This window comes from Netta rufina (genome assembly GCF_964035555.1).
Source record: "Netta rufina genome assembly, chromosome: 28".
In the NCBI taxonomy this organism is placed as follows: Eukaryota; Metazoa; Chordata; class Aves; order Anseriformes; family Anatidae; genus Netta; species Netta rufina.
In genome coordinates this window covers 200,406-271,277 of record NC_140152.1, presented here as the reverse complement: position 1 = coordinate 271,277, position 70,872 = coordinate 200,406, and the positions used below count along the sequence as shown (strand labels likewise).

Below are 70,872 nucleotides of genomic sequence, written 5' to 3'. Positions count from 1 at the left end.
CTGAGTGACCCAGCAGGAGGAGCTGCCTTGCTCATGGCGAAGGTGCAGAGCTATCCGTGACAGCCTGCAAAGGAGGAACGTTTCACACGCATCTCAGAAAACTGCCTTCTAGCTGAATTTTTCCATTAATTTTCATTTATTTATTTATTTATTTATTTATTTTTGACACCACTAGGTTTGTTTAAAGGAAAACCGTTTTTCAAGATGTATGCCAAACAAAAGCCAGGATTAATCTGAGGTGTCCCTCTCCCATCCCTAGGTTGGGCAGGGACTGGCACTACCTCCTTCCCTGCCAGCTGGCCCATCCCATGTCTGGCTGGGAGGTGGTGGAGCCAGAGCAAGCCCTTGTCTCAGCTCTGCTTCAGCCACTGCTGAAAAATTTTAAAGCCTGTTTTATAGCAGGCAGGTCTGGCCTGAGGCCTTTCTGCCTCCCCGGAGTCTTCATGAGAAAGTCATTATTTTGCTGATTTTGTTGACACTTTGTGTAAGAGTTGCCATGGCTCTCGCCCGGCACACCTCTCCTGGCCAGGGAGGGCGCCGGCACTGCTGCTGCCAGCGATGGCCAGGGTGGGGATGCAACTGCTGTGGGGACCTGCTGGGGTGGAGGCAACCCCGCTGCCCTGGCTCTGCACTGTGGGCGAGACCATGCCCAGGCTCCTGCCTGATCCTTCTCTTGCTCCAAAAATGCATTTTGCCATTTCTGGAATGGTTCCACGTTTTGCCACAAGCCTCGTGTTTCGTTTTTTTTTTTTTTTTTTTTTTTTTTCTGTGACTTTTCCCAGACAGGAATGCGGGTATCCTGAACATCCCAAAGTTTCAGGGCCCATTAGGACATGGGAGCAATGTCCTCATCTTTGCAGCATGGTGTGAACCAGGAGCGGCACAGAGGTGTGCTGCAGCCTCTGGTGAGGCTGGGGTCACTTGGGACATGGTTGCAAGTGCAGGCAGGGGAGGACAAGGGGGGTACCATGCTGGGCTTGCTGCCAAGGGAAGATGTTTGCTGTGCTTGGAGGGATGGTCTCCTTTGTATGTGCCTGCGCTGCCATGGAGTGCAGAGGCAGCCCCTAAACTCCCCTCTGCCCCTGGCACTGCTCAGCACCCTCCTTAAGTAATTTTGCAGACTAAACAGCCATTTCTGATGAAAAACATCCCACAGAAAGCCCATGAACAGTCACGGAGTAAAACTGTGGCCTCTCTTAATGGTATTTTCTTTGTGGTTTTGGTTTGGAATATCTTCCTCTTAATTGAAGAATTAAACCCTCTTGGGTTGAAGCAATTTGCCGTTATCCCTTCATTTTTCTTGCAGCCCTCAGTGCTTGGCACCAGGATCCAGAGCTCCAGGAGGTTTCAGTGGGCAGCAGCAGGGCCAGATGCTGACCTCCTCACCTGCCGCAGGACCTGCTTCCCTCCCTCCTCCACCTGCACTATGCGTGCTTGGCGCTGCCACCCCCACATCCTCAGCTCAACCCTCCCCAGGATGCGTGCAGCCAGGGAGCGATGCCGGCAGCTGCTGGGGCTCTCCACCGTGGGGCCTCGTCCCCTTGCCACAGCTGGGACACAGGCATGTTCTCCAGGGAAGGTGTTTTCTCCAGCAAGATACGTAACAGACGACCTAAGGCATGCTCCCTCCGAGGACTGTTCCAGCTCTTTCCAGTGTGGTTGTATTTTATCTGTGGAGCTCTGTAAGGATTTTGTTCCGTCATCCAGGAATTTTTATGACTCCTTTGTGTGTATATAATGTGATTGCCCTGGAACAGAGAGAAATTAATCATTGTTCCTTTGTTAGTTTTCAGGAATTTTTAATGTCTATGTTTTTGTTCATCTGTCATGTCCAAATGTGGGGTCCATGAGCTATTTGACATTGAAAATGACTTAATTGCTTAGATTTTCCCCCTCAGTGTTTACGGACACTTGTTCATGGTAGATTTTGAGTGTGACATTATGTACCATGTACTTCCTGGCTGTTCCCAATTTTTCACTCCATTCCAGTGGTTCACAGCATCTCCTCTCCCTCCAGCCATCAAGCCTGAACTTGGTAATCTCCTGGAGGGCTGGTGGGAAAGTGAGGCTGTGAGAGGGAGCCCAGGGGAACAGTAACCTGAGGTGGGAACCCAGAGATTCTCGTGGTTCTGCAGAGATATCTGCACAGGGAAGATGTCTTAGACATCATTGCGCATGGTACCTTGCACCAGGGCTCTGGCCAGGGCTACAGCTGACACCATTGGGTTGCACACTGAGTTCACCAGGCTCCATCATGTTGAGCAGGGAGGAAGCAAGAGCCCAGCATGCTCCATTTCTTCTCCAGCTCCTGGTACTGGACAGTCTTAGTCTGCCTGGGCTGGGGAGCATCAAATGGAGGAGGTGAGCACACAAGTGAAGCCTGGATGTGCCTCCCCAGAGACAGCACGAGGCAAGGGCACATCCCAATTGCTCATATCTGGAGTGGCAGCAGCTCATACAAGCCTCCAGCCTTGGCAGGGCGCTGCTACTGGCCTCCCCACCTCTGGCATGAGCAACCACATGATCACGCTGCCAGGAGCATCCTGGGGCTGCATAGGGAAGGTGCACAGCATGGGGCAGGTGCAGCCCTTGGTGTGCCAGGCTGCCCATATTTGCCTGGGTGGCTGCAGATGAGCTGCTTTCCCTGCCAGCCCCACATCTCTGCAGGGCCAGTGTGCCTGTTGGGCTCCACCACACAGCCTTTCCAGGCTCCTTGTGCAAACGACAACCAGGAAGCACTCCAGGAGCAGAGGGAACTCTCTGGGCTCTGCTCCCAGACTGCTGTTATCCTGCAAGGCATCAGCTTGGGGCTGGTTTAAACCCAAGTGGATCAAGGATAGCTTGGCTGGTCAAGAGGAGACAGCCAAGCCAAATAGTAGCAGCTCCCAAACCTCCTCCTAAAGCCAGAGCCCACTAGGTTACTCTCTGGACTTCTGGCTCTTTAGATGGAAGGGGCTGGTACCAGCCCTGCCAGACACAGCCTGCAAAGGACAAGGTGTGGGGACGGGCACTCACTGGCTGCAGAACTGACATTTGGGCTCTTTGCAGACTCCCCAGGGTAGATGGAAACTACATATCACTAAACATACTACACACGTCATTAGGAAAATTTTAGTTAAAATAAAAGATGCAAATTGTCCCAGGCTGTGTTTCCTGATCACTCAGCAAAGCCTTTGCAACATCATGTGCTTTTGCTGTGGCTCTGTAATGTCTTCGACGCTTTCTCGGGCACGTTTACTCCTGCTCCATTGAAGCTGTTTTGCATTAAGTTGTTTGTTTAGCAGCTACTGGGGTTTTGGCAGGACAGCTGTTGCCTTCTGCTGGTTGCAGACCATGAGAGTGTCATGTGATGCTGCTTGCAGAGCATCTGGCCATGTCAAGGTGGAGCCTCCTCATTTCGGAGAGAAGAGCAACACTTGTGTCCAGACCCACAAGGCTCCCAGGGGTCTGCATGGCATGGCAACTGTGGCAGGGCTGAGGGTGCCAGCTGGGCAGCATCACTGGCCCCACAGCACCCATCACCACCACTCGTCACAGGGCCCTGGGGATCCATGGTGACCGTGGGCCAGCCTCCGTAGACCACTCTGGGGAGGTCACCGAGATCCCAGACCCCCAGTGAAACCCTCTGGACCCCACGTGCACTAAAGAAAACAGTCCCAGTGTATTAATACTTGCAAAAACAAATAGGAGGAAGACAGGAGAAAGAATGAGCTAGCCATTAGGGGAGTGTTAAGTTTCTCCCCTCTAGACATCCAATCCCTAAATTTCCTATGGACATTTCCTCCCTGAGCACCTCATGCCAAGAGCAGTTCTGACAAGTATTTTCGTCTGTGCCTGAGTGGGTCTGCCCCAGCTTTTGAAGGGCACATATGCCCCTCCCAAAGCCAGATTTGGCTCTTTATTTTATTTATTTATTTATTTTCTCTTCTGCATCTCTGGCTTGCACATCACAATGCAACATCCTGATTTCCAGCAGGGCAAAGCTCTGCTTGGATGGGAGAGCACAGAGAGGAGGCACAGCCACGGGAGATGCTGCTGGAACCAGCTCCACATGCTTCCTGGGGGCTTTCAAGGATTCTCCATGCTGCTTCTCAACATGTCTTTTTTTTTTTTTTTTTTTTTTTTTTTTTTTTTTTTTTGTGTGTGTGTGTAATTCTAGGAAAGGCCAGCAGCTGATTTCAGGTGAACCCTGAGCCAAACAAGTGAAGTGAGACTAAACCAGCAGCTGGAAGCAGTCAGCCTTGGTGAGTGTGCTGGCAAGGCAGACAAGACGTGTGTCGGCACGGTGTTCCTCCCTGCTGGGAAGAGGACTTGATGTATGCACCCTGCGCCCACCCTGCCCGCCCCTGGGAGCACTCATGGTACTGGGCAGTGTGAGACGCCGAGCATCCCTCATCCCAAGCCCATGGTAATGCTCTGCTAGAGTTTCTACCTGGGCTGGGTAAGTATTTGGGGGATCGCAGGGTGGTGACAGTCAGAAAGGACACCTGGGGGTGTCCTTTACATTTAGCTTGGCTGTAATCTGTCCCCCAAAGCAAGCAGGTCTCCCTTGGCCTTGTGGCTGCCAAGTTACCACCCCACATACAAGTTAATTAGCTCTGCTCTTTGTTTTCTTCCCAGTGTTTTTCTACAAATATCTGTGTAAACAGGATATTTCTTTCTGACTTTTGAAAATGGAAGTGATCTGTGCTGTGTCCTTGTTTGTTTGTTTGTTCCGTGCGATGTGCAATGGTTTCCAGGAAAGCTGGAACCCTCCCAGCCCGCAGCCAGGTGCCAGGGGTGCTCCAGCTGGGGGTGCAGGCGTACGTACCTGCCCCCAGCACCCGCGGCACTCACGGCTTGCCCCAGCCTGCGCCCTCCATGTTGCACAACGGCCAACGGAAAACACGGATCGTGTTTCTTCCCAAACCTGCCAGAAAACAAACACAAAGACACTTTTGGGGGGCTGGAGAAAGGGAGTATGTAAGCAAAACATTTCTGTACGATGGAAAAAGTCATTAAGCTGAGCAGCTTTGTGGCAATGCCTATTTGTACACACTGCTGGTTTCCCACATTGGAAAGCTTTGCCTGGCTCTAAATCCAGTGCTGCGGCGTGCACTGGATTTTGCAGAGAGGATCCAGCAAAAACACAGAGAGGTCAGTCTGCTGGTACCCACGAACTAGCTGTTAACTCTGGAGAGTAATGTTGTCAGGGCAAACAGCAGCAAGCACTCTCTTTTTCTAACCAAGCCCATGAGAAGGAGAAGCAACGGTGCTTTCTGAGTTTTTTTGTTTGTTTGTTTGTTTGTTTGTTTTTTCCCCGAACTGTCTTTGTGGGGTCATCACACAGGAGATTGCCATTACCTGTGTAGCAACAGGGGAGGAACAAGGATAATTAAATCAGTCCTGCAGGCCCTGGGGTGAGAGGATGTGGGGATGAATGCAGCTGGGGAAGTGTTTGTCCCAATAGGAGACAGCTGAGAAGTGACAGAGATGTGAATGGGGTGTCCCTGGCTCTTCTGAAACATCCCCAGCAAGGCCACCCCAACCCTGAGGCATGCAGGCTTCAGCTGTGGGTGCTGCCAGGGCTTGGTTCCCCCCACATAGGGCTACAGTGGGACAGCTGCAGCCCCTCTGCTCTTGGCCAGGCTGAGGGACTGCAGCACATCAAGCAGCCAGGAGTCCCAGATTTGCCTTAAATTAAAAGTTGTTTCTTGTAGGACTTAAATTCCTTGACATTGCTCTTTGTATTACTGACCTGGATTTATTTATTATTAGGAATGACTTTTCCCAGATTGCCATAGAGCATCACTGCAGCTGGGGCCAGGATCTTGCAGCTTAGGTATTTGTCACCCTGATCCTTCACTGTCCCCAAGTACTGTGTATGGTAGAGGCTGGGGGAGGTGTGTGGGGGAGCTTGTCCGCTGGCTGCTCTGAACTCTTTCTCTTCTGCAAAACTGCAAAAGAAAAGGGACCTTTGGGATTAGATAAAATGGTGCAACATGAAAACCAAACGTGTTGCACGTGAAGGGTGTTAGTTTGTGACCTACAAGCAGCAGTTCAGTAAACGTTTTGGGGAGAAAAGCGGTGCAAAGGGGGAGGGTTTAGCTTCGGGCAGCACGCTGAAATCTCTCCACCAGCACCTCCAGCAGGTGAAGGGTCCCGAGGGCTGGGGGGGGGGCGAGGGCTCAGCCGGCTCCGGGACTCATCGTGAACTGCTCTGTGCCGGGGCTGCGGGTACCGGCGGAGGGGATGCTCGGAGCCCCGCGGTCCGGGGCGGCCCCGAGGATGCGGGGGGAGCATCGGGGGGGAGGGAGGGAGGGAGGCCGGTGTGGGGGGTGGAGGTGGTGGTGGTGATGCTGGAGGTGGTGGTGGGGGCGTGAGGCTGCGGGCGGCCCCGCCACCGGGAGCGGCCCCGCAGCGCAGCCCGGGACTGGGCGGAGGCGGGCCCGGGCGGGGCGCAGGAGCCGGCCCGTTCCAAACCCGCCCCCCGCCGCGGGGAGGAGGCGGTGGCCGAGCTCCCCCGCCTCGGCCTCCCCGTGCCGTGCCGAGCCAGAGCTGAACCGAGCCAGAGCGAGCCGTGCCGGTCTGAACCCAAGCGTGCCGTGCCGTGCCGTGCCGTGCCGTGCCGAGCCGAGCCTTCTCATGGCGGCCCCCGGTCCCACGCGCGTCCCGGTCCCGGCACGGAGCCGCCGCTGAGCGCTGTGCTCCGGCTCGGCGTCCAGGTAAGCCCCGCGGCGGGGACAGAGCACCTGTTCCGAGCCTGGCACGGATCCTACCCACGGCCGAAGGGGCTCCTCCGGGACCTCAGGCGAGCCCCAGGACCCTGCGCCACGGAGGTGCTGAGCCCCAGTCCCGGGAGTCCCCACCGGACCCTGGTGGGACTGGGCCGGGGGGCATAGCCCCTCGCCCCGGGGGAGCAGACCGAAAAACGGGGCTAGCCGCAGCCACCCACCTCTTGCTTGGTGCTGGGGCAGCCTTTGGGGCTGCTGAGGGAGTTTGCTTCGTACTTGGAGACTGTCCCGCTGCGCAGAAACGCAAACACGGCGAGGACGACTCAGGGTGCAGTTTGTTCGCATGGGGGGGTGGGTGTGGGGGCGAGAAATGTGTCCTGTCTAAATATTAGTTTAAGAAACGGAAGGCTCTGTGGCTGGTCTGTCTGCATCTGCAGCCCTGTCACTTTCTCCCAGCTCTAGCTGACAGCATTTGGCTGCCTCCGAGCTGCTGTTTCTGCTTCCAGAGCTTAGCAGGGGCTGGGAGGTGAATTTCACCCCGGCATCGAAGGAGGGAATTTCCCGCTCTTGCTGTGGTCTGTACGAAGGCTTTAAAAAAACAACCTAGACCTCAGATGTCTTTATTGCACATATATGGTAGCTTGTAGCCAGCACTGATTTAAATCTGAGCATTGCTTGCAGAGCCAATCCACAGTTTGGCGCTGGGTTGAGGGCATGCTTTATTGCAGTGGGAGGAATGGCTGATGACTGTCAAAAGTGGCATGTGGGTCCTGGCCACGCACTGAAGTCCTCGTTCTAAAGCCAGGATCACCTGTGGATCCCAAATTCAGACTCCCACATTCGTGTGTGCTCCCAGGTTTAAGAGCAGAAGTGGCTGAGATGCTGCAAGATGCAGAGCAACCAGGTGGGGAAGGTGTGTGTGTGTGTGTGGGGGGCTCTGCACGAGGAGCAGAAGAGGCTTGAGCACTTGCCTTTTTAAGCTGCCGCTTGTGACTGGGCCTCAGGTTCTACCCTAGAGCCTCCCTGCTGCAGCACTGTCCCCAGTTGTGAAGCAGAGCTGGCGATGCTGTGTGGAAGCCTTGCTCTGGGATGCTGTGGTTCCTGGTGCGAGCATCCTTGGGGGCATCACTGGACACTTACCCACTAGCTGGGGTGCACTGCAGGCCATCCTGTGCCTCCATCGGCAGGTCCAGTGTTGGGCTGGGGGGGGAAAGAGACTTTTTGTTTGTTTCTAAATCTCATTTTTTTTTTTAATAGCACTGGATCTTGGAGTGCTGGTTCAGCTCCTGCCTTGCCTGCAGGGAGGAGCAAAGGAGGTGCAGTGCACCCCTGGGGGACACTGCACTATATCCTCTTAGCTGTGCAGTAAGCCACAGCTGCAACTGCTTGGAGCAGGATTCGTCATGCAGAGGAGGCACTCACTGTGCCAGGGTTGGGCTCCTCTCGGGCTGCGGGGCTGCAGAATTTGGTAGGGTGAGGAGAGAACCCAGCACCTTTGTGGCATACAGCCCCTGAGCTGTAAGCCAAAGGACCTGGCCCAGCTTTGCTGCGACACAGCCGGGGACAGGCAGACTGGAGCTGCTCCAGCATCCCGACTGTGGTGTCTGGGATGTGGACACCCCTGGGTGCTCAGCAGTGCTGGGCGTGGAGCAGGGCTGGCAGCAGCTGCACTGGGTGCCCTCCCACGGTGCAGATGTGAATCACAGCTCAGTGCTCTCCCTGCTTGCCTGGTGAAACCCTGCTCCCAGGGCTGTGCTGTGCTGCTATAGCTCTGTCAGGCTTGATTCTCTGGAGCAAGCTTTTAAGGTTGACTTCCAGCCCTGGGGAGGCTGTGAGGGAGGATCTAAGATTTGCAACATCCACATTCTGAGTCCAATGTACCTAGTATGTAGCCTGAAGTGAAGCCCAGCTGGTAGTGTGGCAAGAGAAGTCACCACCTTGGCTGTCCCCAGCACTGTGTGCCATGCACATACCTGGCATGGTGGCATTAAGCACATGAGGCAGGCAGCTTCCTATCCCGGAGTTCCCCATCCTGTGATATGCCCATGCAGGGATGGGTTTGGGGTCACAAAGACTTGGCAGCTGCCTGGTGATGCCATCCTCCCCCTCCAGAGCAGCCTGTGGTACCCAGTGAGGCCAAACCTCAACTGAATGGGAGATGCTGGAGGTGGGGGGGAGGCTGGGCCAGGCACGCAGTGCCCGTTGCAGGAGGTGCAGTTGGGCAGCTCAGGACTGGTGTGTTTTACCACTGTGTTTTTTCCCCGGTGCCACAGGCACTTTCATTGCTGGTCTAAACTAAAGCACATGTGCGTAGTCCTGCTGGCAGGAACTGACCCTTTGCAAAGCCCAACAGGGGCAGTAGCACATAGTCCTGCTCTGGCAGCTCTCAGGGGTGAGCTTGCTTGGGCTGGTGGCAAGGATCTCTCCCTGCACCCACCACCTCCACCCCCCTAGCCATGCCCAGGGTCCCTCAGCACCCCAAAAGTTGCTGTAGCAATGCAGGCCTGGGTCTGGGTGAGGGGTCTACTCCAGCCCCACTATTCGCTGGTCAGACCAGAGGAATCCCTCCCACCTCAGCTTTTTCTGTGACCTGGCTAGTTTGGAATGGTCTTTTCCCACTGAGCCTGGAGGAGACGAAGAGAAAACCCAAACTTGTTCCTGCTAGTTGTGCCAGGACGCTCTTGTAGGAAGGAGCATCCCCAGCACGGGGAATGAGCCAGCCCCTCCACCACTGCCCGAGGAAGGGAAATGCCACAAGCAGTTTCACTCCCATTGCTTCTTTGTCACGAAACCCAAAACAGGCTCACTTTGTAACGTAGCATCCAAAGAACTAAATTGAAACAATCATTTGCCACTGCGTTGTTCTCAAATGATGACAAAAAGCATTTCCTTCTGCAGCTGTTCAAAGGCCACATTGCCAGCGTGTCCGTCCCCTAATAAGAAATGTCAGTCGCATCACTGCTGGTTTTTGTGAAGTGTTTTGATTTGGATAGAACCACATTTTTCCAGCAGGAAAGGTTTCCTTTGAACGTTATCCAGGCCGAGCATGCAGGCACCAGGCTGTGGGGAGGTGGCAGCACAGCCCTGCCTGGCCTCACTGGGGATACAGTGCTTCCAGGGGCCGTATCCTGGCACAGCCTCAGCGCAGCAGCAGCAGTCTAGGGCAGCAGCTGTGTTTCGCTCTGTTTCAGCATCTCTTTGTGGCACCAGGACCTGGCTGCACAGTGCTCAGTTAGCGACGATGAGCTCTCCTGGGCGATGCCTGGTGCTGAACAAGGACATTGCCCACAAGTGGAGTTTGCTATAACAGGTCTCCAGGCTCCAGAGAGCCCTCAAGTTCACCCTGTTGGGGTTTTCAGGCAGTGTTGGAGGGCTGAGGAGGTCTGCAAGCCCATCCCATGTCCTTCTCTAGGAAGAAAATGTGTCCTGGAAGGAACTGAGTGAAGCCAATTCTCAAAGCCTATTTAAAGCAAGCAAACAGTCCGTGGGATTTTGGGGATGGGCTGAGCAAGCAGCCAGCCCCAGAGCTTCCATGGCTGGGGAGGGCTGACAGCCCAGCGCCCCTGCTCACTCCAGGCCCTGGCAGCTCTGTTCAGGCACCAGTAAACACATGTTGGTCATGTCCTGGGGCCAAGAGCCACTCCTGCCCATCTCTGGGGCTTGCTCGCAGCAGCAGAGCTGTCTGCAAAAGCACCGAGTGCTCAAATCAGTGACCAGGCAACAGCTTCTGCATGGCTTTTGGTGGCTTCTTTGCTTTTAATGATGTTGTTGTTGGCTGTGGCCAGACGGGGCTGGCGGGGAGCATGTGGTGTATTTATTGCTGGCAGTTGTTGCTCCCTGAACTTCCCCTGTAAAGTACCCGGGCTGCGGGACTTGGTGAAGGTGGGTGATGGTCGAGTGGCTGCGCTGTTCCTGGCACCCCTGGGTGGGGCAGAGCCCCAGTCCTGCCCTTCGGCCCTCCTGGCCCCAGCAGGAGCATCTGTCTGAACCCTCACAAACCCACTGCCCCATCCGAGTGGCACCATGGTCCCCAAGTGTTGGCAGCATTGTGAGGAGCGGCCAGGGGATGCTCCCAGCAAGGCACCACAGGGACATTTTGTGTTTCTCTGGGGCTTTCCCTCTCTGCTGCCCTCTCCATGGTGAACAAAGAGGCAAATGGCATGCCCCCATGCAATGCAGGGGACCAATGCTTGTGCCACGGAGACAAACCTCAGCACCCTTAGTCCCTTGATCAGGCGCTCTCTCCCGCCTGGGGCCACCAGCCCCTGTCCCTGAGGAAAGGCTCTCTTCCGATTTAACAGGGCAGCTGCTGTCTTTGTTAAGTGGTGCTGGCTTATTAAGAGTGCATTTTTGAGGCTTAGCAGCTCCACAGAGCCATCTGGGAGGGACGGTGCCAGTGGTGGAGCTGCTGCATGTGGCTGAAGGAGGCGAGAGTCCACTGCCGGCTCTGCTGAGCCACACTGGATGCAAGTGCCACAGTCCCAAGCCCCAGCAGGGGATGATGCTCCTGTTCAGTGCCCACCCGCATCTGGGGAGGCAGCCTGGGGGGGCTGCAAGGAGCCAGTCAGGATCTGGGTGGAATGAGCCCACCAAGCTAGGAGCCAGTGTTATGGGGCAGTGGCGGCCAGGACCCCATGGGATGCTGGCAGTGCCGTGCCCCTGGAAGAGCATCGCTCGGGGTGCGAACTCCCCAGCCTGGGGCTTGCAGGGGATGGAGTCTGGCTTCCATCCTTCTCCAGGAACAGATCAGGGACGGATGATCTTGTCCACGGGGCTGGCAGCTTGGCTGTGCCTGCCATCTCCACTCCCACAGGAGATGTGCAACAGTCCCTCTTTCTGCTGGGGCTCTTCCTCCAACCACTACACCATTATCTTCCAGTAGTGCTTTCTTTAATTTCCTGTTGCTGCAGGCAGTGCCGGCAGCCCTGCCACAGCATCTGCCCCTTTGCAACATCCCGCACAGTGAGGGCTGGAGCAGGGCTGCACAGGCTGCAGACAGGTACAGGGAAGGTGAGGGGGGTCTGGGGGTTGGCATGGGCTGCAGCCAGGGAAATTGGGGTTGTGCTCGTTGATGCAAGGCAGGTGGGAGGACGAGGCGGGGGGTGACAAGCTGTTGGGGAAGGACTGATGGCCATTGCCCTCTTGTCCTGCTCAGGACATGGTCCATGCTCGTGCCTCTGCTGGTACTGATCCTGAGCAGCAGGAGATGCAGCCAGGCAGGACAGACTGGAGTGTCGCCGTCCTGGGACCGCTGGGGCTTGGTGGAAGGGCTCAGAGAGCGAAGCGCTGTGCTTCTGGAATCTGTGTGGCTCCTCCTAGCCCATGCAGGAAGCCCTGAGCCAGGAGGATGTCGGGCAGGTTGTGGGGATGCAGCTGACTGCTGCAGGCAGCACTGCTGCGGAGTCATGCAGCCGCATTGGTGTCTGAGCATACAAAGGTTCAGGCAGCCGTGACCTGCTGTGCCGTGCAGCCCCACCGCTATTTACCCCACTCCTGTCATCTGCAGCTCTCTTCATCCCAGCATCTCCCAGCTTTGAACCTCCTCCAAAGCAACCTTTCGGGGTTGCTGAAATTTCCGTTCCCAGTGTGCCGCTGTTGCTGTCTGGGGAGGAATTCCTCATTTGTTAGCTCTGGAGCAGTGCTAAGTGCTTCAGTATGTTGGTAGCGGCTGCTGGAGTCGGACAGTAAATGCTAATGTGATATTAGGCCATGCACCGTCCAAAACCCACTGGAAGGGTTTAGTGCAAATTGGATTTACAAATCTCTATCGGGTCTCTGTGCCCTCAGCAAAGCACTGTAATCCCTGGTGGGTGCCTTGACAAGCCGGATCCTTCTGTGCAAAAACAACAGATATCAGGAAAAGGGCAGCAGAGACGGAGGGATTCCCCAGTGCCAGGCTTGAAGTGGCATCACGAGTGCCTGCGGTCTTGCTTTCACCACCCTCTTCATCAAGGTGGTGGGAACTAATATGTGGTGTACCCTCAAGGACCATCATGCTCCAAGGGCATTTTTGCAGTGGGGAAACTGAGGCGCGGTGCAGTGAGGCCACCCGCTATGTGCCATGATGCTAGCTGAGGCTGCAAAGAAGGAAAACTCTGCCAAGTGGAGAAGACAAGAGCGGCCACAGATGGTGTTCCCCTGGCATCCAACTGCCCCTGTGCTGCTGCGCCCTCCTGGTCCCACTGTGCCTTTCCCTGGCTGGGGCAGGAGGAAGCTCTGCCCTGTCTAGGGCCAGGTGTCATGGCAGAGTGTAGATACAAGCAGTGTCGAAATTGGCCCAGAGGAGAGCACATATGGGGCCCGGGCTCAGTCCTTCTGCCAACATGTAAGCTTTTAACCCTATTTCCTGAGGCAATGGGATTGTCCAAACAAGCCACAGTAATTAGTTTCCTTCAACAAACCACCCCTTTCTGGCATCACATGGTTATTTAGTGTCAGAGGGTGGCTTGTCACTCCCAAAAAAACTGTCATTTGGATCAGGTTTTGGCAGTAGTGGGACATCTGGGGCTGCAGAAGTGCTGCTGGGCAATGCAGGAGGCTGTAGTGGGTGCTGGGGCCAGGCTCGTGGCAGCGTTGTTTGGCAGCAGCAGCGCTGTGTGGCAGCAGCCATGGGTGCCTGCACACTCTTGCTGGTGTTTTTTTGGCTTGAGTTATCACTGATTTCCTGCAGGTCTACAGGAACCGTCATGGGTTTGCTGCAGGGAAAGATTCTGGGGAGAATTCTCCCGAGATTGACAGGAGGATTTTACACAGCATTTTTTATCTACTCTGCCCACTAGCAAACAGTCATTTCTGTGTTGTTGTTGATTTTGTTTGTTTGTTATCTCAGCATTTTGCTTTGCAGTCTCTGTTTATTCCCACCTTGCTCCCTGCCAGAGGAGTGATTTCACGTTGTCACAAGCCATGCTCCCTGCACTGGCTGACACAGCGATACAATCAGGAAACATTTTCCTGTAATTTTATCTCTAATTACCCATCTCTTATCACAAAGTGCGGCTTCTGCTGCTGCTTGGAACCGACTGACTCAGCTTATAAATGTTATAAAAGGCTTTAAAGGAGTCACCCCCTTGGCAGAGGTGCCAAGTGGTGGGGACATCGGCAGGGACATCGCCAAGTGGCAGGGATGAGGGCAGCTGAGGTTTGCTCCGTCCCCATCAGTGCCGTAGGCTCCTGGGCTGAGGCCAAGAGGATGGGGCTGTGGCGGGGCCATGGGGTGTCCTGTGGCTGCCACCTCCAAGGATGGGTGACAAGGCACCCTGGGTGGGGAGGTGGCAACAAGATGGCTGCCTTTAAGCTACTTTCACTCCCTGAAGTCCAAAGCAAGGGAAGCAGTGGCAGTATGGATGGGGGCCAGAGTGTGGCCGCTCTGTCTGATGGCAGCCACCTGGGGGCAGCTCAGTGGGTCCAGGAAGCTGCGCCCCAGTCTGGCTGCTTGCTCTGAGACCTCACAACCACAGTCAAGCCTTGGCATCTCTCCACTGCAGTGGCTTGGTGCACAGTGTGGCTGCTGCTGCTCCATCCCACTGCCCTTGGGTGTATCACATGGGCTTGGCAAGGCCTTTTATTAATTTAATTTTAACCATGGTGGCTTTGTGGGGTTTGTTCTGTTTCATTTGGTTTTGGGATTTATTTATTTATTTATTTTTGCCCACTGTTTAAAGAGCCGTGAACCAATCCTGTCCTGATTCAGGCTGAATATAGATGTCATGTCAGTGTGGGAGCAACGCAGCTTGCTGCGGCTTTGCATGCTTGGCCGCTGGCCTCTGCACCACCAGCAGTGCCTGGCCCCTCCTGGCCTCCTCCTAGCCCCTATGGCTTCTGCGGAGGCTGCAGCAGGGCAGGGCTTCTGCACACGCCCAGAGCAGCAAGGAGGACAAGGGACTGGCTTCCCTGCGGTTGGCCCTTTGGGAGGTGAAGGAGGGAAAGTGGGGCTGCAGGGAGAGCTTTGGAGCTCCTCATGCCAGGCTGGCTTTCACTTAGGCAAAAGCAGAACCATATGGAGTGCGGGCTCTGGTTTTAGTTAGAGCCTGTGGGGAGAGCTGGGGAGGGAGTGAGTGGCTGGAGACTAGCGGCTGCTTTGTGGTTGGAGATGCTCCCTGGGCACCGCTGATTTTTGCCTTTGAAGTGCTGAGCAGCTCCAGAGCCCTTGCCCTGCCTGGGTGCCCGAAATCTGCGTGTGGTTCTTGTATGGAGCTCCGTGTCCCTGGCGAGGGATCACCAGCATGGGGACGGTGGCACTCATCCTGTGTTCCCAGAGCAACCCTCGGAACAGAGCTGGAGATGGGGATATCTTCTGTCTTCCTCTACTGCCTATGATTACTGTCAAAAGAGCAGGCAAATTCAACAGTTAAGCTCAGATCAGGGCTTGGGGCATTTTTCCTTTTGATGCTCCCAATTTTTCCACCAGTTTTGCCATTTTGGGGCTGTTCTGACCCTGCGGTATTGGTGGTCTCACTGCAGCCTTTCTCAGCACAACATCTGCCCTGCTGCTTTCAGATGCACCAATGCCATTTGGGTGCTGCATTTCCAAAGAGCAGGTCAGGAACTTAGGAAACATTTGGGAAAAAGTCTGTCTGGACACCATGGTGTCCTCATCCCCACTATCAGCATTTTGGCCTCTGGGAGCTGCTCACTCTCAAGGCTTCTCCAGTGCCGTCCTTGGTGTGGGGCCACGCTGGGAGCTCAGGGCCTGGAGGATCCGCGAGTGCCGCAGCCCTGGAGCTACTCTGCTGCAGCATGGAGTCGGGGTGGAAATTGTTTAATTCCTGCACGGTGAGTCATGAGGAGCTGGGATTTCAAAGCAGCTTGGCTCCCATGTAAGGCACTAAAATAAACAGTGTGGCAGGTGGAAACTCTCTCTGATGTCCCATCAAGGCCTCGTTCTTTCCAAGTGTTTCATTTGCCAAAAACCTCGGCCACTATGGTCTCATCCATTCTCATGGCACGGCTGAGTCTGAGCGCTTGAAAATAATGAATCAATGCCCAGAAGCATGAATTGACTGAAAATGTATGACATACTTACAATATAATGTCTTTTGGGTGCTCTGGCTTCTGGGCTTTGAAGCTTAAGGACCAAACGTTTGCACATCTCCTCTTCCCCCTTCCTCCACCCAGGAAGGAGGATTTAGGGTAAAAGAATGAACCCTGGCTTCTCGCCCTCACCTTGCACCATTGGGAGTTGAGGATTTGAGGAGCTGGCAGATACCTGAAGCACATTGTGAGAGTCTGCTTGAAAAGTGGATGTGCTTAGGAAAGGAAGAGCTCTGAGAAAACCTGAGAGCATGAGAAGCAGGCAAAGCCCAAGCAGCCCAAAATACATTTGGGTTCTGTGCCGTCTGTAGAACGGGAGAGCTGCTTTCCTGTTTCTGTGGGAAAGGCAGCAGAAACTCCAGTGCTTGGAAGCTGGAGTGAAGAAAACTCCGACTGAAAATCAGGCTCTGCTGATCCTGTGTTTTGCTGAGCAGTGGGGGCAATGAAGCACTGCAGAGGGCTCTGTAGGGCGGAGGGGTAGCCTTGCTCCTTCAGGTGGAAATCTGAAGCCTTGCTAGGAGCAAGGCAGAAGTGCAGGGAGCTTGCCCCATGGCTCAGCCACAGCAGAGGGGGAGCCAAGATCATCAGCTGCTTCTCTCCAGTCTCGGCAAGTGATGAGCCTTGGCTGTGCTGCTGTCTGTTTTTCATGAAATTTCCAGTTTGTCAGGACACAGATCCTCATCTCTTCCACCTATGGAGCATCTGTGGAGGAGGCTGGTGGAGTGTGGGCTTGGTTTTGGTACTTGGCTCCTGCAAAATGGGGCTGATGCTTCCATTCCTGAAGGTTTTCTCCTTCAGGATTGAGTTCCTGCTTGGCAGCAGGCACAGCGTGGCTGGACTTGTACAGTCAAATTGATGGATTATCAGGAGGATGCAGGAGAATACAGCACTTTTGGGCTGTTATCCAGAATATGGGAGAGAAAAGGCCTTAGGCCTTTAATCAAGCCCAGGAGCATAATGGGGCTGTAACGTAGCTGCAAGTGCCCAAATCCTGCCAGGACTCAGCCCCAAAACCTCTTTGCAGCAAGCCCACGGCACGAGTCCCCCTGCATTGCTGCAGCATGGCCGTATGGCAGGGCTGATGTAAATGCACAGAAACAGCCTGCGGTGGCAACAGCCCATGAAAACATTGCTGCCTGAGGGGGTTTGGATCCCAGAGAGCCACAGCAAGAGTGGAGTGGGGTGCCTGGGGCATGCTCAGTTTGCCTGGGGACAGGAGGGCATTTGGTGCGGCTGCATGAGCACCAGGAACCCTCTGTCAAGGCTGTGTCCCTAAGCCATCCTAGCCTCACACCCTCATTTCTACAAAATGGCTTTGAGCCAGTGGGACAAGCTGAGCATGGAGCCCAGTGGCAGTTCTCTATGTCTAGGGCATGGCGTGTGGCAGAGCCTGGCCCCGGGGACTTGTGACGTTTACCCTGCCCTGCTGAGCACGTCAGCCTGGGTCTGGTGGTGCTAGGCAGTGCCTGCACCTTTGCATTGCAGAGAAATGGCAAAGAGACTGGAGCAGCAGCAGCAGTGAGGCCCTGCTGGGACCATTAGGTCTGGGCTGGGAAGACCCTGATGTTTCCTTGCTGGCTGTGCCAGTGGGACCAAACTTTGGGTACCACAAATGCTCATCCCAGCAGATCCAGTCCTTGGGGTGCTCCAACTTCTTCTGCAGGAGGGAGTAAGAGGGAGAGGGCTTTGGGGATGGGAACGGGGACAAGGAAGGGGCTGTGCCTGCTGGGCTTTCCCTGATGTCTGAGCAGAGCCCAGCAGAGCAGTGCCACCTGTGGAAGCAGCTGTGGGCTGGTGCCTGTTGGTGTGGGGCTGTCCAGTCAGCTTTGTGTCAGAAGCCCTGAGCCCTCACAGTTATTTATTGTTTCTGGGACTGGGTTTAGAATAGGTGGAAACCAAAAAGACAGGAAGGCACAGTTCAAGCATCAGCCTGGGTGAGTCACGGGCTGCGATGTGTGTGTGTGCTTTTCCTTTTCTCCCCCTCGAATTTCAGCTTTCGCCATGGGTTGCCACATGTGGGCTGTGGCATTTTAGAGCAAGAAAAACTGGAGGCAAAGACTGGAATATATATATAGGGAGAGAGGGAGTGAGTATTATTATTTGCACACTGGAGCCAGGGTTCTGGTCTTTTGAAAGGTCACCAGCAAGCGGGTGGGGGACACAATTTCTGGCTGCTGAAATAAGAGGCTGTTTTATGGGATGTGCGGCAAGGCTGAAACCACCCTGCTAAACTGTTAGGGGCTCAAAATGAGCCAGAGGCCCTTCCCTGCAGCTGGCTGGCCATGTGGTCCTGCCCCTGCCCACAGCATCTCCTGCCTAGCTCGGACCCTGTACTACCGCTGTCAGAGTGGCACCATGAGCCATGTCCCTTCCCCACATCCAAAGCTGCTGCTGCATGTTTCCCTTGAGGCAGCTGTTTCTTCCTAAGGCTTTTATTCCCCTTCATTTTGCATGCTGTCTGAGAGTGAACTGCAATTTTCTCAGCCCTGTGTGCTTTAGCAGCCATGCCCTGATGCCTCTCTGGGATCTGTGTGACATCCTTGAGTGTTTTTGGTGCCTGTTCCCTGCTCCTGCCAGTTGCTTGAGCTCATGACTCACAGGTGAAATCTCAACTTTAAGGCACTTAATCATTGCAATTAATGGTGGGGCAAACACCCAAAGGCCACAATCATCCTTCCTGTGGTGGCTTTGCTGGGGCTCGAGGGGCCAGCACCGTCCACTCTGGGTGCGCCCACCCCATGAGCCAGCTGCGAGCACTTGCCCCGGCTCACCAGCTGCGAGCACTTGCCACGGCACGAGTTTTGCAGCGGGTGCTTATCGGCTCAGTGTCTTGGCTAGCACTGCCTCCTGGTACCACGGCAGGATTTCATGCTCTTACCTCCTTATATGGCTAAACTATTCTTTTTCTATCTTGGCATTGTTTATAGCCCAGTTGAAAATATTTAGACTCTGGCTGGGTTATACAATTATCTTGTAACCTACAGGGCATGTAATTACTATTAGTTAACATGTAATTATCTGCATCCTGTAAAATAAAGTGTTGTTGGCAATGGGACAGCATTCTCGTTGTTTTCCACAATAATGGTAAAAGTGAATCTGTCAAATTCCATTTTAAAATAAACATTTTCCCCCAGTAAATTCTATTTGGCAAATATTGCTAAACTGGGCTGTGGGTATTTTTTTTCCCCTCTCATTCTCTTCTTCCTTCTCCCCTCTCTCCCCTCCCCCCCTGTGGAAAATTTATTTAAAAAGGAGAAATGTTTGGAGTTTGTAAGGAACTGAAATGAGAAAAAGGGGCTGGGAGGCGACTGCGAGTCAGTGCCGCTTTCCGAGGGCTGGCATTGATGGGGATTTAATGGCTGACAGCTCGCCAGCAGGCATTCAGACCCGACCTCCCACGGCCTGGCAGGGTTGCGCTGGCGCCTCTCAAATCCTACTACGTCCAACCTGCTTTGGATGGACAAAATCCAGCAGTGTCAGGTAAGGGCATCTGCAGCCTTGTCCCAGCTGCTTGCAAGATTTGTCTCCCATGCTGCAGCCCCGAATTTTGGCCTGCCTGTGGTCCCTGCGTGCTAGCGCTGCTCCTGCCCACTGTGTTGCTGGATGCTGGGATGCACCAGGGATGTTCTTGAGATTTTTGTGATTTTTCACTAGTTTTGACAGAGTGGGGGCATCCATGTTGGTCCACTGGTGGGGCAGGGATTTGTGCAGAGGTCAGGCAGCGTAACCCTGAACCCCAGTGGGGTCTGGGCCCTGGGTGAGCTGGTGGCCAGCAGGGGCGGAGCAAGCTGTAGTGGGGCTCAGTGCAGGGTGAGGACGATGGAGCGGGGCTGGGACATGGCTTTGTCCATCCTTTACTTGCATCCACCTGTTGGGGTATCGTCCCCAGTGCGACATGGAGATCCAGCCACCAGAAAGGAGGCTTAAATGTGTCTGGTGAGGCTGCCTGCTGTAAGGGATGCATGGGACGAGGACATTTCCTTGTCCCCACTGTCACCAAGTGGGACATACCAGCCAAGAGCCACCTTTGCCTTTTCTCTGTGCAGCACAGCCTGGGGCTGCAGTACATCTCTGTGCCTTGGCTTCCCCACCAAAAAGCTGGACCAGTCTCGGGGGTGGAGGGGATGGGCTGGAGACGTGGGGCTGGGGGTGAGAGAGGGGGCCACGGGCAAAGGCCATATAATAAGGATATTTGTTTTGCCTGTTTTGCAGAGTTTCAATGTTCTGACTTGCTCTAAGATGAAGGTATGGAAGTTTGCAGCCATTGCATCGATGCTCCTCAGTTCCATGTTATCCATTTTAGTTTGTAGAGACATGTTCAACGGAAGCCGGACATACAGCCCCTTGCCTTCCTCGCTGTCCTCACGGGCATCCTCCTCTTCACTGCCGGCGGCTCTGCGGAGACCCCCCCGGGCCCTGCCACGCCACAGCTCGCTGCTCACCCAGTGTAAGCTGCCGCGCCCGCGCCCCGGCTGCTCAACACCAGCAGAGGCTGTTTTTGGCTCTCCTGAGGCTGAGCCCATAGATGCCACTGTGTCCTCAGGTGTTCACCCAGGCATGCTCACTCTGCTGCCTCCCTTCCCTCTCTTGCTGCTCCTGCATCAGTGGGTTACAAGCATTTAGCAAGGAGCGGAGTCGGGAGGCACTGGTCCCTAGAAAACTATGCATGGAAAACGCAGCCTCTGGGCAACAAATCTTCATGCAAGCACATCAGCTCTTCATGCAGGGAAACCAAATGCAAACAGCTCATCTTAATGCAAAGAAGCTGCTTTTTTTTTTTTTTTTTTTTTTTTCTCCTCACCAAACGGCTTTCTTTCTTTTTCTTGTTTCTTTTAATTTCCATGCTGTTTTTAAAAATGCGAAATGTCAAATGGGAGCTCAAAGCAAAGGGGAACAGCTCCATCCTGCTGTGAGGCAGCGACTTCCCCCAAAGCTGTGCTCATCCCTTTGTGCTTGCTGGAAATCCCAGGCATGTTTGCTTTTATTCCAAACGAGAAGAACTTCTTTTTGGTTTGAAATTTTGAAATTGATGACAAGCTGTCAAATTATGCTTTTCTCCTCATTCTGATGCTTCTCCTGGCACTGAGTTGGACCAAGCCTAGCCTCAGGGTTAGGACAAAGGGACACAGATGTTGCCAGCAGTGTCTGCTTGTTGGCCATGGCCATTGGCTGTGTGCGTAGGGATTTTGTTGGGCAGCCCTTTCACCAAGACAACAGGGAATCATCACAAATATTCAGTTTGTTGGTGTTTCTCACCACCCCATCATGGCTTTTCTGCAGCATCACCTCGTGGTGGGGACCAGGCAATTCACCCACGTTTTTGCACATCTGCAAGTTGGAGTGATGCCACCGAGGACTGTTGCTGGCATTGTTAATTCTCCTGTGCTGCTTAGTGCAAGCGTGGGGTCCTCCCGTGTCCACCTATAGGTGCCATTGCTGCTCAAGCCCCAGTGTCATGCTCCAGCTGGAGCAGCCCTGCTGCCTGATCCCTGGCCACAGCAGTGCTGCCACTGGCCATCTGGAAAGCAAGAGCACAACAGTACTGCTTTCTGTCCCCTAAATTTCACTTTTAAGCATGCGCTTGATGTTGTGCAGGGAAAGAGGCTGTTTGGGACAGCTCCGGGCAGGGGAGAAAACAGACAGTAGAAGGAAAGGGGAGGGAGGTGTGTGTGTGTGTTTTTTTGTGGGCAGTGGCAGTGGCAGCAGCACAACAAGGTACCTCCACGGGGTCTCAGCCCCGTGCATGCAGGGTGTGACCTGGCTGGGGCACTGAGTGGCCCCGCAGTGGCTACTGGCCCAGTGTCTTCCCTGTCCTCCCAGCCAAGGGCTGGTTCAGGCAGTCACTGTGGTTCAGCAACATGTTGTTGAGATCAATTTTGCAATTTTCTGCAAACCCTTGCATGGAGGGAGCAGGGAGCCAGCACTGGGGTACATCCACAGCTCCAGGGGACACCCACCAGGGGGGACACCTGCTAACGGCCACCCCTTCTCTTGCAGACAGCAGCTTGTTCGAGAGCTACACGGAGGGGGAGATCCGGCAGCTCATCTCAGCACTGGTGGAGCGCTACAGCCAGGCCATGAACTCAGGGGGCCACGAGCTGCCTCTCTTCCCCAAGGCGGGCAACCGCATGAAGCGCGCACGAGCTCGCCACAAACCCTGTGCCCTGAAGGAGCTGGAGGTAAGCGTCAGCGAGCTGGGCCTGGGCTATGAGTCAGACGAGACGGTGCTGTTCCGCTACTGCAGCGGCACCTGTGACACAGCTGTCAGGAACTATGACCTCTCACTGAAGAGTGTACGCAGCAAGAGGAGGATCAGGAAGGAGAAGGTCCGGGCTCGGCCCTGCTGCCGGCCGCTTTCGTATGACGACGATGTCTCCTTCTTGGATGCCTACAACCGCTACTACACTGTCAACGAGCTCTCGGCCAAGGAGTGTGGCTGCGTGTGAAGGGCCGGTGTGGCCAGGCGGAGGCGATGCCCCAGAACCGCTGGCAGCAAGGCCAAGGGGCCACGGTCTGCTGTGAGGATGGGGACGGGCCTTGCACTGCTGCCTGCCCCAGTGACCCTCCCCATTTGGGGCAGTGGGGGCTGTGGGAGGAGAAGAGACTGCGATGCTCGTTTATCCCCAAGCGCTTCCTGGCTCACATACACGTGTGACGTGACTGTACAGGACTGTAGAGGAAGCTGTAAGTGCCATTGGAGGCTGCAGTCGTTGAGGGGTGGTCTGGGGGTGCCAGTGGGTGTGCAACACATGAGCAGGGTGTGCTGTGGGCACAGGGCACTTTGCACGCTTGGGGTGCATGCACATGGGGTGTGTTGAACACAGCGTGTCACACATATGGGACACATCACAAGCTGAAAGGGGGATGCAAAGCAGGTGTGAACTGCACAGAGGTGATGAGTCCAGGTGTGTGGGGTGGTAGGAGCAAGAGGCTGCACTGCAGGGCTGTGCAGGTGGTGCCATGGTGCTGGACAGGATGCGCTAGATGCATAGTGCGTGTTATGGGCACGGGGAGTGTTAAACAGCTGCGGGTGCCCTCAGGCGGGTGCTGAACCCCATGGGCTGAAGCTGCCCTGTGTGTGGGGTTTCCTGGTTTCACTGCAGCCACGCTGGGGTCCCTATGCTGCACAGGGGTGGTCCCATGCCCCCAGATTCCCTGGTGTGGAGCAGAGCTGCACGGACACTGGTTTGTGCTCTGGGGAAAGGGTCTGGCTCCACTCCCGGTGCCTGCTTTGTGATCACCTCACACTCTGCAGCCTGGGCTTGTCTTTTTAAAACTTGGGATAATCTGAAGTAACTGGATTAACCTCTCAACCCCTCTGCAGGCAGTGGGGCTTGAGATGTGCCACCACCAGGGAGGGGACAAAGCACCACGAAGCCACTGGCAAAGCTGGGTTGGCAGCGTGGCTGGGAGCACCGACGGTTTGGGATCCCCCGAAAGCCAGACTGGCCCTGCCAGCTGCAGCACGTGTGTAATTCCCATTGCCTTGCAGGGCGGTGGGGCTCAAATTGTGCGCGGGAGAGGGCTCAGGCCTGGGCTTTGGCTACGGTTCGCATTTACAGCAGTGTCACTCTTGTTTACTCTGCGGAGAAATAAATGAGACCGCAGACTTTTGCATTCTCTGGGCAGGCTAAATTTGTTGCCTGGGATTGATGGGTTTTCTCCCCTTGGCCTTCTTCCCAGAAAAAGCAAATCATAAACAGAAGGAGAATATTGGTGTCATGTCCTGGGCATTAACCACTGCGAGTGAAAACACTCTGCTCGCAGCCCCTGTGGCAGTGGTGGCCCCATTCCCAGCCCAGCTCTGTGATGGAGTGGGGAGCAGTTGTGCTGCTACAGGGGCTGTGTGGGATTTTGGGGTGCAGCCCCGCAGGGGACACGGCAGCCCCTGTTTCCCCCTGACAGGGTAGGCAGTAGGGGGATGGGGGGCAGCAGCTGCCTGACCCCTGCGCAGGGCCGGGCTGGCTTTGTGCTTTCCATCCAGCAGCCACTCTTGGCTGAGCGGAGTCAGGATGTAGCGATGCAATGTAAACACCATCCTTCAGCAGGGCTGGCCGTGCACCCAGCGTCCCCATGAAAGCAGTCTGCATTCTGTAACGCTGAGTTTTCCCCCTCACGACTGGGAAAAGGAGACGGTGCCACTGGCATGGGGTGCAAAGCCTGTCTGCGGGGCACTGGCACGGGCGGATGCACACTGGGACACAAATGCTGCTGAGATGGTGAAAGCTGTGTGACACTGCAGGTGCGCAGAGCTGGCTGCTCACAAAATGCTTTTGCAAAGTGCCGCAGCACTGTGAGGGTTGCATGGAAGGGGAATGAGAAAGATGTCCCCCAAAATAAGCAGCCAGGGGCTGTGCAGTAGGAGTAGAATGGAGGCAGCAGACGAACACTATCAGTGTGGTTGCTCACGGCAGATAACCAACTCACTCCTGACTAAAAAAAAATAAAATACACCCAAATCTAATAATAATAACGGCACTCTCAAGGGCTTGGGTGCTTTCCAGTTCATACTACTATAAAACTAAAATTAGTTTTGTTGCAGAAGCCTCCAGTTAAAAAAAAAAAAAGGCAGGAACTCGAGCACTAAAGGAAGGGAAGGTGCTACAGCACAGCAGCAGTGCAGCACCGGGCCCCGTGTAAGGAGGGTTTGTAGATGGGCTCCCTGCAGCTGCCCCTGCCTGCATTGTCCTGAGCCCAGGGAGGTGCTTGTGGGATTTCATAACTGCTGCATTGCTGTCTGTTTACAGCCTGTTTGTAGAAAGTTCTGAGAAATATCAGGGGGTTTTAGGGTGCTGTGATGTGCAAGAGCTCAGCAGTGCCTGCTGAGAGCAGACCTGACATGAGGGATGAGGCCAAAGGTCCCATCCTCCTGCCTGCCCTTGGCTGTGAGCAGTGGGGAGGTGAAGGGGCTCGGGCACCCCAGACCCAAAAGTCCGGGCCTATGAGGGAAAATTTGATGCAATGCGTGCACACTGCAAATCAATGCAAATAGCTGTGCTGAACCTTTATTCCCTCCCTTCCCCCCCCCTCTTTTTCATCCCATCAGCATCCCGCCTGCACAGAGGAGCAGGGGAAGTGGCTGACATTCACTGCTGATGGTGCAGCGGCCGAGTGTGCTGAGCGTGGGGTTTTTGGAGCACAGCTGGGCTGCAGCTGGGCTTCACAACCACACGGCTCCTGGAGCAGTTCTGGGGCTGAGCACACCCGTTGCGGCTGTTGCCTGAGGGTGGTTTTGGCTTGCATGTCACTGTCGTGCATGTTGCTTGGGGCTGTCCTCTTGGTGACACTGAGTCCACCCTGTGCCGCTGCAGGAGCATCGTCCAGCCCACATTGTCCTGTGCCGTGCTGCTGCTGCCTGGGCAGAGAAATGTGGTTCCAATAGAAATACTGATATTTCCCTAATGCTTTCCGTTTCTCCGGCCCTCTCTGCTGTAATAGGAGCTGGAGCTGTCTGTAAGAATGTCTACAATGCAGAAAAGGCAAAAGGATGGAAAATTCCCTCCTCAAAGCTACAGCAAAAACTCATCTGTCTCCCTTCCTTGTCATCCCATGCATTACTTATTGTTAATAATAACAATGGTGTGCCACATCTGTCAGGGGGTGGTTTTAGGGTTCTTGTGTCTTCTTGCAGCTTGCCTATCCGCTGCTGCAGCCTTGCTTCAGCATCACCTGCAAGGGCAGGAGGCAAGGGTGTTTCACAGAGTTTGAAAACTCAAGAGGTTTGGAAACACAAGATGTTTAAAACTATTCCGGTGGTGACAGCGCAAAATATGAGTGTTATGTTATCCTGGCTCTCCTACAATGAGTTATGGGACGTTTCATTGTGTTTTACTATACACATCTCTATATGAACGTGCCTGTGTTTGTGTAATGCTGGCCGGAGCCGGAGGCGTGCGAGGCGCAGCAGCGCTGGCTCTGGCTCTGGCTCGGCTCCGCCTGTCACTTGCATCAGTCGGGATCCCATTTGCTGACAACGGGCTCACTCCCGATTTGGTATCTGTGAGGGGGAAATGGGCCTAACATCATTGTTTCCACTTGATGAAAGCACTGGCAAACATCGTGTTCCTTATTTAAACAGGTCCAGAAACTTGCTGGGAAGAAATCATTTTTCCCAGTTTATCAAGACAAATTATTTTTCATCGGTATTCAAAACCTCAGCCTTCTTCTCTCAATAAATAGGGCTACCACATGTTTTTGTTCTTGGTTAAACAAGGCGTAGCCTCAAACTTGAGGCCCAAGAAGAGGGAAAAAAAAAAAAAAAAGGATAAAAGGGAAAAAAAAAACACAGAAGTAAACACAGAGGTTTAGCAACTGCAGGTGGGAGCAGGGTGGGCACAAGCGGAGGCAGCCCCGTCTCCATGGCTCTGCTCGGCACTGTCTGCGTAGATCCATTTCCCTTCTGGTATAGTTGGGTCTGACCGACCATCTGCAGAAGTTGATGCAATGCATCTATATTTTAGATACGCTCTATTTATTCAAAGTAACTTATGTTATTTATTTAGATACCATAGTGTGCCATCTACGTAATGCGTTCTTTCTCTCTTTTTTAAAAAATATTTTATTTATTGATCCAAATGGTGCCAAATGCAGTTTACATTTATTACAATTTTACCATTTATGCTAAACAATGGGAAAAATATGATTTTTTTTAGACAAACATAAACTTGGGTGTGATGCTGTTACATACTCACGGTAAAGTAAAAATAAAAGGAGAATTACACTGATTTCTCTGTGGTTCATCTTTTACTGATGCCTATGTATAAAGGATAGCAGCATGGCATTATGTCTGCAGGATGGGCAGGGAAATGGGAAATTTAGCTTTTCTTTCGGGAAGGCAGGGAGGAGTGGCAGAAGCTCCAGTTTCCTGCCAACAGCCCCCATTTCTTTTACTCCATCATCGTAAAACAATATTTATGTAAAATCACCAGTTAAAAACGTTACCAGGACCGGGGTATTGCCTGCATGGGTTTGTATTGGTATGGCCACATGAATCATTGTCCTTGCCCCCTGCTTGTAAAGGCTTGGGTTGGCGCAAAGGCTTGTTCCAGCTGAAGTGACCCATAGGGATACACTGATTCTGACAAAATCATGTGAAAAGAAAAAAGAGAAGAGAAGAGAAAAAAGAAAAGAGAGGAGAGAAAAAAGAAAAGAGAAAATAAAAGAGAAGAGAGAGAAAAGAAGAGAGAAAAGGAGAAAAAAAGAAGAGAGAAAAGAAAAGGAGAGAAAAAAAGAACAGAGAAAAAAAGAAGAGAGAAAGGAAAAGGAGAGAAAAAAAAAGAAGAGAAGAGAAAATAAGAGAGAAAGGAGAAAAGAAAAGAAAAGAAAAGAAAAGAAAAGAAAAGAAAAGAAAAGAAAAGAAAAGAAAAGAAAAGAAAAGAAAAGAAAAGAAAAGAAAAGAAAAGAAAAGGTTTTGATAAGGTCAGCCAGAAAAATATTTCATTTGCTTATCCAGAAGCAGCACTGAGGTTAGAAGCATGTTTTATTTTATAGGAAAAACATCTCACAGTCAGCAGCAAGCATTGGCTGAGGCTTTGTTGCTCTTCATATTAGGATGATTATGATGATTAATATTTCATTTTGGGGGAAATGCTGCAATTTGGAATCCCAGCCAAGCTCAGCATGCAGACACGTTTCCATGCTGTGGGCATGGGCAGCGCTGTGCCCACCCCAGATCTGCAGAGCATTTGAACCCTGCTTTGAAACTCCTGACACCACTGAACAGGTGTCAGCCTCTCCTCGTGGGCACTGCACCCACTGAACAAGTGCTGCCCCCAGTTATTACATTGAGCATCTCCCGCATTTAATGCATTGCTCATCTTAACACATGATTAAGCTGTAAGGTGTTTATGCTGCCACCACATTCACGGAGTGTTGGGAAGAGGCTGCAGCAACGTCCTGTAAAAGTATAACACCCCCTGAGTGTTATGAGAACATGAGTGTTAAGAGAAAAACACTTTTTTTTTTTTTTTTTTTTCACTAAAAAATAGGCTGCAGCTATGGCATGCTTGTGGGTACAAGTTCCTACGTTTGTAAACAAAACCGCTCCATCTTGAGCACAGCCAGTGAGCTGCCCCGCTGCCCTTGGCACTGGGTAGAGGGGGGGAAGAACCAAAAAAAAAAAAATATGCTAAACCACTTTTGAAACACACAGGTTTATAAAGTTTTTTTAGGGGGAATGGAAAAAAAGATCTGTTTATATTCCCCCCATCATGCCACCCAGAGGCCTGACAGCCATGGATGGCTCGTGGCTGAGTCAAATGCTCACACTTGAAGCTCCGCTCTGTAAATATTTTATGAAGCATCTTTTGAGACTCATAAATCCTTGTACATGTGCGTGCGTGCATGTGTGTGCATGTGCGCTGAAGAGGCTGAGCAAGGCTGTAATCCCACTGCCAGCCTGTCCAGGGGAAGGGCTGAAGGGGAAGGGGAAGTGGGAAAGGGAGGGGGAGGGGGAGGGAGGGAGGAAGGAAGGAAGGAATGGAAGAGACAAAGAGAAAGAAAAAGAAAGAGGAAGTGTGAAAGAGAGAAGGAAAGAGAAAGAGAGAAAGGGAGAGAGAGAAAAAGAAAGAAAGAAAGAAAGAAAGAAAGAAAGAAAGAAAGAAAGAAAGAAAGAAAGAAAGAAAGAAAGAAAGAAAGAAAGAAAGAAAGAAAGAAAGAAAGAAAGAAAGAAAGAAAGAAAAAGGAAGGAAGGAAGGAAGGAAGGAAGGAAGGAAGGAAGGAAGGAAGGAAGGAAGGACGGACGGACGGACGGACGGACGGACGGACAAACAAGTTATAATGACAAAATTGGAGAGGGCTGCTTGGAAAATCTGACTTGTTCAAGAGAACAAAAAATAGAAAGAAAACAACATTTGCAGGCAACAGCATGCAGGCGAATGTGCTGCTGGTCTGGGGCTGCACAGATTTTGAGTGCAATTTCTTGGGGATGGGGTGTGTGTTGCCTGATTGCATAGTGTATGTGGGAGAGTTTCACTGGCTGATGCTTGCTTTAAAGCACCAGCTTGAAATCCCAAGCTCCCAAAAGATGTACTATACTAATTTCTTCATTTTTAAATGGAAGAAGAAACAGCTGGGAAATGGGATGCTGAGGGTGCTCAACCCTACTGAATGGTTTGCACGTCTCACAATTACCTCCTGGTAAGAAATACTGTGGGAAGATAAACCCAGCCACACTTCAAACTGGAAAGCCCACAATAAAAGTGAAGACCAGAGTGTACAGTTTGCATGTCTCCAGAAAAAAGGAACGGAACGGAAAGGAAAGAGAAAGGAAAGGAAAAGAAAAGAAAAGAAAAGAAAAGAAAAGAAAAGAAAAGAAAAGAAAAGAAAAGAAAAGAAAAGAAAAGAAAAGAAAAGAAAAGAAAAGAAAAGAAAAGAAAAGAAAAGAAAAGAAAAGAAAAGAAAAGAAAAGAGAAAGGAAAGGAAAGGAAAGGAAAGGAAAAGAAAAGAAAAGAAAAGAAAAGAAAAGAAAAGAAAAGAAAAGAAAAGAAAAGAAAAGAAAAGAAAAGAAAAGAAAAGAAAAGAAAAGAAAAGAAAAGAAAAGAAAAAAAGAAAGGAAAAGAAAAGAAAAGAAAAGAAAAGAAAAGAAAAGAAAAGAAAAGAAAAGAAAAGAAAAGAAAAGAAAAGAAAAGAAAAGAAAAGAAAAGAAAAGAAAAAATCAAGTGTATCTATAGTCATATTTCCCCATATCTCTTTCGTAGAGATACCAACAACGTAGTCACTACCCACAACGAGAAGCCCAGGAACACGAATAATTGTTGCTTCAGCTGCTGCTGGGGATTTGCAGCAAGGGAAGGAGGGAGCTCAGTGGTGCTAGACAGCTGTGGAGAAAACAATCTTCATAGTTTCATGTTCCCTCTCCCAGTATCATCAGACAAAAAGAGAAGCAGGTTTCTAAAGCACAGTAAGGATCTGCCTGTAGGCTCAGAAAGCTGGAAAGAATTGATTTTACAGGGCTGGTTCAGGCACCTTCATGCACTGAAGACAAACCTGGCTGTGATGAAGCTCTTCAGCACAGAAGGCTGCAGCTGCTGCATTTGCAGGGTTTTGGTGTATCTGAGACATTTTTGTTACCCTCCCAAATTGCAAACTGCACTGGGCTGGGTGAGGATTTGTTTCTCCCAAGCTCTGCCTTCCCTCTCCTCTCCACTCTCCTCTCTCCACTCTCCTATGGCCCTGGGGGCTCTGCTGGGCAGGGGTCCCATGGATGCAAAGCCCATGGGTGCTGCAGACAGCAGTTTCACCCTCTGCCAGGACAGCAGCTCCCAGTCCCCTGCACTGGGCTACTTCCTAAGCTCTGGAAATGGTTGGGGTCATTGGCCACTGCCCTTTCCCATCCCCAGCAGAGAGAGAGAACCCTGCACTGCTCTCCATGCCCTGCCAGCACTGCTGAAGGCTGACCACCCCCAGCCTTAGACCGCAACGGTATGCTTACACCCTGCCCCCAAAACTCAGTTTTTTATATTATCATCTCCCCAGTTCCCCATAAGGATCAGCCTTTTGCTCTCCTTTGGGGGAAATACCCCTCTAAACCTCTCCCTTCCCCTACTTTATGAATCATCTCTGCCCAAAAGCATCAGCCCGAAACATTTCAGTCTGACTCCTATCACCTTTGGGTAAAAACAGGGGAGATTTGGAGGAACGGAGACATTTTCATATAATCTTTTTGAAGGACTGAAGCAGCCCTTGCACTGGCATACGGCATTTTCCCAAGTGGGTGCAGATGGGAAAAACCTTTGGGTCAAGGAGGCTGCAAACCCCAGCACCAGCGTTCCAGGACTGCAGCTTTTTGGTGCGGTCTCCCAGCCCCAGGCACTGGCACAGCCTTCCAGATGTTTCCTTTGATTAAGTTGCCTCTTCCAGAGTTTCCCAATTGCGGTGTCAGCTTTCCCATCCCATAACAAATTCAGCCTGTGCATGGCTCTGTGTTGCCCAGAGGCATCCCTGCAGGATGGTTTGTGCTATATTTTGTCCTGACGTCCCCACGTCTCTACCAGCCCCTCCTCAAGGCCCATGGTTTAAGCCTGGCTGGGAGCAAGCTCCAACAAAGTCCCATGGTATCCTCAGGCCTGAATGCTTCAAGGACACTCAGATTCGTATTTTTTTGTCACGTTCTCAAAGGCTGTGGTACAATTTGGGGGCTGAGGATGAGGTCAGCATTGGTAAAACTGCTCTCTGCATATGTATTTAGCCTTTGCTCCTGCAGCCTCAGAGGCTGGCTGGCCTCAGGATCAGCAGGAGCCTTGTGGCTCCCCAGGTCACCCCCAGGACCCTGGAGCCCCCGGGGCTCATGGAGGGATGAGGCTGACCCAGTCAGGAGGTCTGCTCTGGTATTAACACCAATGCAACTGGATACAACACCATGGCAGCTCCACTGAGAGCAAGGAGCCAAACATCTCTGCACTAGATAATCAGTCATAAACCAAAAGCAATCACCAGCAGCAACCACACTCATAAAAGCCAACCTGCTCCCACTGGCCTCGAGCTCCCAGAAAAACCCCAGGCTCAAGCACAAAAAGCGAGAGCTGATCCCATTTCCTACCCAGGGTTCTCCCGTTCCCTACCCAGAGTCCCAAAGCCTGTGGGATGCATCTTTTTATAACAGGTATCAAATGACTACAGGAATCTATCTGCAAAGGCAGTCAGGCTTACGAGGTTGACAAGGCAATAATGGGATTTCTTGCAGCTGTTTTGCAGAGCAGGCTCTCTCAAAGCACACCCTGGCAATGGCTGGAGGGGCTGCAGCAGCAGTAGGCGTTAGGAGGGATGGATAAATTATGTTTGGCTTTACATGTGGTTGGAAAAAGGTTTATCCACAGGAGGAAATAGCCCAAACTGGAAAGAATTGGCCCTCTCTGCAGGCAGGACATCTACTGAATGCATGCGTCAAGACCTGTCCCCATGCTGCCCATGACAGAGTCCAAAGCTCTTTCAGGTGCTCTCCTGCAATTCAACACCTCCCTCCATCAACACTCATTTTAGCACTTCAAAGCTGGCCACTGCTCCGAGGTGAGGTGGTGTCACCTGTCATCAGCCACAGAGATCATTCTGCCTTGCAGGAATGCTCCTCCTGCTGCAGAGCATGCCCCTCCTAGCCTGGGGCTTCCCTTCACCACCTGAGGAGTTTTTCAAGCTTGGAAAGGCATTTCCTTCCACTTGAAAACTGCTCTAGGTTGTGAAAGGTTCTTCCTCACAACTCAGTGATATGATTTACATGCTTTGGATTTACAAACAGAAAATTTCCAGATTTTCTTTTTCCTCGCCTCGCCTCGCCTCCCCTCGCCTCGCCTCGCCTCCCCTCGCCTCGCCTCCCCTGCCCTCCCCTCCCTGCTTCCCTTCCCTTCCCTTCCCTTCCCTTCCCTTCCCTTCCCTTCCCTTCCCTTCCCTTCCCTTCCCTTCCCTTCCCTTCCCTTCCCTTCCCTTCCCTTCCCTTCCCTTCCCTTCCCTTCCCTTCCCTTCCCTTCCCTTCCCTTCCCTTCCCTTCCCTTCCCTTCCCTTCCCTTCCCTTCCCTTCCCTTCCCTTCCCTTCCCTTTTTTTCCTTTTCTCTCTCTTGATATACCCCCAGCAGTTGTTTTAAATCCAGTCCCTCCCTTGCACTTCTTCCCTGCAGACCACCAGGGTAGCCAGCTCCCCTTCCAGCCCCACACCAGAAGGGCTTTCCCCATCCAGGCTCTGCAAAAATGGTTGTGTTTCCTCACTTCCACGGTGTGTTGCCACCACAGTGTGGCATTGCCAGAAGCTGCATTGCCAGAAGCTGCCACCAGTGCCCTCTCTGACATGGTCTGTACGTGTAGGAAGGCATCTCAGCCCAAGGCTGCAGGGCAGGCTTCAGCCATGCTTTGTGCCTTCCAAGAACAGGCTCTAGAAAGGCATTTTTAACTTTTTTTTTTTTTTTTTTTTCAACTTGGGGATGTACTAAACCAGATGGGGATGTACTAAACCGGGGGGGCGGGGAGTGGGGGGGTAGGGGGGTCAGGAAAGGATATTTTTCCATTAAGTGGTTCTTGGTAATTTTTTTTTTTTTTTTTTGGCGGGGGGGGGGGCGGGATTTGTCCCACTGTTCTTTGAATTGATGCAATCTTGTAATTCTGCTACATAGCGCTGTGCTGGGTGGTCTCCCAAAGCTCCTGTTATGCCTGCGTTTCATGATGGATAAAAATGTTCCTTGATCTCTTGACAACACCAAGCAGTATAGTTTATTTCTGAGGAGACCACTGAGGCATCTTGATGGAAGCTTAACTGTTTTAATGACATTGCTGCATTGTAATTTCCACTCAGCCTGCTTTGCTGACATGCTGTTGGTAATACTCACTTGTTGCTAGTGGGTCTGTTAAGGAGAATTTCAGGCAGTCCAGGGCATGGTTCATTCCAGAGGGCCACAGGCAGCCTTAAGCCCAGCTCATGGCAAGGAGTGGCAACCAGCACCCCCAGCCAGGTTGTAAGGGGCTGTGCAAACAGGTCTTGGGGGTGTGCAGTGAAGCCCCTATTCACAAGTATTGGCTTTCCCACTGGGAGGGAGGTTGCTCAAAAGAAAGAGATCCAAACTGGAACAGAATTGGCTGTTAAGACATCTATTGAATGTGCAGAGTGATCTCAGTAAACACCAACACCGAGCCTCCAGCAGGACCAAAACTGTGTGTCCAGCCCTGATACACCCTACATTGCCACTTGCTAGGAACTCCTCTTCCTCCCCACAGCACATCCCTTCAAAATAGGCTAGCGAAAAATACTACAGGTGATCTGAAGGTGTTCATGGGGCTTTACACTGTGGTGTCCTCCTGGGAAGGCTTTTTATATGATGTTGGTTAAAGCCACGAGCAAGCTCCTCTTGTCTGTGTTCACACATGCAGCACGCGTCAGCTCTAACAGCTCCTGTAAATTTACGTTTGCTTTTTTTTTAATGGGAACATACTTTTCAAGCAGCTGGACTTTGTGCCTGCATGTGCAGGGCCATGTTGCTGCTTGGTTTAATCAACTGCTCCATTTTGTAATCAGTTTTGCTGGCAGTGCCAGAGAAAAGCAATGCTGGAAGCCAATGCCCAAAGTTGAAGCTTTCCCTATGGCGGTCTTAAGGCAGAAGGATTTTACTGTGGGACAGGTGTCATCTCCCAGATCTAGCAAGAGCAGTGAAATGAGCAACCATCCATTCCAACTCCCCAGTGCCATCCATCAACAGGAAGAGACTGCTCACTGAGCTCACCTGCAGAATATTATTTATCTTTATTTCAAATCCATACCAGCTCAGTTAATAGTGTCAATATCTTAAATTTCTCCAGTTGCTCTGAACTGAACAGGCTTTAAAGGTGGGAAGAACACCAGGGTTGGTTGATGCATCCAAGAGCTACGGGCTAAAGGAAGAGGGAGGTGTGTGTCTGCAGGTAGCCAAGGCAGGGACAGAAACAGTTATTTGGCAGTAAAAATTCATCAATCTTTATTGATGTGACAAATATATTACTCTTCTTTTAAGCAGTTAGCAAGTCCATGGCTAAAGAAGATATGGTACATTTCGCTACTTTAATTTTTGAAGGGGTTCACTAAGTTCCAGCAAAGGTTCTTCAAGACACTAACAGTGGGAAGGGATAAAAGTTCAGATTTCAGAGTGAAGGATTTACTCTTAGGTTTATGATGACCAATATATTCAACCAATCTGTAAATAGAAAAAAAAAAAAAAGGTCTTGTGGATGGACCATCTGCTACAGAATGACTGCACGAGGAAATGTAGAGGGAATTCATCGGAAATCTTTACTAAATGCTGCTGATTGAGAAAACAATTGTATGTAGATGGACTTTGAGCTGACTTTCCTCATGGAAATATCTTGGGGCTAGGACAGACCTTTGAAAACCTCATCTCTGGGCTCAGCAGCAGGCAAGAAAACAAACTGAATACCTGGAGGTATCAGCTGGGAAGGCAAAACTGGGTCCCCTATCTCCAAAAAATGGGGCTCCCCAACTTGGAAAGCAAAGTTTACAGTGGTATGACCTGAACAGCAGCAGGAAGCTTGACAGAGGTCAAACACAGAAACACATGGCCTAGAGGCATCAGCTGCTGTCAGAAGTTGCTATGTCCAGGCACACAGGAGGAGGCAGCACATCACATGGCACTGCTGAGCATCTCCTTGCCACAGGATGCTATGGGTGCTCAAACCTCACGGTGCTTTCAGGGGCATCCTCAGCACCTCACCTACACCACTCTGCTTCTGTCAGACCCTTCCTCAAAACCATGCTGCCTTACTAAGCTGTCCAAAAAAAACCCAGACTTGTAAAATAAAATCAGTAGTTTCCAGCCTGTTGAGCATCCTGAAGCAGCACCCCAAAGGCAGTCAGGGAGGGTCACACAAAGCAGGGTCAGGACCTGGGCATCCTGCAGCAGTCACACAATGCCACACAATGTGGCTGCCACTTTCAGTGGCACTTTTGCACAGTACAAAGTCCTCGAAACAGGTTTATAATCTATATATTGCTATTTCACCCATAGAATTGCAACCCCAGTAAGGACAAAAGGATCACAACAGAGCAGAGAGCTGAGCAAACGGCAGTTACACGAACCATTCAGACAGATCAGGCACAACCCGGTATCTGGTCTCTGTTGTCTGCAGGAAGTGACAGGCTCTGCAGACCTGCAGGGCCCAGCCAGTCCCCGCCACAGGCTTCAGCCACTTGCGCCACTGAAAGTAGCGCTGGTATCGCTCAGTGTCCCTGCTCAGCTCCAACAGGTACCGTGCCATGTCACTGGCGCTGGGAAAGTCATCGACGTGGATGAAGGAGTCAGGGGGCAAGAAGTGCTCGTAGTTTTCTCGGGGCGGCCCTAGTACAACAGGAACAGTGCCAGAGGACAAAGCGTTCCACCAGAGCTTCTCAGTGATGTAGTCTTCATGCTGGGAGTTCTCAAAGGCCAAGTAGAAATTGTACTGGGACACAGTGGGAAGAAGCTTGTTGCTGGGCAGGGGCAAGTGATGCTGCCCATAGACATCCACAGTGATGTATTTCTTCAGCTCCTGGTAGTACTTTACCCGGTGGGAGCCTTCTTGCCAATTGCTGACTACCCAAGCCACCATCTTGGTCTTGGATGGGATGTTGAAGGGCTGGGGCTGTCTGAGGAGCTGCAGGTCCCCATAGGGGCTGAAGATGTCTGAATCTCTTCGGTATGACATAGTCAGGTTGAAGAGGTTGTCCATGGCAACTAAGTTTGGAGAGTTACTTGGAGACTCCAAGTTGAACCAGATCCAGCGCTGGGATGGGAGTCTGGGGATCTGGGCCAGTCTTCTTGTGTCCCAACACACATCCCTGTGATGCATAATCACAGCATCTGCCTTTTGGGACCAGCTGCGGTTGACAGTGAAGTAACAGTCTGGTGTGCCATATAACTCTGAGCAGTTTCTGAAATTAAAGTGTTGCCCAAAGGGCCAACTCCACAGCAGGATGGTCAGCCTGTGCTCACTCTTCAGTGGGGTGCTGGTATTTTCAGCAAGAGGCATTTGAGTAGAGAGATGGGAACTGTGATCTTCTGGCTTGGGAGTCCTGAACTGACGAAGAGAAACAAAGAGGCAGGAGCTGAATACGAAGCTGAAGAGGAAAAAGGTGAGGAGTTTCTTCCATGAGATCTTCTTCCCTTCCATGAGCTCCATGAATGGATCTGCAAACACCACAGATAGGGCACTGAGTGATGGGTGCACATTGACCACAGCATGCCCATGGCTCTAGGTGCACTGTGTAGCTGGGAGGGATGGAGGGGGAGGTAGTGGAAGGGGGGTATGCAGAGGGGCTTGGGCAATAGCAAGAAGACCTGAGGTACATTTACCTCAGGGAAACCAGCTGATGTGATCTTTTTGGATTTCAGTAAAGCTTTTGGCAGTTTCCCAGAGGATCCTACTGGACAAAATGTCCAGCATACAGCTAAACAAAAACATCATACAATGGGTGAGCAATTGGCTGACAGGCCCCTGCCTGTCAAAGGGTTGTGGTAAATGGGGCCATATCAGTCTGGCAGATGGTCACTACTGGGGTCCCTCAAGGATCCATTTTAGGGCCAGCCATCTTCAATGTTTTTATAAATGATTTGGATGGAGGACTAGAAGGTATTTTGAGCAAATTTGTTGATGACACTAAACTTGGAGGAGCTGTTGACTCTGTTGAGGGTGGAAAGGCCTTGCAGAGAGATCTGGACAGATTGGAGAGCTGGGCAATCACCAACCACATGAAATCTAACAAGATCAAGTGCTGGGTCCTGCACCTGGGAAGGGGCAACCCTGGCTACATGTACAGACTGGGCGACAAGATGCTGGAGAGCAGTCCCGTAGAAAGGATCTGGGGGTTGTGGCTGACAGCAAGCAGAATATGAGCCAGCAGTGTGCCCTGGCAGCCAGGAGGGCCAACCGTACCCTGGGGTGCATCAAGCACGGCATTGCTAGTTAGTCGACGGAAGTGATTGTCCCACTCTACTCTGCCCTGGTGCAGCCTCACCTCGAATACTTTGTGCAGTTCTGGGCACCACAGTACAAGAAGGATGTGAAACTGTTGGAGAGTGTCCAGAGGAGGGCTACGGGGTTGTTGAAGGGCCTAGAGGGGAAGAGGAGTGGCTGAGGTCACTTGGGCTGTTCAGCCTGGAAAAAAGGAGGCTGAGGGGAGACCTCATCATGGCCTACAGTTTCCTCATAAGGGGGAGTAGAGGTGCAAGCGCTGATCTATTCTTTTTAGTGACCAGTGACAGGACCCAGGGGAGTGGCGTCAAGCTGCGGCAGGGGAGGTTTAGGCCAGACATCAGGAAGAGGTTCTTCACTGAGAGGGTTGTTGTGCACTGGAAAAGACTCCCCAGGGAAGTAGCCACTGCACCTAGCCTGTTGGAGTTTAAGAAGCATTTGGACTGTGGTCTCAGTCATATGGTCTCATTTTTTGTGTAGACCTGTGTGGTGCCAGGAGTTGGACTCGATGATCCTGATGGGTCCCTTCCAACTCAGGATATTCTATGATTCTACCTCCAGCATTCTCTTTACAGACAGGTCACCACTAGAGCACCACATACAGGGTGCCAGCACACCCACACTCCCATGCGGCACAGATGTCTTGCCACCAACCCCAGCCTTCCCTTCACCACCACCCACCATCTTTTCTCATTAGCCCCTTTCTGCCACCACTCGTTTCCCATGAGGAAAGCTCCTCAGGCCCACGTGACATGGTGTGCCCTGCACAGACACCGAGGTGCCCCACAGCAGCACCTGGGGCCAGGGCAGGCATGGCACAGTCCCGCTGTCCAGCTCTACTGCAAGCCTCAGCAGCCATTTACTCCAGAAACCCCGCCCCCTTTCTCACATCCTCTGCTGTCATTGGCTGGCAGGAACAGGACATGCCTTGAAGGCCTTTCTCCACACACGTACATGCAAGGGGGGGGGGGGGGGGGGGGGCAGGGGCGCCATTTTGATTTTGCTGCCATTTTAGAAAAAGGTATCACCCTTTTAGGACAAGGTGCCACCATTGCTTTGGCTGCCATTTTGTTAAACATCATTCCTCCCTGTGACTGGCTGCTGTCTATTGCTTGGCGCTGGGAATGCAAAATGAATTTAGCTTGGGATGCAAAATGAATTTAGCTTTCTTAATTAGCAGTCTTTAACATTTTGTTTTGTTTTTGGCTTGACTATAACCAAGGACTCAGAATCAACAGACCCACCATCCCTTTTATTACCACCATCCTGCTACCCCACTGTGCTCAAAAATAATCACGGTCCTTGAGTACTAAAACCATTTGCTTACTGTTGCATTCTCCCCCAAAATGGTTTATCTGTACTAATTAATGGTTTTGTTTTTCTTCAGTGTCCTGTGAACAGTAAGGCACAGCCAGCTCTTATGTGACTACCTCCCGTGATGTCTGACAGCCTCTGTCATAGCACAAACCTTTGCCAGCACAAACCTTTGCCCTTTAATCACCAGCTTCCTGCTAGCTGCCCTTCTTTACTGATAATAGTTCTGGTTTTTCAGCTTTGCAACACCCACATTGTTCTCACTGATGTACTTGCTCTTTCTGCAGTTGCTGTGGTCTCTAAGAGCATGGGGCTGCAGTCTGTGTCCCAAAGTCTGGGTCTTGTTGCTTTTACAGTTCTCAGGGAAGTTTACCAGGACAGACTTGACTGCATGCTTGTTTTTCTACCTCTTATTCACAGCACTGACCAAAGGACAAAGAAACACATACAGCACCATCTTGCACCCCACAATGGTTTTACAGGTAGCAGTAAAATTTCCAACAACAGGATTTCTGGAAGAAGCTGGCGGGACTGGCACCTTTCACTTCTTACCTTGTATATCAGTTGCACCTATACTACTGCTAGGCATGACATGAAAGTACAGAAGGAAAAAACACCTCCCTGCAAACAGAGGTTGAAGGAGATGTCTTCAGATCCCCCTCCTGGATGTGCCCAGTGCCCCTCTCTCTTCCAATATCTATCAAAAAAGAAAAGAATGTTGCAACTCACCTCTAGGCTTGGTCCCGGTGTGAAAGTGAATTGTGTAGGGGAGTACTGAAGTGGATGACACAACCAGGAAAAGAACGAAGTAAAGCAAGGACGTGGGGAGGGCTCAGTGGTGTGTTCCAGGTGTTCCGCTGCACCTTGAACTGAGTGTGCTATGAGAACTGAGCACCTTGAACTGAGCTGCTATGAGAAATATGTCACCCAATAATGAAGACCATTATGGTTCTGAAGCCAGGACAGATTCCTCTGACAAACTAAAGAAACAAAACAAAACAAAACAAAACAAAACAAACAAACAAAAAACAGCCCTGACATTGCTTGTAATTAAAGCATACCTCGTGATTGAAAGCACCTCTACACATGCACTAGTTTGCTTCCTTTGCAGTCTCTAGGCCCAGGATTTACATGTGATATGCTGTCTTCTGTACCTTGTGTCACAGAAGGACATCTCTGTTTGGGAAGGATGGGGAAGGCTAGCTAGTAGAGGTGTAGGCACCAGGTCTATGAGCCCCCCTGCCAACCAACAGACTTCATGACACAGCTGCCTCCATCCCCATGCCAGGTCTTATCTTCTAGCCACCTTTCCAGGAACTTGAGCTGAAGCTCATCATGAGACTGATAACTTCAGGGATCACTTTGAGCTTCAGAGAAGAGCACCTGATCCAGACTGGCTAGGGGATCCCTCCTGTGTTCAGCAGCACAGGCCTTGCTTTGGAGTGTCTCCAGCCCAGGTGAATATGCATTGTACATCACGGTCTGTGGACATGGAAAGGCTGTTTGTTCACTATGGCCAGAGTGAATTGATCTAGCATTGAGCTTCACTGCACTTGGCTGGAACAAAAAAAGCCATTATGTGTTATTATCAGGCTTAAATATAGTCAACAGTAAATATGGATAGTTGGTTGAGGATGAAATTCACAGAAAGAGTTTTAATGAAAGTTTGGGGTGTTTTGGGTGGGCAAGGGGATTGCAAATGGGCAGTAGGGGATTGTGGAAGATTTTACAGTTCTATTAGTAGGTGTGTGTTTCCTGGGACAGAGCTGGAAGTCCCCTGAAGTGTGTCCAGGTTCCTCCTGCAGGCCTGGGTACACTCCAGCACAGATAAGAGCAAAAAATATACCGTGGCATGAGGATGGGGGACATAACTCATGGTTTGCTCACCCTGAGGTTTTACAGCTCCTCATCTAGGCCCAAGAAGGCACTAGCCATTCAACTTCTCTGCCTAGAACTCCACACATGAGGAACTGTGACTTCTTGCCCTTTCCCTATGACAAAGGCTACACCTATACTAGTAAATCATACAGCATGAGGGCACAGGCTCTGGATTAAATTCATCCAGAGGCTAAAATTTGGAACGGTCCATGGTTCAAGTCTGGCCTGATCTAGCTAGCACTATGCCAGACATGACTCAGGTGCTGTTTGGGAATTACAATAGCAAGCAAGCATTCCCTACAGGTAGTTTGCATATGGAAACTCCTTGATGGCAAAAGGATTTTTTTAGTATGAGCCCAGCCCAGCTATACTGGTTAGCCTCAGGATACCAGGCTTGTCCTACAAGGGCAGGTGTAGTCATGATGTTCAGGCACTAGTCAGCTTTCTTGCTGAGAGTATATGAGTTCTGCACCCTGCAGCACAAATGCAGACTCCTGCATACACAGATGTCCCCAGATGCAGTTTTATTCAGGGCTGTGGAGGAGAAAGATTTGAATTTTCATGCACTGTAGAATGCTCTGTGTCGAAGGATCCTGTAGCATCAGACGAGAAGCTTCAGACAGATAGAAAATTCAAGACCTTTGTACCCCTGAAAAACAGGGCCACAAGGAACTTGAATTAGCAGGAGCAGTCAGTGTAAATTAAACAGATGAGCACATGTGGGGAAGCTATGGAAAACAAGTCATGAAGCTGTGAATGGAGAATTGTTCTGAGTGGCACACACGTAGTGCTGTGACAGATCACTTAACTCCAGAAGGTGATGTGAGGCTGTAACACAGACAGAACAAAGGTCATTTAGGTAACAGAATTGGCATGACCAAACATGGCTAACATGAAGATTTATTGCTACATGATTCACAGTCCTAGCAATCCCTACATCTGAAGACAAATAAGGCCGTGTTTTAGAGAAGTTTCCTGGTTAGTGTCCTGTCTTGACCTAGCAAGCAACTGCAGAGCATTGGGTACTGAGCACTCACCCAGGTGAGTACAGGAAAATGTGAGGCTTGAACTCTTTGTGGGGCAGACTGTGTTACTTACCCAGAGATGTGAGAAGGTGAACAGTTAAGATGATTTGCCTTCAAAGAGGTCACCTAGTGCAGTTAGTCCACAGCAGATAATATACAGCAACGGATTTGAAAATACACTGGATTAATCTACATTACTAAACAAATGGGACAGAGAGTATTTTTTGTCCCCGAGGCCAAGTGACCCAGCTTGGCTTCCATCCCCACTGCTTTCTCCCAGACCACTGCAGACACAATCAGGCTGTTTGCTGGGAATGGTCCTGGCCCTGGACTATCCTTGGACCATGTCTGTATGGTGTTTGAAGAGCACTTTTTTGAATGAACTAAAATTTTGCCAAGGTTTGTGCAGTACAGACAATAACAGGACAATGTTTAGATCTATGCCCTGTCTCCATTTAGTTTCCCATTGCATATGTAGCATCTGAAGACAAGGGATGAGTTCTTGGAGGCATTTCTCCAACCAGACACCTTGTCCCAAGACAGAGACTCCAAGAGGACATGACCTGTGTCTCACAGTCACATCAGCAATATACCTCTGCTAGAACCAAGGCATTTAAGACAAGGCATTAAATGGTCACAGTAAAAACAATTGGAAAAAGGTCTTCATGTACCTCCAATTCCTTTGAAAAGCTCCTGCAGAGTCTACCAGGTAACAACACTACATCTCTTTGCTCCAGTCACTTTCAGCTGACTGCAAAGTGTACAAGCAGGGCAAAGCAGTAGGAGGAATGCAGAATTCTTTCACAAAATCTCACTGGGAAACTCTGCCTGGGCCACTCACAACTGCAGTTCTTAGCTGCTCCCTGTACATCTCCTGCAGAACATTTTCTCAAGGCTTTACAGGAACAAAAATGTTTTGGGATATGATCATCAACAAGCAAATACCAGCGTGGCTCCAGTGGTAGTCCCAAACATGCAGCTGGGCCTCAGCAGGTAGGATGGGTAGGTCCTGTCCAAACACGATGACTGTTGGTGCTGTCCTCCATCACCCTCAGATTTTTTGCCTGCACAGACATAAAAGAAGTACCAGTAGGCACTCTCACTGTGACAAATTTCTCATGTGGGTTTCCAGTGTAAGGGTGGAGGATCAGGGAGATGGGAGGCTTCCAGTCCTAAATGTACAACAGGTCCTCAGATGCTGAGCATGTTTTTTGTGCCTCACCATAATAACCCCATGCCCTGGTTGGCATACAACAAAGGGTTTCTGATCATCTAGGCCAAACCCATCTCATGGCACAGATTGGTAACATCAGAGTGAAAAGATATAGCCACTGAGAATGAATTTAACTATACCTGATCCAGAGCCCTTTTGTGTCAGCAGAGAAAATGGGGTGGAAGCATGAGGTTGGCAGCCAGCCCTTAACATCAACAGTCCCCAAAACCCTGCACCCCCTTAGTCGCCTGCCTCCTTGGATGGCCAAGTGTATTACCACTGTCTGTCAGATGGCCCCATGTTTTGCCCTACCTATATTGTATCACCACTTTTGCACACTCACTGGGACCACAGCTCCTTCTGGAGAGCAGCACCTTTGGCATGGGTCTAACTCCTTGGGGGAGCCTGGGCCCACAGCCTTACCCACAGGATCCAGCCTACAGGAGAGTGGCAGGGAGTGGTGTAGGAAGGTTATGAACTGTTTGCATTCCCAAGAATGTACTATTTCATTTTAGAAGAACAAAATGACAACTGTGTGTGCTGCACTCAGAGTTGAACCATGCCAGATGCCAGTGCCAGTGTCCCCACTTGCCTGGGCCATGTTCACATGTGGTGTTGAAGGGCTCCAGCATCCTTCTTGGGAGGAAATGAGGGGTGTTTCCCACCAACTTTGGGAACCTGACATGCTGTGTGTCTCCGACATCTTTCTGGGTGCACAAAGAAGCAGATTTGGTCCACATGAAGATTATTTCCCCATGCAGCTACTCCACACCAGGCCCTTCCCCAGTTACATGAGCAGAGCCCTGGTTTATCACATCAATAAACTCACGTTTGATCTGGACCATCCAGCAAATGGGCATCTGTAACTTAGGCAAAACCTTGTGTTCTCTCTGACAATTTATGCTTCCTTCCCTGGTTCAGCAGCAGGCCAACATGTGGTGTACCACCTCCCCCCCGATCTGTCCCCGGCCTGCCTGTTCCTTGAAGTCATCAAGTGTCTTTCCTAGGTTAAGAGCCAAGACCTTACATTTCTCAGCATTTAATAATCAGCATGTGATGGTATCAGGGTAGAATTTCAGCAACTACGAATAGTAACACCTCAGAAATCAATTTTGGTACAAACAATCCAAATAGACAGATCCGGATACTAAACTAGAACAAAAGCTACAAAGGAACATAGAAACATCCCTCATGGGTGCAGGACAGCCTGATTTTTAAATGCATATATGTAATCAAAACGCTGCCAAGAGGGAACTTTCTGGTTTACAAAATGTATTTTTTTTCTGTTCCATGTGAACCCATCCCATGCTGGGCTTTCAGAAGAGTGGAAAGGAGGAGCAACCGTTCCCTTGACTCTGGGAATTAACTTTTCTCAGACTGGTGAACTACGTGGTGATGTCTGTTTTCCCTCACTCTTGCTGTGTTTTCCCCAGACAGTTTCTGCTGGAAAAAACATTTGACCACCTCTGCATTCAAAGCTATGCTCAATATCTGGGAAAGGCTCAGGAGAGCTTACAAGACTACATCTATTTCATAGGTTAATATGTTCTAAGACCAGGAAAGATCACTCCATCCTCTAGCTAGGCTTGTTTCACTGTACAACAGGACATCATCTACACAGGAACCAGCTGGCTAAAACACATTGTCCAAGATGGACAAAACACATTTGTCCATTGTCAAATCTATCTATCAGGATAGATTTGGGAACATTTGTTTGGCTTTAAAATTCAGCACTTAGGGATCTGAGCTCTCTCTCTCTTTTTTTTTTTTTTTTTTTTTTTTTTCCCCTCTCTGAAATCCTCCTGCACCCATCACTCTCTTCCTGCAACAATAAGAACATGCTATAACCCAGCTGAGCATGGATGGCAAAACAGAGCATGTCAGGGCATTCAGAGGCAGCTCCAATGCTATCACTCTCAGCCTCCACTTCAAAACAGAAGGTAGATAAGATATTGCCTGCTAATGGCTTCCCATATAAATATTAGGACCTTCCCTCTCAACCAGTTTATTCTGTGCACTGACCCCTTTGCCAAGGTCATGGGGAATGGGAAACTGTGGGAGGTCCCCAAGTTTTATAAATGAGAGAGTCTCCCTGCATAGGCACGTACCATGAGGCAGGCAGGAGCCAGAGTCACTGATTAATGGCACCAAGAAGGTCTGTTGTAGGGGAGCAGCACAGGAGATGTGCTGAAGAAGGGATTACCAAGAGATTTAGCAGTTCAGGTGGATTAAGGGTGATTTGTCACTTGTCTGCTATGGTTCTATGGAAATAAAAAAAAAAAAAGAAAAAAGAAAGGAAGAAAAGCCAACAGATGAAAATCATTTAGCATGCAAGGAAGGGAAAATACACAGTTGTTCCTTTTATAGTTGAGGTTTGCATGTAGGTCCAGGTACCACGTATGGGCTTATGGGCAGACACACTGTCAGTCTGGAGTGGGAGAGGTTAATAGAGGTTACCTCCAGCACCAACTCACCATCTCTTCCACTGCAGCACGTGCAGCTCACATTAGCTCCCCAAGCTCCTTCACACCCAGTGGCTCTACCTTAGCCACTGTGCAGTCAGGATCCCAAGTGTTTTGTGGGTGGGGTGGGGTTACAAAGACAAGTCACAGCTACCCACACATAAGATAACAGCCTAAAATGGAGAAGACAAAGATTGGGTTTTACCAGATACTGGACACACCCTTGCAAAGCATCCTTTGAAAAGGCTGGACTGTACCCTGGAGACAGCCTGCTTGCAGTTGAATCCAGGTCTTCAGCTGCACACTTGGGCTGCCAGAAGAAATAAGATTCGGCAATGACCCCCCATATGCACAATATCTGTTTTTTCCAAGAAAAGGCAAAAAGAGGAACTAGAATGAGAAAATGTAATAGGCAACTCACTGAAAATGTAACTAATCAAATTATAATGGGGACCATGCTAGCGACACATCTCTGGTTTCAGAGGGAATCTAGATAAACAAGTAAAGGTGTAGTTGAAGTACTGCAGGTCTTAGATTGCAAAAAGTAATCCAGGACACAGTGCTCTATAATTTGACTCCTGCAGAGAGGATCATTTAGGAGTTCCCAGAGTGTGCTCGACTCAAGTTATTTCCTTGAGGTTTTCCTAAGGATGGAAGAAGGAATGAGGCAGTGAACCACCTGCCTGCAGCTAATGAAAACCAGCACCCTAGCTAGGGCTTGTCAGGAAAGCACAGAATAAACCCTGATGAGGCAAGAGTGATTAGGGGAGCTGGGTCTGGGCAGGCACACTCCCATGCCAGGAGAGACCAGCTCCCAGCTGCCACCTCTCATATTCAGACTTGGTTAAAACACCATTTCTCTACAGGGTTGACAAGTCCAAGTGAGTACCATGGGTGTTCCCACTCCCCCCAAAATATCATGCCCCGAAACAGTGGCAGAATCCCCTGGGAGATGCCCTGAAAAAGCTTTGGTGGAGCCTGGGATCAGCTAAGGTGTTTATTCCAGTTCTCTTGGGCCAATCAGGAGGCTCTGTTTCATTTATTTGGCAATGTTTCATTTTGGGCTGCAGTGACTTGGGCTACTTTGCTGTTTATTTTCACATTGTACTATACTGTCCTCAAGTTTCTAAACAGAAGTGACTTCCAATCCCCAAGTGGAAAATGTTTCTCTTGCAAAGGGAAAAATGCAAATATTTCCATTGTGGTTGTATGTTCCACCCCCCCCAAAATCTTCCTGTGTGGAGATATCCAACTGCAATGACCCTTGACTGCAAAAAGGGTTTAAATCAGCCTTTCTAATAACTTCCCAAAACCAAAACTTAAGGTTTCAGCTCCCAAATTGACCACATCATTGCAGGGTCTGAGAGAAACACCCTGGTCATGTTGCCCATGACAGGTTTGCATTAGGGATAAGACAAAAGTCAGGGCACTCACAAGAAGATCTCCCAGACAGGATGTTTATGAACAATTGGCCACTGCTGGTTGAGAGGGAGGAATGGGACAGAGCAAATCTGAGGCTGTTCTGGCTATTACAAATAGACTGCAGCCACCTTGGCAGTGCATTGCGTTCGCTTTTCTGCTTACAGGTTGACTGAACCACCCAGCTTTTCAATGCTTCAGCTACCACCATCAATCTGAACCAAGGTCCCTGGCCCAAGTGGGGCCCTGTTCACACATTCCCTCATGAGGACCATACTTGGACCTGGCGGCAGCGTGAAGGGAGACTCAGCTGGTTCCCATCTGCCTCCTCCCAGCAGCTGCGCACAATGAGCTCCAGATGCATGACTGGGTGTGCAAGGGCATGAGGCGCTGTGCTAGAGGGAGAAGGCAGAGGCAGACGAGACTGCTGCTTTTATCTCCTTTGCTTTGTTTATGAAAAGAGAATTAGTGCGTGGTTGCCAACAATATACTCTGGAAAGGGCACTCCTCCAGAAATACTTTAACGGCCATTGCAGTGAGTGGATAGGGCTTGCCTTCTGTCAGCTTTCCCACTGCTGTCCAGGGATGCTGAGACATGAGACCCAACAGTGGCCACTTGCTTGGGATTCTGACAGTGAAGCTTAGTTGAGCCTCTCACAGCAAGTCCACATGGCCAGGTGGCCAAATAGCCTGAAGTAGACCAAAGCCTGCTGGTCTGCTGTAAGGAGACCAAAGCCTGCTCTGTTCATCCACCTCCCGAGAGGTTTCTCCTCAGGCACAGTGGGGTGGACAGGCAGACGGTCCAGCTTGCTCTGCCTTTGGGGTACCCCAAAGGCTGTGGCACCCCATAAGTCACATCCTGGCCAGGACGCAAAGCCCTACAATACTCTGGACAGGGAAAGAGGCTGTAAAATAAGCATGCTGGACTGTAGGAGGCTCTTCCCCAAGAGCCTGCACCACAGACCTCCAAAAGAAAACATTGCAGCAGCTTTGGGCCAAAGAAATTCAAGACCTTATACTTTATAGCTAAATGTCACCATCCAAGTGCTTTGAACCATGCATGAGGCAGGTCACTACCAGTGCCCTCAGGCTGTCGAGCATGCCCTTGGATAGGGAGCTCACCCATGCTTCTGACCTGCCTGCAGACATCATGTTTCTGGAGCTCTGCTGAATTTGAGGCACAGTTGGAATCCAAAAGCCAGAAGAAGCTAAAGCCCCATTTTCCAACAAGATGGGGTTGGTGTGTCTTTCCTCCCAGCACTGCACAGGCCTGCTGATAGATAATTAGATTAAGAGCAAACCAGCATCTGCTCAAGGTTATTTATTGCTTTTAAAAGTCAAGCTTTATTTGAAATTATTTTTGTCTTCTCTTATTTTTGGTGCCTGCATTGGGTCTGAGTTCTGGAACATCCTGGATATACAAGCATCCCCTCTGCATGATGTCAAACACTTGCCAGGCAAAGACATCCCTCCTGGAAGTACAAGAGATGGCCAGAAAATGTCTGCACATGGTTGTTTTCCCTTGGGAAAGGTTGGGGGGCTGTAAAACTCCAGCAGCTAGGAGGGCCATTTTGGAGGAAATCAGTAGGGTCAGGGCAGCAGGGCATGGTGCCATGTCTACAGCTGACACAGGTATCCTCCTGATATTTCAGTACTGCTGGAAGTAAGCAGAGACTTACTTCCCTAGCAGAGACTCACTTCCTTCCATGTTTCCTCTCCTGCTGCCAGCACTTAGCCCTCACTGCCAGAAAGGCCTTCCAGTCTTATTTCCTCCAAACTTTCCCCTCCAGGACCCTCCAGATGCAAAGGCTTGACAGGACTGCAATTGGACTATGGATTCCCAGCCCAGCTAACAGACATAGACATGTCTGTGAGACTGTGCAAAGGGGAAGGTGGAAAAATGCAACTGGGACCAGACAGGGATGAACAGGGTGCTTGTGCCTGGAGGGGTTGCTTTGTGTGTGTACAGGCAAGTGTGCATTCACTCTTGTGTTCAAGGAGTGTGTATATACAAGGTTGGAGACAGGCTACCCACTCTGGTACAAATGCATGCATGCACATGAATCTGCTGGTTGTTGCACATGTGTACACTTCTCCCCAGATCTGACGTCTGCAATCCTATCCATGACACCTGTGGTTCCCCAGCCCTCCTTCTCCCAGCCCTGCCCTGGCAGCCACCCAAACCAGTACTGACATGTTGAGGAGTTCTCCTCCATCAGCTCCAACAGGCCATGCTGCCTTGTGGGGATCCTGCTCTGCAGCAGAGCCATTTGCATGCTGGTTGCTCTACCACAGCTCATGGTCAGCCTTCAACAACTCTGCTTCAATGAGGTAACCCAAAGCTCTGATTTTGTTGTACATTTGTTTTATTGAGGGAAATTCATGAGGTTCTTGACCTGTGAAAGAAAGGAAGACAGGAAGGGAGGGAGGAAAGGAAAAAAAAAAAGATTTATTTAAAGTGTCACCTTACTGCCAGACTCTTTAAAGTTTCAACTGTATCTGCAGCTGTGGATCCAAATTGCTACAGACTGATGTTCTCCACAGGGATAACACAGTACCCGGGTGGCTGTTTCAAATAGTCACCCATCTAGGAACTGAGCCAGGCCAGGTTTGGCCTCGCTTTCACATGGCCAAGGCAAATTCGAAGCTTTAACCCCAAGCTGGAGAGATGTCTCTGATGTCCCCATGGAGCTGTGGCCCCTCCTAATGCTCCACTATGGTCCTTGCAGCTGAGGACTTAGCCCTGGCTGAGCCCCCAGCAGTCCCAACACAGTGGGTCCCTGCTTATGCAGGCAGCATCAGTTGCATAGGTGTTTATCTCTCCCAGCCTCCCTGCGACTTCTGGGCAAACAAGCTGTCCTGACTGCCAGGGGACACTGGCCCTAGGAGAAGAGAACCCAGGCTGGATCTGGGCACTAGACACCTCAACCAGCAGTGGAAACACGTGCAATTGCCCAGTGCACAGAAATACTATGTGGGGCTGTCCTCTTCAGAAAAACACCTCTTACTTCGTCAGTCTAAATACTGAGGACACTTTTTCTTCTTCCCTCCTTCAGTAGAGCTGCACGCCCTTTGCCACGGCACTGCTGCAGCACTGTTAGGAGAAAGCCGGGCCAAGATCCCCCTTCCTCTGTAGGCTGGGCCAATTTTTTACTCACTTTTATTCACTGAGACTCTGCCAAGACGGTGTTCAGCATTTTAAAACCCCACAAGAGTCCATTTGCCTGGAGATATAATTCAGGACAGCTTCTTGCATGGGCTGGCATAACACCAAACTTTTCTGATTTAGGCATATCTGTGTGGAAAGGGATTAAGCAGAAATAAGCAGCTGTTTTGCAGAATAACAAAGAGAATGCAGGATCTGCACCCTGCTTGGCTCAGCAAGAGCTTCACAGGGAGATGAGCCCTAAATCACAGCAAGGGGAACCCATCCCACCTGAAAATTCTCCCCAGCATCAGGGAGGCTGAGGCAGACACAGGAGGAGGGGCATTGTAATGGGTTTGGTTGGCTTGACTTTTTAGCGTGTCCTCCACCCAACACACACAAGTAGGTTTCAGTGGGAGTATTTCACAACCCTTAAAAACAACAGCAACAACAAAAAATACTGCAGTGGCCACAAAAACATGTTTTTCATCCTGGGGAGGAAGATCCTCTCTCCCTAGCAGTTCAGGTGGAAGTGGTGGGAGAGAGAAGCCAGTGTGGATTCTCTGGGATGCCACAAGAAGGGCCTCCTGCTCCTAGCTGGGCTCTCCCGTAAGAAAGGACCTATGTGATGGTACCCAGAGCACAGAGAAGAGGGAGATTTGGCACCATCATCCAGATTTGAAGTTTTGATGTAGTTGTGCCACCTTGCTTTGCTGGGATCAAAGCTAAAGCAAAAAAAGAGCTGATTGGGCTCAGAGATCCAAGAACATAATCAGAGCAAGTTGGGCTCCTCAGTGGCAGTTGAGCAAGGGTAACCACTGTGGCTTTCCTAAGATCAGAGATGGGTTATGCTAAAACACATCACCCAAACTGGCCAAGGACATGCACATTCAGCAATCCGATGTTAAACTTTAGGATGTGCCTATATATCTGCATCTGAAGAGCATCTCCAAAGGGCAATCCTGCAGGTCCTGGAATTGAATTTATGTTGCTTGCTTGGAGCTGGCGTGGTTTTTCATTAGACTACTCCTAAATAATCCAACAGTGAAGCAACACAAAACTAAAAAGAAAAGAAATCTTTAATGCAAAAGCTGGAAAATGCCACTTACCTCCCACAGAGTGGGAGTGGGAACAGGCACAAAGAGCAGAGCAATAGAAAAGCAGCATCCTTCTTTAAATAGCTTACTATAATTGATAGTGCTTCGGTCTGCTCTGTATCGCTACTGGGAAAAGCTCATGCCAATATCAAACCGTTGCCTATAAGTACATCTGTGGTATTGGAAGGCTGCAGCAAGGCAGAGCTGAAAGAATAAAAACTCTTTGGAGGGCAAGATATATTTTCAGCTTGTCAGCTGCACTCACTTAAAATCAATTATAACCTCACTCCACATGTGGTGGTGGTTTAATGAATTCCCTCTTTCTCCTGGGATCATGCTGTAACCTAATTCACACCAGCAAGGGTGTTTCTAACTCAGCTCCAGCAAACTCCCCGGGCGTTCCTGCCTGACGTCAGTGGGAGCAGAGTGAGGTCCCAGCACCAGCCCAAGCCTGATTCTGCACAGCCTGTGCTGCTGTTTGCACTCCCAAAACATGATCGAGGTGCTTCTCCTGCTGGCATCCACTGCTGCTGGGTATGGGCTATGTAGGTTCAGGTCCTGAACCTCACTCAGAAAGAGTGAGGTTTTACTGTTGGATAAAAATTTGGGTAACTTGGAGAACAAGACAGCACAGGATTTATTTTATTTTATTTTATTTTATTTTATTTTATTTTATTTTATTTTATTTTATTGAAACTGTCAAAGAGTGAAGAGTTATAAATAGCATTGTCTTCACGATGTTCTGCTTACAGGGCTGTCGTTTGGGACTGGTTTGGGGTTTTTCTGTTCCTGTCCAGAGGATATGGCTATTTTGCAAAATGCATCACCAATCAGACAAGGATGCTATTTAACCTCTATAAAATGCCTTCTGTCTGAGTGGCCATATATCCAGTAGCACAAAACAGCATCATGAGCTCTGCAGGCTGTGGAAACCTCCATGAGTTACATCTGCAACCAAAGGAACACAAACCGTCCTTCAAAAACAAGGGGCCTTCTTCTGTATTCTTCCCACCTGAATTCATCAGCTGGCTCTTCCAGTAACACACTCACTTGCATGTCATCAGGAAGGAATTTGTGGTATTTCTGATAATCAGAGATAAATTGGTACAGCAGCAAGATCCTCAGATTGCAAAACATTTTAGCTGGTCTTTTAAGCCTCCTGCTCTTCTGTATAGGCTGCCCAAGGGCTTGCTCATTCCTGGGCATCCCCAACCCCACTCATAAATCAGAACATTCTAGTCCTGGTTTCTTCTGTGCATCCAGGAACACTCACAGAGGTTTATTCTTTAACAAACTTAATCTGGGCAATTGTTCAAAAATTTTAAACTAACCTGCTCTTTTTATGTTATAATAACAGCCCATGGAAGCATAATTTAGCCCAGATCTGAAGATCTCTGTTTTAAGGTTAAAAAGTCTTCCAAGCTAAACCTTATCCAACAGCAGCAATAAAGAATCAACTTGCCTTATGTTTATTTTTGTTCTTCTTATTAGTGAATCCATGCAGGATTCACAGCAGGGTTGGTCCAGCCTTGCTTTATGTAAAAATTCTAACTTAGAATCATATCATGGTTTGGGTTGAAAGGAACTTAAAGCTCATCTGGTTCCACCCCCTGCCATGGGCATGATCCCTCCTGCCAGCCCATGCTGCCCCCAGCCCCATCCAGCCTGGACTTGGGCACTGGCAGGGATGGGGCACCCACGGCTCCTCTGGGCAGCCAGGGCCAGGGTCTCGCCACCCTTATAATGAATAATTTCTTCCTTATCTCTAATCCAAATCTACCCTCTTTCAGTTTAAAACAATTACCCCTTGTCCTGTCACTATATGCCCTTTTAAAAACTCTCTCTCCATCTTTCTTATAGGCCCCCTTTAATTATCGAAACACTGCAATAATGTCTCCCTGGAGCCTTCACTTCTCCAGGCTGAACATCCCTAACTCTCCCAGCCCTTCTTTGTATGAGAGTTGTAGGAGAGGTGCTCCAGCCTTTCAATCACCTTTGTGGCCATCCTCTGGACCTGCTCGAACAGGTCCATGTCTTTCTTGTTCAGGGTAGCCCAGAGTTGAACACAGCACTGCAGGTGGGGTCTCATGAGGGAAGAGTAGAGAGGGAGAATTATCTCCTTTGCCCTGCTGCCCATGCTGCTTTTGATGCAGCCCAGGGTACCACTGGCTTTCTGGGCTGCAAGTGTGTGCTGCAAGCTCATGTACAATTTTTCAGGCTGTTCTCGAGGTCACAGTCCAGTTAAGGGATTGGACAACAGGTTAATTCCCCCAAAACCCATCAGTTTCAGGCTACACATTACAAGGTCCTTTAAAATGTTAAGTGGAAAGGCCTCTGGGAGGCCATTGATCTGGAAGATCAATGGATAAACACATCAGCTAAGTGAACGCACAGCAGTGCTATTGAAAGAGACTGTTTCTGGCGATACCCAGCTACCTCAGAGATGTGTCTGGAAACCCCATCTCGACACAGATCCCGCTTCCCTGAAATGCAAACACTGCCTCACCCCTCAAAGCACTCAAAATTCACAGTCAGGGCTGGGATTCTTGGCAGGGACTCCCCTGGGGCCTTGAGATCTCCTGGCAGGAACAGGTCTGAGTGAGGCAGGAACCAGCCCCACATGCTAGGGCACACCGAGCACTCTGGGGCTTAGGGTCTGAAGGGGGCCTTTGGCTTGTTACACCTGCATTTCTCTGCTCAGGTGTCTCTTTGAAGCCCCCAGGGAGTGATATCCTCATGTATCATCCGTGCACATTGAACATCTAATGTCTGATGTTTCATGGCTCTTTCCCACCATAGTTCCCACAGGGAACATGTCTGAACCAGGACTCAGCTCTGAAACAAATGCAGGGGGAGTAACATTTTCCTACAAGAATAAAAGGAAAAGACCTGTTAATCCAGCCTGGAGGGGACAGAGAAAGGTATTTATGTACCTCAGTGCAGCTGATGGATTTTACATTAGCATTCTCCTTTTCTCAGGCTGGCCCCAGCTGATCCTGGCACTTTGCTTGCTTGGAGACCCAGGGACAAATGGACCAAAGGGACGTGATGACAACTACAGGGAGCAAACTATATTCTCCCAGCCACCCCATAACATCCCCTCCCAAAATTTCATCCAGGCAGCACAACCTTCTCTTGGCTCTAGGTGCCAGTGACCAGCAAAGGAGGCTTCCAAGGGTGCAGAGAGGCACAAGTCCCTCTGGTGCCCAGTGTCCTGTGTGGCAGTAGCAGAAAGGAACATTCGCCATCTGAGCAGAGATCTACATGTACAGACAACCCCTGGATCCTCCAGGATGTGGGATCCTGTTTGCTGCCGGCAACCTGCCCTGTGCAGAATACCTCAGATCTACATCCAGCATAGCAGGAAGGCACGCCAGGAAGCTATTTCATACTGTCCTACTGCTTTGGATTAGACTCCAGCTGTCTCCTGAGCTATTTAAATTTATGGGCTTGAGAAGTGAACTTTACACCCATGCAGGTGTGGAGCAGCCACTGCAAGGGCTGCAGAAACCACCCTAGATGGTGGCTGAACAGAGAACTGCAGCTTCAGAGCCTCCCTAAAACCACTCAAAGGCATACTACAGATCTGATTCCAGCCAGGGTCAATAAGAAAAGTGCCCTTTAATTATCAGCTGTCCTTTGTTTTGCTGTGCTTTGCATCCTGAATGTGCAAAACAGTTCAGAAATGCACATTGCCTGTGAAAAACGCCTTGCTGTGCTAAACAACCCTGAACAAACATTTATGCAGTAGCTTCCTGCTTCCTCTAAGACAGGAAACAAAGCAGGGCACCCTTTGCAATTAGCTATTGAAGACTTTCATTTAAGATTTTTCTGCCTCCCAGCAGGGCAGTCCATCAGGCACCACTGTTACAGTGAGAAACCGCACAGGCTTAATGGGAAGTTGCAGATCCTGCACACAAAACAGCCATAGTTTGGAGGTTTTTCAGCACTTAGACTAGTAAAATGCTAATTAACAAGGATCTCTTCTTTCAGTCTCTTAATTTCTTTAAAGTTAGGGTTGCTTTCTGTCCTGTTACAGATGCTGGAGATGTCAGACTTGCTGCTGTTGGCATGCCTTTGCAGTAATGTGTCCGTAAGTCTGGCACCCTCTGGCTCTCAGCAGGGAGACAAGGAGATTCAGGGACAGGGACATCCTCAGGTCTTGACACTTTTCCAACATCAGAGAAAACCAGCCCATGAAGGGGGGTAACAGCTTTTCCATCAAAACTACATCCACCTCTTTAATCAGTTTCTCCGTTTCTCTCTATTTCCTCAATATTCTAAGTCAGAGATGTAATCTCTACCTGCAAATCCATCATTGTGCCAGTATCTTCAGAAAAACAGGCATTCATCATCACTCGCCTCAGCCCACAGGGGCTTGGCCAGCAGCTGAGGGAAGGCACATTCACATACAGCCTGTGCTGTCAGGACACAGAAAGCTGCAGCATCTGCCCTGCACCAGTGTCATAACAGGCTTCCATTGCAAAGTCTCCTACCCAGCCATCCAAGAAACCTCTCTACAGGTTTTTTGATTGGAACATGGATTTCTAGCACAGCCCAGTCATCTGGAATCATAGAATCATGAAATGGCTTGGGTTGGAAGGGACCTTAAAGATCATCTAGTTCCAGCCCCCCGGCCATAGGCATGGATGTCACCCACTAGATCACATTTGCCAGGGTCCCATCCAACCTGGCCTTGAACACCTCCAGGGAGGGGGCACCCACAACCTCTCTGGGCAACCTGTTTCAGTGCCTCACCACTCTGAGTGAAAGGAAGGGAAAGTTTGCACAGAAAGGACAAGGTAGAGAGGCCAAGCACGTAGCTAGCTCCAAAACAGGATTAGACATTTATGTGGATGGCAGGTACAGCTAGAGTTAGTACAATAAATGATAACCATCTTGGCAGAGATAGAAACCAAGTATTGCAGGATTTCTGGTAATATCCTTCTGTTGCAGATCAAGACAAGCGTCTCCCCGCTCTCTCAGCACAGGATGTCTCTCTTCCATCTTGCCTTGAGGGAAGGTCCTGGTAGGACCCTGGCTCTGCCCCAGTGAGAGACCGAGAAGCTGTTGTGGGGACCAGGGAGCAGAGAGGAGAATGGGCTGGTTGGGCAAGGGGAGCCAGGATGGGGCAAGGACATTGTGGTCCTTTCCTTTTGAACTTGCAGCTTGCACAACTCATGAGTTCAAAGCAAGGAGACAAGTTGCCTCCACACCCAGGTAGTTTATTTTAGCAGATTCAGTTGAAATCCCATGATTTCTAGCACAGTCTCACAACTATTCAGTCATTAATTGCTCCTCACCTGTGATGCTTTAACAGGGAGAGGACAGCACACCAGTACCCCACAGCTGCTATGCAGTCACCAACTTTGCCAGCTCTGGCCGTAGACTGGCAGTGCTTTGCAGGCATCTCCCCAAATCACTCCCATGTGGGTGCCATGTCTCTAGCAGAGGCCCAGAGTCCTAAGTGCTTCCAGGCTGAAGAAGTCATGGCTGCTGGTTGGCGTCACTCACACCAGGGAATGGGAGCCAGCGTCTCCCTACTGCCTGCACAAGCCCATGGCAGATGTCCCCAGAAGGAAAGTTACAGCCTTCAGTTACCCAGTTAAAAATGTGTTTGAGGGGGTTTGATTACTCAGTTTGATAGAGGGAAAAAAACCCTCCAGGTCCTGCCAGCAGTGAGGATGTACGAGCTGGGGCTTTGCTTCAGGTCACAATGCCTAATCCTGGTAATTAGCACAGGAGCAAAAAAAAAAAAACTAACACAAAAGCCAAAACCAAAATGAACCAAACCAACCAACCAAAAAAAAAAAAAAAAAAAAAAAAAAAAAAAGAAGGAGCGAAAGAAGGAGCGATGGTGTCTGCATTCTTGCTGCTTGAATCAGATATGTTTCCTGGCAGCTCCATCTCCCTCCCTACCCCTCGCAAGCTCCAGGGACTCAGGAAAGGACTGGATGGAGGAGGTTGTCTCTGCTCTCATGTGCTAAGAACTGTCAATGGCATCCCAGAGAGCCATGTCCTAAAACAGGTCCACTCTCCCACCTCTTCTGTAGGAAGGAGGTGATTGGAGGTATAAAGTCTTCCCCATCACATGCGATCATCTCTCAAGGGATGTGGCAAATGCTTTAGCCCCAGTTTGCTCAAGGGCAGAATCTGCCTTCTTTCCAATTCAGGATAAACACAAGCCTGGCATTAATCCTGATGTATGGCAGGAATGCTTACTCCTCGCATGCTGCCTCCCTGCCCCCTTCCCTGCAGCTCTCTCCCCTTCATCTCCCTGTAAAACCATTGCCATCAAGTTGGGAAATGAGGGAAGACAAATCTCACAGCTGTCTGTCTCATTGCAGCGTGTGAACGGCTTCCAGAACTGCCTCCAGACAAGGTGATTACTAGCAAGGGGTTTGGGACCACATATATTTATTGCCATAGCAGTGAATGGGAGACATGTGGCCACCAAACCCCAGTGTAGCTCAGAGGAAGCTAGCCTCCCAGGGCTGACCATCTCCCTTAGGGCCCCAGGAGCAGCCTCCTGTTCACCTTCATGCTCCTCACCTGCTTCAGGTCATCACTGAAGACAAGAGGCCGAGTTAACTGTGCTCTTTTTAACCTTCTTCTTTGCTTGCCCTTGTACATAGCACCAAAATCCCTGGTGTTTCTCTTTAAGGCAACATTAAAATGAAAGGAAAAAAGTTAAAAGTTATTTCAAAGGTCTTTGCTTCAAAAACATTCAAACCAAATTTATGTACTAACGCCATAAACGTTCCATTTATTGCACACACAAAATAACCCTCTGCAATATGATTCCTCTAAATTTATGGTTCTTTCAGAGTTATTAATTCAGCCCAGGTCTTTTCTTCTTCCTTTTTTTTTTTTTATATATATATATTTTTATTTTCCTTTTCTTTTTCCACCTTAAGTAGAATAATTCATAAATGCTTCATGCTGGAGTGTACTTTATGAGCATTATTATGATCACTTGAATGTGGAAATGCCCATGAAGTTATTACAATAACTTTAATACATCACAGACTCCTCAGCAGTATGAATAGCAAGGTACAAAGCAATTCCATCAAACGCTGGGGGAAAGAGCTCTCTTGAGAAGCCATTTACTTGGCTAAATAATAAAGATTCTGTAGCCCATATATGTCTCTGAATTCAGTCAATGACAATGTCGGAGGTGAGTTTTAATTTACACTCCAGTTCAGGAGGGTTACATGTATTGCTGGCCAGAGCAAGACATTGATTCAGCCCAAATGGCTTAAGCCCAAAGTAACAATGCAATTTCCTTTATGTCATAGAATTGTCATAGAATTGCCATAGAGTGGTTCCTTTGTGTCATAGAAACACAGGGTTGGAAAGGACCTACAAAATCATCTAGTCCAACCGTCCTCCTATCACCAATACTACCCACTAAGCTACTAAATCATATCTCATAGCACCTTGTCCAGGTGCTTCTTGAACACCACGAGGGATGGTGACTCCACCACCTCCCTGGCAGGCCATTCTAGTGCCTGGCCACTCTTTGAGAGAAAGTTTTTCCTCACATCTGATCTAAATCTCCTCACCAAACCAAAACCCAGAAAAAAAGAGATGTCAAAAATGGTCAGAGGTGCAACAGCAGGGCCATCATAAACATATTTAGAAGAGCATATAATTTGAGGTCCCCAGATATCCAGTGAGATGCAGATAAGCAGAATTGCCCTCATCAGAAGGCAGACACTATTTTTTTCTTTTACCCTTGAACATGTTACAGAATAGCATGCTGTTGAAAGCCAGAAATTAAGAGTTGCAGGATTGGATCCCCACAAAGCACTGATTTCTTCAATGGAAAGAATCAGAATACTACAACTATTGAACTACTCCTAGATGGAAACAGGAAATCACCAAAATTAAACATATTTTCCAGGATCTTTAAGCCATACAGGGTCTTTCCTTGAAGTGTCTCAAGGCTTTGCACATGCTTGTGGATTCCATGTCTGCATTTCTCCTCCTCATTCTCCCATGTAAAATAGATCACGGGGGGGAACCATGGCCCAGAAAATATAAAGCCAAAAATCAGTGGGAGGTGGAAGCATGTTTGAATTCCCTTAGAGGTGCTGTAGAATGACAATCCCTCCAGCACCCAAACCCAACTGCCCCATGACCTTCCCCAAGACCACCCAGAAAGAACTGCAAATAGAGCCCACAAGTCCTGTCTGCCTCTGAACCACCACTGCTCCCCAGCAAATCAGTCTTTTTGTCTTGTAAAGAACTCCTACAGTAATTGCCTTCATATCTCAAGGGTGTCTTGCAGCCACAGAGGTGCAAATATTTATCCATACTTGGAATTGCAGAGTGAAACCTAAAGAAGTGTTCCCAGACACTTTGGCAATTGTTGTTTTAAGACCTGAACCATAGACACCTGGCTGGAATTAATCAGCAGATGTGAATGTGGAGGCAAAGCAAAGCCCTTATTAACCCTTCACATGTGAATGTCAAGGTCACAGGGTGTTTCACTGGGGCAGCCTGTACCTAGATGTCAGCTGTCAACAGCTTGGGAATCCAAAAGCAAAAAATGCTCTCCATTGAACAGGGCATGAACCGGTAGCAAAATTTATTATGCTCCTGTCACCACTTGAGGACTTGCTGTACTAATGCACCCATTTGTGAATAACAGCAACAATAAATGTTTATTATTAGATAATAAAATACAAGAGTTAACTGCTTTCTCTATGGGCTCCAAATTCAATAGGAGTTTAAGCATCTCCAAGGGAAATCATTCACTTTGTACCAGGTGTTTTCAAGTAGTTCACATCAACAGCTTCCCAACAAGAACAAAAATCCAAGTCCTTCAGAAGCAATCTCCCATACTAGCTCTTCTCCAACACAGTGGCTGATTCTTTTCCCGTGGTAAACAATCAAGCCCCACTGTTCTAGACTCAAGCCTTCAAAAAATACACAGCACCAATGACTACTCCACAGCTGTTGTCCTGGAAGCATCAGGATAAGGCCATGCCCCCTTGATTTCATCCAGGGTGTATTCCCTGGTTCCCCCTATCCAAATGTCTTCATTCCCATCAGTTCCTTGCTAGGAAGGGACAAAAGCTGACAAAGCTAAGGCCAAACATTGGCACAAGAACATATCCTGCATGGTGAAATGAATTTGTTCACAGTAAAATACAACCTGAAAATAGAAGGCAGCTCCCTCAATGGCTATGGCAAGGGAACAGCCTCTCCCAGGTTCCAGGACAGGCCCTACTAAGCCTAGCTATTACAGGACTGCGGCAGAACTAGCACTTGGACTTGCAAACAGAAGGCATTGCCTTCCTGGGTGGAAGAGGTTATGCTTTTATTTCCAGCTAAACCTCCCAACGAGACACCCAAGATGAGCTGCTGTGCATTTTACCTTAATGCTAATCCACACAAAATCCAAGTATGGATGTAGCTGGCATTGATGAACTACATCAAGATCAAATGAAAGACAACCTCTGCCCCATTCTGCCATTCCTTTTCACTGTGAGATGTCTGGTGAAAGAGAGTTCACCTGCTTTGAAGTGGGGATGGATCCAAGAACCAGACAGGTGCAAAGCCTTCCTCAGCAGACATGCCATGAAGCTCACCCTGAAAGTCCATCACTTGCAGCTTCTTTTGGATGGGCAAGGCTGGGGGGATAATTCTAAACAGATTAAAAACCTCTGCATGAATCACACCAACCCATCCATTTGAATCAACTTACATCCTGAAAAAGGATTGATCAGTTTTCTCTGCCACTGACCCATGACATTCCTCTACTGCTAAGCAGTTCTGATTGTGAGATTTACTGCAGAACACACTCACGCACACACAAATAAATAAATAAATAAACCAATCTTCTGTTTTAAAGCAGAGGAGAAAAGCCTCCATGGAGCTGTCACTACAGATATTAGCCCATCACCAGATTTAAAATGCTGCGTTCTTGAGTGATGTTGGTCTTCATGGCCCATTTACTTGTTTGCTTCATTTTCCCCTCCTCAACAACTCCCGTTACTGCCAAGCTCTATTTTTTTGTATCTTTGCTGGCAGGCTGGGATCTTTTTCACACATCCAATCAAAGGATAAGAATGGGGCAGAATGAAGCTGGAAGGAGGATGCAGGAAGGAGAGAAGCAGAATAGTGAGGGCACTATACAGGGAAAGGGAGGGACAGAGTTTGAAGGAGCGTAAGAGAAGCCTTGAAGATAAATGAATCAGAGCAGGAGGAAGTGTCACCTCAGCCATCCATCTCCCTTTATCCCTCCTGTACCTGAGCAGGATCAAGTCATACTTCTCTTCTCATGCTGTGCTGAGATGCAAACAGCTTAGGCTCCCAGTTCATCTAGAGCAGCTCTAAGAAATGGTTTCACTGGTTCCCAGCTTGGCCAGGAGAAGAGTCCAACATCAGCTCCCTGGAGAGGTAGTTCAAAGCATTGCCAAAACAGCCAAAAATGACCTTGTAAACAAGAGTCAAGAGACAAGGTCCTCACACAAACAGCCCCACCAGGTCAGGCCAAGGGCTCAGTTTGCTTCTCTCTAGCAGTAAGATGCCCAGAGAAATATGAGAATAAGACAAGCACATATGATATTACTGCAAGTCCCCTCTCAGTCTCCAGCTGTTTCCAAATCAGAGGAACTCTTGAGCCAGATATACTTAGTACTCAGCAATTTCAATTGCATGCAATTGCCCAGTGTCCTCTTAAATCTATGTAAAATTTTAGCATCCACAGACTCCTTTGACAACAAGATTGCGGGGTTGAGATCCAGCAATGTCTGTTAACATTGCTCTCTCCGGCTCTGGAGGACTTCCTTGCCTGTCAGCAAGGTCAGACAGCATTGCTGCCTCTGTTCTCCTGACCATACAACCTTTGAGCAGCTGTCTGGGCCATCAGATGCTGTTTCCCTCTCTTGCAAGGCACTGGGAAATGAACATAATCTAGAAGGGACAGATTCATCCCAGAGAAACTAAAACCAGCAAGGAACTTCCAAAAACTGCAGCCTGATGCACTCAGTTGAAGAAGATCCCACCCAGCCAAACAGGTGTGAATGCAGCTAAGGCCCAGGATGCTTTGAATCACAGCTACTTCAACACTAAACAGTCCAATCCCCAAGGCAGGGCCAGCCACAGTTCAGCTAAATAAAACAAAAAATAAAATAAAAATAAAAACCAAACCAAACCAAACCAAACCAAAACAAAACAAAATAAAGCAGGTCACTGGACAGCACTGTTTACACCTTTCTGCATGATGTTTTTGTACTCAGGGAGACAAGCAGGCAAACAGAGGAGGAAGGATTTGCAGCTAATAATCAGGGCAGAGGATGTGAGTAAAATTTTGCATTTTATGAGACCTACACAAGTCCAGCAAGGTCCATCCACACGATGCCCTCTTACCACCAACCATTTTGTTGAGCTTAACAGCAGCACCCACACCAGGGCCATAATCTCTCCCAGATACTTTTGTCCTTTGTGATGGACCTGAACTAAGGGTTTAGACCTTAGGTTGGAGAATGGGGGATGAAATAACCTCATCCACTTTCATCCTTCTACAGCATCTAATTTCTACCCCCAAATATCTTCCCCTGGTGCTGGAGTTTGCAGAATGGCACTGCAGTGGAAGACAATGAGTTTTTACCCTGGTGCAGAGCCTAGGAAGAGGATTGACCTGGGGCTGCTGCCCCAGAGAGCTTTTGGGAGGTAGCCAGAAGCCCTCAGATTGTCAGGGAGCATAACCAACCTGCCAGTCAAGGTCTCTGTTTCCCCACACTCCATCCCCATCACAAATGCGCTTGTCTCACAAAGCCCATTCCAACGTGACAAGTATTTATATAAGACTAATGAATGTCCTGTCACACACAACATCTTGACATGCTCAGGCACTGGAGCCCAGGCACACATGCTGCTTCCTCTGCCATGAGCAGGTTTGCAAAAAGCTGCAGCCCTAGTTTGGCCCTGCTGGAGTTGCTCTGCTGCAGGGAGCAGCCTGGCTTGCTTTGGGCTGTGATTCATCACACTAATGCCAGGCTGAAAGCCTTTTCCATGCAGGGAAACTACATGTGGCAAGAACCATAGGTGCTTCTCCAGGAGGGATGACGGTCCAATGGTGATGCTCTCATCTCTTGCACAAGGACCAAGTGCCAACTGGCAGGAATGAGGCAGCCTGGCTCTCTGCAGAAGGTTGCAAGAACCCACCATGTCAGTGAGCGAGCACAGGATGCTTGCCTTCATGGTTTACTCATGAAAACCACTGTGTGATAAACACCATTTTCTCATTTAAATGCCCTAAAAATACCAACATGATTTGAGTAGGAAAATGCCAGCCTTTCTGTCAGGGCTCTCTTCATTCTATGCCACAAATATCTGGTGCAACTCTCTCCATCTTTCCATTTTCCCAAGCAGCACTAGCTCTGCTGGATTTGCCCCCTAAAGCCTCTCCAGAGAGGTTCAATAGCCACATGAAGTGATGGGGCCTGTCAGCAAAACCCAGTGATGCTGGGTTTGGGCCATGCTTTCCTTACAGCTGCCTCTGCCTATGCTACAGCTCCTTCCAGCTGAGTCCTTGGGGCCCTGTAACCTAGCAGCCTCCTTGGAGCAAACGTGTGTAACCTCTGACTGACACAGCCCAGGCTGCACTCCACCACAGGGCACTGCCTTCAGAAAGAAAACCTGCAGCTGGGGAAGAACCAGCCTCCCCTCTCTCTTTTTCCATGTTGCCTCTTCCTTCATAGGAGGCTGGTGGGACCCATGGGTGCCAATTCCCACCGCAACCCCATGATGGCCCAGTAATGTTGCTCAATACATTGGATGTCGCTTCATAGGAGAGGATGAAAGGTACTGCCAGCAGTCTCAATTGGAAATCATAATGCTTTTTTTTTTTTTTTTTTTTTTTTTTTTCCCAGAGACATTTGGGCACTTTCTTTTTCCTTTGAGACTGGGAAATGTGTGACCTTATTGATGCAGATGGTGCCCACCTGAATGGATTGTTCCTTCACACTGCATTCTCCATGTCCTTTACAGCTCCTAGGATTCATGCTTGCTCATCCATCTGGACCCACAGATCCAACTTCTGTGAGAGTGCACAGCAGCACCATTGTTCTGAAGAATGCAGAGTGCAGAAGGAAGCAGTTAGGAGGAGAGGCAGAGGCTTCTGCTGCTCTAAAACCTGCACTCAACATGCTCTGGTCCAGCGCAGTCCAAAACACTAATGGTACCTGGCCCTTCCAAACACGAAAAGCCCTGAAGCAAAGGGCCTGATGCAATGGGAACAGGCATAGATCCTCAGGGCGGTGGGATGTGCATCACAGCCTCACTCACTTATTTCACACCACTGCCCAAACAGGCTTTTGCTGCCAACAGCTTTGAGTGCTGTTGTCTCCAGACTGGAAACTGCAGCAATTGTCCTATAAAAACCTAAAATGGAGAAGACAAACCTCCCAAGAAAAACTGGAAGACACTGCAAGGTGAGGGTATAGGGGTTTCCACATATTTATTCTATCAGCTCTCCCAAGACTGAGCTGATCTCAGCAGCAGCAAGTGCAGAGTACAGCCATGCCTGGCAGCACTGCTCACGGTGAGATTGAGCTGTCCTACACACATCCAAGCCCACCCCAGTCCCAGACAGTCCTGTTTTGCCTTTAACAGAAATTACCTTGATGGGCCCTAGACAGGGGCAGAACCTGATAGTTCTGCTTTGTTACCATACCAGCACCCTGGGTGCTTCCAGTTCACCCCTCTGGCCTTCCAGTAAGGAATCGCTGAACATCTTTTAGCTGTTGCAGGAAGCAAGATTTATGAAACCCATCGACTGTAAGGGAGGCCTCTAGCTGTCTAAGGATCCAGCTGCACACATGCCATCCTCTGTTCACCTTCTCTTTCACTCCTGATCCCTCCTCCTACTGAGTAGTCCTCCAAGACCTTCCTGCTGAGACCCATCATGGAAGCACCTCCATCCCAAAACAATCGATCACACCCTGCACCACAATAAACCAGCTTGATCCTCACACAATGCTCCCACACCCAGTTGAAACACCCCACAAAAGGCATAGCTAAAAAAAAATAAGCAAATTTGCAAAGGAGATTTCAGATCTGTGACAACTGTTGTTCAACAGAACGAAGTCCTATCCAACCTCCCATTTCAGAAACCTGCCAGATCCCAGCGGAGGCCTCCTTCCCCTGTTCCTCTTCTTAGATTCCTAGAGGTGAAGCTTAGACATGCAAATAGCTGGTCTATCCTTTAAAAATCAAAAGAAATTAGAAAGAGGAAAACATTTTCTCTTTAGGTCAACCCAAAATGAAACCTTTCTATTAGTTACAGCAAAACTATATATTTTTTTTCTTTAAGTGAAGACAATGAAAACATTTTGTTCTCCCCAAAATAAGGCATTCCTCTGTTTTCAAATGCATGTTTGAAGGCACTTGTGGTCCCCTCCTTTTTAATTAAAGGCAGGCAAATTTCAAATGTCACAGTGCAATAAAAATTTAAAGAGTTTAATTTCAAGCATATCTTAAACAAAGCCTGCAGTTTTTCATCCCGAAAATACTCTTTATTTTTTCATTTCAAACTTGAACCAAAGTTGTAAATAATGTCAAAGGAACCAAAATAACTTTTTATTTTTCCTACAAACAAATGTTTCATCTTAATTTCAGCCAGGCTAACTTAAAGTGATTGGAGCCAGACTTTTCTCAGTGGTGCCCAGTAAATGGACAAGAGGCAATGTCCATGAATTGAAATACAATTCCTTTTAAATAGAAGAGAAAAATTATTATTTTTACTGTAGGGTAGCCAAACCCTGGAACAGGTTGTGCAGAGAAGCTGTGGAGTCTCTTGGAGATAATCAAAACCCAGCTAGACATAGCCCTGAGCAACCCTCTAACTGATCCTGCTTTGAGAAGAGGGTTGTATTAGGTGATGTCTGGAGGTGCCTTCCAGGCTTAATCCTTCTCATTTTATCACAAACTGCAAAGGGAAGTATCCAGGTCCTGCAGTCACCTCTCTGAAGATTCACAGACATACACCAGGCCCATTGAACCACTGCAAGTTGTGGCATCACCAGCCCTGCCGAGTTTGAGAGTCACACAGAGCTTCATGATATTTTTAAGTTCCAGTTCCTGAGATACTATAATTGACTGTTTAAAATAAAATATGCATTTCTTACCCTCGTAAATGAAGAGAAAACCTGTAACCTCTGCCTGAACTGCAAGGGAGAAAAATAGAAGGCAGATTTGTAAAAGAGAAACCCACAGGCATTTAGAATCAGCCATTCCTCAAGCAGTTTGAGCAAGCTGGATTTCTCTGGACTTTACACATCCTGCTTGGGTTCTCTGGTGCCTCGTAAGGTGTAAACTCTGGAAAGCTTCTCCCATAGCTGGGTTTTCAAAATGTCCTTCTCCTGCGTAGATTCACTGGATCTTAATTTGAAGAAGAAGAGCTCATGCTGGACTATATAATTCATTAGGGGCTCACATTATTTTCCCGGCCACCTCATATAAGAGTCTGATATCCCCATGAGTTTGAGCCCACTGACAGCTTGAACTGAAAGTGGTCACTCAGTACTAAAGCTGGTAGGGAAAACAGACAGGCAGACACAGTGTCACAAACAGCCTTGCTCATCACAGCAGCAGTCACAGCTCAGATGGGCTCCTACCAGCTTTGCATCAGGGAATTTGCTCAGTGCTAAGCTGGGCACCATCACCTCAGTCATTGCCACACTGCAGGTTTAATAAAAAGCCAGTGACTTCTTGAAATTTTGGGAAGCGTCCAAATTTGTTAAAAAGACATGGAAAGAAGAGTAAACATCCTATGGATGTTTCACATCTGGGCTTTTGGACTGTCAGAGTCTCTGGTCAACTCCACCTGTTGGGGTCAGGAGATGGGAGTGTAAATGGAGAAAGAGATCTATGAGTACGGAAATCTCAGACCCCTTTCATCACCAAGGCCTGAACCGCAATCCATCTCTGGTGTTGTTCAGCTGGACTCAAATATTTTAATGTCCCGGCCAATAAGAAAAACATTTAAAGTGCCCTTAATTTTTATAAGATTCCTAGAATGTGCACACACACACAAATGCACATACACATGAGAAATCCACAGCCCTGCGGTGCACAGCACTGAGCTCTCAGCTCCAGCAGCTTGTCCAAAGCAGCCCCTTGCATTTGGGGCAGTTTTGAGTTTGGCTGTCATTAGAAGAACAGAGTGAGCATCTCTCGTCTGTTTTCTTCCAGCAGAACCTCACCTCGGGGCAGTGGCAGGATCTTTTCAATAGTGGCTTTTGGAAAAGGATCTCAGCCCGTTTTTAGTGAGCCATCGAACTTATCTAGGGGTCAAACTTACCGACTGTTTTCCTCTTGGGGAAAGCCAGCGGGACACTTTCACGCCTCAGACCCAGCCATCTCCTGGTGCAAAGTGACCTCTACAGTCTGCTTTGTGTATGTCGTATTTCAGCCAGAAGAGACAGATTTCTTTGCAGGTTGGGCTGGATCCACTGCCCTCCTGTGGCCGACTCCAAAACTTCGCAGAAAGTCTGAGGTTTCTCAGTGTTCGATTTCCATCAGTGTAGAGAAACAGCTGGATTTACTGTAATAGCGATAATATCAGCAGTTTCGAAAATGCCAATAATTTATATTATAGGCTCACACATTTAAGAAAGTCAGCTAGAGCCTCTGGACTGCTGGTGACAGGCAGGACTACAAAGTCCCCATCAGCTGACAGAAGTGAAAAAAGCTACCAAGTAACTTAAAAACCTGCTATTCTAGGTGAGAGTAGCATATGGAAACACTAGAGGGACTAGAGCAGGATTAAAAAAAAAAAAAAAAAGGTGCTCTGGAGAAAAATACAAACAGTATAGGGAAGGTCCTGATCCCACACAATGCATTCCCTTGCCTCCTCCAAGTCAGTGGAACTCTGCAGGAGTTGTGCTTGGCAGTTGGAGGCACAGGAAAATTCTTGGAGGAATTGCAGTGCTGGAAAATTAGTTCAGTGAAGTGTTCACTTTTTATGTATCAGTATACCAAAACAAAACGTACTCCGAAAAAAACATTTGGGCTGGCAAGTGGAGATGGACTAACTCAACCCTTCATGCTGTGAATCAGCTCAGCAACATACAAGCAGTGCCTGGTAGGGTTTATGCAAGAAAAATCTCAAATAATTTTCTTCAGACAGGATCTTCTGTGAAGCTATTCTATTTGTGATTGCAATGGTGGGCGTCCTGTCAATCAGGAGAGCATTTTAGTAAACAAATCCTAACCTTTTATTCCCTATTACCTGATGCCTGATCACCTCCCCTGTTTCCTCATTGTCTGAATACTACAGGTTCACAATGCTTCTCTATACCATATATGTACACTTTTTTTTTTCTTTTTTTTTTCCCCCCCAACCCTTTAATTTCTCCTTTCTCATGTTTTGAGAACTTGTGATCTTTGTTTTACTTTTCTCACACTACTCATCCTGTTTTTCTCAAGCTTCTAACTTATTTTGAAACAGTGAGGCCTTCTACTGTCCACTTATCTACTTAGCGTTTCTCCTTATTATGACTACACAACTACCTTGGAATACAGAAAAGTAATTCTCTACTACAAAAACACAATTTTGTTTCTCACATTTAGAAGCAGTACACTTGCTCCAAGTCCAAGGACCACAGCCAGTAGATGGCATTCATACAGGGTTATATTATGTATATGTATGCTATTAGGTTTAAACTGTCTCGGAAAACATGGAGGATAGCATTTCTCATATAAAAGTGAAGGTAAAATGCAAATATTAAACTTAGCCTGCTGACTTTGATAAGCAACTTTGCAGCTGTCAGGTGTTACAGACTTTCTGGCATCCCTTTCACTCACCATTGATCTTCTGGCTGCTTCTTAAGCCTTAAAGAAATATAATGCCTCTCTAAAGCATCGCTGAGAATCTTGTGTATCCTGGACCACAGAGATGCCCAGCGAGATGTTAATTAGGGATACCCCACCATTCCTCTGAGGTATGATCCAGGATCCACCAGACACATGGCTGGTAGATGCACATGGCTACAAGCTGCTAGTGCTTAGCTACCACTGAGGAAATATTGCCCTCGGCATCTCGTCCTGTAGGAGCTGCTGATCCTAAGAAAGCAATGTCAGCATGGAGCTATGCCACTTGTGTAAGGCCTGCCTCCCTGCTGATGAACCCAAGGTTCCAGTTCCCAACAGGTGAGGATGGGAGCACCTAGCAGGTACATGTGGTTACAGAAGAATGAAATGGCTGAGGTGATGGGAGAGGCATTTCCTAGGTGGGCATCTAAGGAGAGTAGGGCTTCTCCAGAGCAGGGCCTGCTCTGAGAGATGATGTAACTTAGCCAGCAACATAGCACATCAGCCCTTCTCCTCAGCCTGCTGACCTTGCCAGTGTTGACCAAAAGTGCTGGTAGAGCCCCCCAGCATCATACTGCTACTTCATGGGAGCCAAGACGACCATAAGACTCCTATTCTTATTGCAACAGAAAAAAAGAGGTGCAATAAGTAGAATCCTGCTTCCACCATATCCCATTCCTTCATCTCCCCACCCTGGCCTGCTCTCTAGATCATTGCAGTCCCTCTGTCCATGGAACAGCCCTCCAAAAAATCAAATGCATCTTTAAGAGGTGGTAATAAGAAAATCCTAGTGCAGCAGGCAAATGTAGAGTTCACAGCCCTGCTCTATCTATTGATATAATAGAAGAAATAGCCTCTCTCAGAGCATTTCTGCTAAGACTCAGAAGAAAAAACATTTTATTTCCTTCACTGGGGGATCACCACTAAAGACAAAGACGACCTACCTTCATCTTAGTACAGCACCAAGCAAGTTGTCTGCTCTGTGCAAGCCTGAAGGGGATTTTTGACAGTAGACATCATCAAGCTAACACCAGGGCCTCTAACAGAAGCTGGGTTGAGTATTTGGCCTGAACTGGAAGTAATGCTGTTTGCTGGAGCCCAAGAATCAGAAGGCAGAAATCAGAACCTCTGAAAAATACTGCTACTTCATTCACTTTAAAAATTTATACTTGCAAAGAAACTTGCAAAGGCCTCAGGCTAATGCTGTTACTGACATCCTGGAAGCAAGTAACAGGAGCTGAAGCCCCGGAATAGGAACAACTCAGATCTATTTGTACAGTACTTGGCACCAGAAGTGAGACCTGTGCCTGAGTTTTAAGTACAGATCAGCTCTGTATGTGCCAGGCAAGATGGACCTTTAACACTGATACAGACAAGCTCCCTTGCATTCTAACACATGCTCAAACCACGTTTTTCTTTCTCAGGGAATGATGCACTGCATTAAAAAGCCCTCCTCTTCCTACCCGTCCCTTGCCGGCTCCATGGCTTCTCAGGGAACAGATCCTGTTGGATGAGGGGCATCTCTCACTTCCACTGAAAACAGCAAGGAGGTGGTGTGCTTAGTCCCTGGCAGCATCATTCATCCCAAGCAAGAGTGATGGGAGATATGTGGTACCTCTCAGCCAATTGGAGGAGAGGTGGCACCGAGAGGGGGTGCTTTCAGCTCTTCTCTCCACCCATCCTCCCATAAACCACCCCCTCCATCCCCCCCCCCCCCCGCCCGCCCCCATCACTACCACCATCCTCCTCACACACAAAAGCAGTGCAATTAGCTGACTTAAGAGAGCTGATGCTTAGCCAGCTGCAAGAGGAAAATAGTGAAATAGGAAGGGAGAGAGGCAGCTGAGAAAGCGATCACCACGGAAGAATACAAATAACAGCTCCCAATTCCCTCCCAGTGAAATCCACATCACAAAGCACTGTCTCCTGCGAGAAAGGCAGACCTAGATGCAACCACACAGTCATTCACTGAGAAAGCACCACACGTCTGCATCCAGATCCAGGCACTGAATCTCCTGAGCAGCCCGACTGCACTGGGAAGAATGCGCAGCTGGGATACAGGCAGGATCTTCTTTGTTCTTCGTTAGCCACAAGCATCGGTGAGTACTGCGTCATCTGGGCTTCCATACTGCCAGGCAATGTCTGATATTAAGAAACATCAGGCTCCACCCTGGGGCTCGTTTCAATTTCTTCTTCTCTTTCTCCCTCCATGATGCTTTCAAGGGCTAGTGGAAAGCAGATGACAGCTATGGGGAACAGGGAGGGAAGGTGGAGTCCCTCTGAGCCCCAAGGTATCTCCCTTGCCTGCAAGTTGGTATATAAAAACGGGGACA

At 49.4% G+C, this 70,872-nt stretch overlaps 2 protein-coding genes across 3 annotated transcripts; one reads left to right on the top strand and one right to left on the bottom strand.

The window, feature by feature from the left end:
• Positions 1-19,168: 19,168 nt before the first annotated feature.
• LOC311219416 (neurturin-like) lies at positions 19,169-22,189 on the top strand (the record flags this gene model as incomplete). Of its 2 annotated transcripts, XM_084302543.1 has the most annotated exons (3): positions 19,169-19,223; positions 20,047-20,190; positions 21,741-22,189. In XM_084302543.1, the coding sequence occupies exons 2-3, from the start codon at positions 20,058-20,060 to the stop codon at positions 22,187-22,189; spliced, it is 582 nt and encodes a 193-aa protein (XP_084158669.1). In that variant the 5' UTR covers positions 19,169-19,223; positions 20,047-20,057. The 2 variants fall into 2 exon arrangements, with proteins under 2 accessions (XP_084158669.1, XP_084158668.1); XM_084302542.1 differs by lacking the exon at positions 19,169-19,223 and having other exon boundaries at positions 19,959-20,190.
• Positions 22,190-35,276: 13,087 nt separating this feature from the next.
• LOC311219561 (4-galactosyl-N-acetylglucosaminide 3-alpha-L-fucosyltransferase FUT6-like) lies at positions 35,277-36,365 on the bottom strand (the record flags this gene model as incomplete). Its single annotated transcript, XM_084302733.1, has 1 exon — positions 35,277-36,365. One exon carries the CDS (start codon positions 36,363-36,365, stop codon positions 35,277-35,279), a length of 1,089 nt encoding a protein of 362 aa, XP_084158859.1.
• Between the last annotated feature and the right edge of the window lie 34,507 nt (positions 36,366-70,872).